General features: G+C 44.8%; 2 protein-coding genes across 4 annotated transcripts; both read left to right on the top strand.

The window, feature by feature from the left end:
- The first annotated feature begins 9,988 nt into the window (after window positions 1–9,988).
- On the top strand, window positions 9,989–18,258 carry MAGED2 (MAGE family member D2). 3 transcript variants are annotated; one of them, XM_082864608.1, is made up of 13 exons: window positions 9,989–10,090; window positions 11,607–11,680; window positions 12,066–12,557; window positions 13,131–13,439; window positions 13,560–13,623; window positions 13,883–13,962; window positions 14,516–14,610; window positions 15,313–15,392; window positions 15,486–15,528; window positions 15,873–15,935; window positions 17,028–17,142; window positions 17,515–17,921; window positions 18,108–18,258. In XM_082864608.1, the coding sequence occupies exons 2-12, from the start codon at window positions 11,636–11,638 to the stop codon at window positions 17,911–17,913; spliced, it is 1,785 nt and encodes a 594-aa protein (XP_082720734.1). In that variant the 5' UTR covers window positions 9,989–10,090; window positions 11,607–11,635; the 3' UTR covers window positions 17,914–17,921; window positions 18,108–18,258. The 3 variants fall into 3 exon arrangements, with proteins under 3 accessions (XP_082720734.1, XP_082720735.1, XP_082720736.1); XM_082864609.1 differs by lacking the exon at window positions 9,989–10,090 and adding an exon at window positions 10,673–10,732; XM_082864610.1 differs by lacking the exon at window positions 9,989–10,090 and adding an exon at window positions 11,367–11,421.
- Window positions 18,259–24,856: 6,598 nt separating this feature from the next.
- Window positions 24,857–58,554, top strand: ITIH6 (inter-alpha-trypsin inhibitor heavy chain family member 6; the record flags this gene model as incomplete). Its single annotated transcript, XM_082865097.1, is given in 16 exon segments — window positions 24,857–25,027; window positions 26,658–26,828; window positions 31,557–31,673; window positions 37,386–37,557; window positions 38,286–38,479; window positions 38,481–39,005; window positions 39,009–39,232; window positions 39,234–39,280; window positions 39,283–39,345; window positions 39,348–40,334; window positions 42,565–42,657; window positions 43,985–44,020; window positions 55,602–55,715; window positions 56,697–56,748; window positions 56,750–57,068; window positions 58,345–58,554. Coding segments are annotated over 16 exon segments (3,495 nt in total).
- Between the last annotated feature and the right edge of the window lie 13,535 nt (window positions 58,555–72,089).

The raw sequence follows: 72,089 nt of genomic DNA, 5'->3' as shown, positions 1-72,089 counted from the left end.
CAGACTTACATGGTGAAATTGGAGATAAAGGTGAGGCGAGGCAGATCCAGGTCAAAGATGACTTCATGAGCCTTGGCATGCGGACTGAACAAGACAGAGGTGACCAAGGTGTGGGTGTAGCGGGAAACCACAGTAGAATGCGTTGAATAGATTTTCATCAACAGCTGAGGGAAGACAGGGAGGTGGGTTAGGTAGACTCTATCCTTGGCCTACATGTACTAGTACCCAGGACTCCTGGACAGGCCTCAAGGTACAAGTGGAGAAACTGAGGCCCAGAGAGGGAAAACAGCCTCTGTCATTCATTTTGTGGATCTGCCTAATATTTCAGTGAGCTTTACCAAGTCTCAGACCCAAAGGCTCACAGAGGATCACAAATCAAGGGACCTCTGGACAAGTGCTTCTCCAACTTTAATGTGCACATGAATTTCCTGGACATCTTGTTAAAATGCAGATTCTGATTTAACAAGTCAGGGGTGGGGACTGAGATTCTGACTTTGTAACAAACTCCCAGGTGATGTTGATGCTGCTGGTCTATGAATTTTACTTTGGGTAGCAAGGCTTTAGAATATAACAGAGTGGCTGTCATTCATTGAGCTCTACTCTGTGCAAGACACTGTGATATATGTGTCTATAACTATATCTATATCTATTCCCTTTTTAGGAACTCAAGTGTAAAGGATTGCACCTGGGGACTTCCCTGGATGTCCAGTGGTTAAGACTCTGCACTTCCACTGCACAGGGCACAGGTTTGATCTGGTTGGGGAACTAAGATCTCCCATGTTGCAAGGCGGGGCCAAAAGAGGGGAAAAAAAAAAAGAATTGCACCTGATAAGTACAATCAGACACTGAAAGCATGATAAGCATTTGGCATCCATGATCTTATTTAATCCTCACATCGGCTCTATGGGCTACATAATATTATTGTTCATATTTTACAGATGTGTTAACTGGGCCCAGAGCCTGAGGCCGCACAGTAAGTAACATATCGATCTTCTTCCTGACCTTTCCTGAAGCCATGATCCCTTCATCTACCCACACGTCTAGCTCATTCTCAGTGTGGGGCAGAGGGAAATGAAGGCATTTGGGATCAGCTGGACCTAGAATCAAATTCTGGTTCTGCCACCTCTTAACTGTGTCAATCTCTGAGCCTCAGTTTCCTCTTCTATAACAGTAGATAGCTTAGCTATCTACTTAGCTATAATAGTAGAGCTTAGGTTACAGGGATGCTGTAAGGACTAAATGAAATAATAACTCTAAAATCCCTGGTGGAGCACCTGACATATGCTCAGAAAATAGTAACTCTTTCCTCTGGCCCTAGTTTCCTAGGACTGAGAAAGCAGACCAAATAACCTTCCACTGTTGCCCCCAAGGAGCTAATTTCCTTGCAAATCCTGGGGCTCTGTTCCCTCATCCCAGATCTAACCTTTGTGTTTGATGAGGAGGTCCCAGAAGGTCCCTGGCATGTCAGTTCCAGGAGAATGGTCAGCAAAAAGCTGATACAGATGAGGCATCTCCACTTAGACAAGATGCCACCTCTGGCCCGGGGCTGTTGTTCACATCCAGAAGGTCTGAGCCCAATCTCCAAACTCGTGCTCTTTTAAGCCTTCAGGTATCCCTTCTCTTGGGAGGGAGGGACTATCCTGAAGGGTGGGGAAGACTCTGAATGTGGCATTGAATCCACACAAGCCAGGATTGTCCAAGAGCTGGGGTTGGCATCTTGCCTGGAGAGGGGCCAGTTCCATGCCTCCCTTTTTCCCATCATCCAGCTGTAAGATGAATGGAAACTAAACATACTAGAGTTCTGGGTCTGTCTGTTTGCTGTGTTGGCCCAGGGTGGGGTTTTTCTTTCCTATAAACATCCACAGGAGCACAGTAACTGAGGCCAGAGAAAGGTCACTTAGCACTGATCATCTTAAAAAGGTAGCTGATATGAGAGAGGGGTTGGTGGAGCAAGGCCCCAATCCTGGTCCTTTCTGGCATGGATTTTAGCCTTGAGACAGGAAGGATTTACTTAGGGTCCCATAAAAATTGACTCTTACAGATATGAGTCTTACAATCTGCAGAATATTCAGAGGCCAAGATAGGCTAGGGTAGGACTGAGAAAATAAGATAGTGGTTCAAAGTAGAACTACTGGACTCAGACCATCTGGGTTTGTCTCAGTTCTGCCACTTACTGAGTGTAATATTGTGAAATTTAATTAATTGCTCTGCAGCCTCAGTTTCCTTACCTATAAAAAGAGAGTAATAATAGTACCTATTTCATAAAGTTGTTATGAAGATTAAAAAAGCTTGTACTTTCAGAATGCTTGGCACATGGTAAGCATTCAGTAAACATTAGCTGCTAGGACTAGAGCTGGATGAGGCCTGATTGATCTCGAAAGTATGGGAAGCTCCCTGTCCCTCTGGAGACCTAGGTGGGGGAGGGGTGGGGAGATGCTCAGTTGATGGGCGTCAGTCTGCCTGTGGGAACCCAGAGATGCTCTGGACTGTGTCTACAGGAACTGTGGAGGGCAGGAGTGAGAACTGGATCTGAGAAAGAAAATTACTTGAAGGTGTGCACACGGGACATCAGCATCAGTCAGAACCCCTATCCCTCTGCCCTTTCCATCCACATAGAGCACATGCAGCCCCAGCACTTACCTTCAGGCAAAATCTCTAACGACATTTTACAAACTGCGTAGGGAACATTCAGACTTGTCCTATGGCATTTGGTACCGCATAACAAAGCCTCCTCATTCTTGTATTTGGTGACCCATGGCCTGTCAGTTGCAACCTCCCCCAAGTCCACACGAGGTTTCCTGTCAGAATTTCCTCATGGGAGAGAGCCCTAGCTAGAAAAAAACAGCTCTGCTTATACAACAACAGAGAAACCCACATCAGCTACCAGTCCTTTTCCCTTACCTGGGATGGATAACCAAGGGTCTTCAGGCAAATTAAGGGAACCTGCAGCATGAAAGCAAAAGACTAAAATAAGAAAATAGAACAACTGACCCCAGAGAAATTGGGGAATTTTGGAAAGGAAAGAGAATTTCAGAAAAGAAATGATAATATCCTCAGCAAATTTCAAGAAGGTAAAACATGAAAAAAAACAAGACGTAAATGCCACAGAACAGGAACAATCAGAGAAAAGAAAGACTCCTTAGGGATGGAAAATAAGTTGCTGAAATTAAAAGAAAATCAACAGAAGGACTGGGAAATAAAATTGAGGAAATTTCCCAGTATGCAGGGCCAAAAAACAAAGAAACACAAAGTAGGAGAGAAAATTTAAGAGATGAAGATTAATCCAGCAGGTTCAACATCTGAATAACAGGAGTCCTAGCCAGAGAGAACAGAAAAAATAAAGGACAATTTGTCAAAAACTTATTAGAAGTTAATTTTCCAAAGCTGAAGAAGGATTTCCAGAACAGGTGCCCAGAAGAGTGAACCCAGGTAATAGTGGATCCAACCCAAGCAATTACTACAACAGCCTCCTCACTGGTCTTCAGCTTCCTAATTTGTCATCCCTGCCCCCTTCACCAGTATATTTTCACAACAGCCAGAGGGATCCTTTTAAAACCCAAGTCAGATACTCTCCCACCTCTGCTAAAAACCCTCCTGTGGATTCCACTGTGGCTTGGCTTACAGGGCCCTATAAGATCAGGCCCCCATTACCTATCTGACTTCATTTTCTATTACTTCCCTCCTTGCCTTCCTCCACTAGTCTAGCAACACTGACTTTTATGTTCTTCAAAAATGGCAGGCACGAGACAAACAATGCCAGGCACAGTCCTGCTCTAGGGCCTTTGCACTGACTGTTCTTTCTATTTGGAATGTTCTTTCCCCAGGTATCCACTTGGCTAGCTCTCTCACTTCATGCAAGTCTTTGTTCACATGCTACCTTTTCAGTGAGTCTTTCTCTGACCAACCTATTTAAAACTTCAATAACCTCCCACTCTCACTGGCATTCCCTATCCTTTTTACCCTGATTTATTTTTCTCTATAGCACTGATAACACTTAAACTTGTTATATATTTTACTTATTTATCTGATCATTTTCTCTTTTTTCCTCACTAGAATATCACCTCCATGGGGACAAGGATCTGTTTCACTGCTGTATCCTCAGCTTCTAGAACAGTGCCTGGCACATTGTAGACAATAAATGTTTGTTGAAAGAATGAATACAATAAAGGCAAATAATTCAAGGAATAAAGAAAGGCTATTAGAGAATCCGTGTGTGTGTGTGTGTGTGTGTGTGTGTGTGTGTGTGTACCTGTTCGAAAAAATCATGGTCTAACTACAAAGCAAAATAAAACATAACATGATTATAAGAAGCTGATGGAATATAAGAGGGACTCCCTTTGAGCTTGATAGTAGAAACATTCTCTTTGGAGAGGCCGAAAGATTGTGACATAGGACTTGTAGAGAAGGAACTGTATTCCTGGCTCACTATTTGGCTGGGTTTTGAAAAATATTTACATAGTCATGATAATGTAAATCATGACTGGTTTTCAGGTTTTACAGTCAACATGAAGACAAAGCAGGGAAGAGCTGGTTGTGGCTGCAGGACAGAATGTAAATGTTAATAACCTAGACAATGTGAAGGAAAGATCAAACTGACAATGTGGGTCGTTCAGTGGGCAGAGGGAGGGTGGTGGCTCTAATACCCTTGTCCTAAAAAGTGGGTAGTCAAAATTACCTGTCAAAAATGGATGGAATAAGGAATAGAGGTTTGAGTATATGTATTTTTTCAAGTTACAAAGTTAACTAGGAACAACAAAGGAATATCAGCGTTAAACATTGCAGGGGAGTGGAGGGAAAGTGAGGCAGTGTACAGAAACAAAGCCCTCATTGTCATACTTGAGAGTCAACAGGATATTGTCTAAATTTTATAAACCAAGAGACAAAGTATATACATGTTATCTAGAGTTGTAAAGGGAGCCACCAGCAGAACTAAGTGCAAGAACTGGGTTTTTTTTGTTTGTTTTTTAGAAATTTATTTATTTTATTTTTGGCTGCGTTGGGTCTTCGTTGCTGTGCACGGGCCTTCTCCAGTTGCGGAGAGCAGGGGCTACTCTTCTTTGCAGTGTGTGGGCTTCTCATTGTGGTGGCTTCTCTCATAGTGGAGCACGGGCTCTAGGCGCACGGGCTTCAGTAGTTGCGGCACGTGGGCTCAGTAGTTGTGGTGCATGGGCCTAGCCACTCCGCAGCATGTGGGATCCTCCCGGACCAGGGCTCGAACCTGCGTCCCCTGCACTGGCAGGCAGATTCCCAGCCACTGCGCCACCAGGGAAGCCCAAGAACTGTTAAAAGGTTGCTTTGAAGGGGTGGGATGGAGATGGGGAGAGTCAAGGCAGGGGACCATTGGTTTTTATCATGTGCTCCTTCTGTACTGTTTGATTTGTTGCCATGTATGTGCATTACTTTAATAAAAATAAGATCTTAAAAACTTCATGTTGATCTTACAACAAAATAGTTATATATCCTATGACACTTTATGACAATATCAGAATGGGTATGTGGATATCCAATTAGACTTGCCTCCACGGAGGAAAATCACACTGTAATGTGCCTTGCATATGTTTATGAAGAGGGTTGGAAAGGATATTATGGGACTTAAAACATTGGCAGTACTTGAGCATAGTAGTGGAGGCTCTGGTATTCGGCATCGTACTGGCCTGGGTTCAAGTCCTCTCTCTGCCATTCATTAGTTGCTCTGTCATGGGCAAGTTACCTCCCTCACCCCCAGTTTGTCCGCCATAAAAGGAGGCTAATGCTCAAACAGTAGAAATGTAAGCCCCTCAAGAGAAAGAGCCACCTCTGTAGAGGTGCATAATATATAGTTGATGCTCAATGTCTGCATGTGAGGCCCGAACCTGCCTCACAGGTATGTGTTGATGAAGGACTCAATGTGCAAAGAGCAGGGGAGAAGGAGTGTTAGTTCAAAATTGGGTAGCCGGTTTCCTCGTCTATGGGAAATTTGCCTTTGGTTTAATAAAATGTAGTCATTTTGGCTGTGGAAAGAATAGCTCTCAGGGCTTAGAGTGATACAAAATGAATTAAATTGCCCTGTACATAAAAGGAAGAAAACAATAAGAATTCACCAGCAGCTCAAGGGAGAGGGCACATGAGCCTGGAAATGGAAAGGAGGGGAGCTGCTTTCTCTGAGTATTGGGAACAGAAAGAACCCAACAGCGATAGGGAGTGGGGTCCAGGAGAAGGGTTGGTTAGGAAGCTTTTCCAGTGATGGGAAAGGCTTAGGAAACGTGAAGAACAGGAAAGTCTGATGTCCAATATTAAGTTGGTTGCTAGGCTGTGCTGTACAACTTAGATGACTAAAGAAGTGATAGGTAGCCTTGGAAGGAAATCTTTGCCACTTACTCCCAGCCTTCAGAATTTTCCAACATTCAGAGGTACTGATTTTTATATAGTTTGGGGGAAGGGAAATGTGTTAGGAGAGGACTGGTGGTGAGGATATTCTGGGCTTCTCATGTAAGCTTTAGGTGTCTGAAATCTTGGATGTCCCGGTACTAGGCAGTTTCATCCCCTGACATTCTGCAGTAAGCAGTCTTTAGCCTGCCTTTCCTTATCACCTGAACAGAGCTGCTTGGTGATAACTCAGCTTTTCATCTTTGTTCCTAGTTAATATGTAGAATCTATATGATTTCAGGTATTTTCCTGCTGATTTATGAATGCTGGAAACCGGTCTGGGACACAGTGACCTAGGTTCATCAGAGTTTATGGGCAGATGCTGAAGTTCAAAAGATTCCAAGAGTTTACAAAGAGAGAAGGTGGGAGGAAATCTCTCTAGTCAAACGATGAAGACTGTAAGTGAATTTATTTTTTTCTCTCCTGTTAAGGTTTCATCCTGTCCTCTGATCCCCAGATCATAAGATGAATGATTATGGTATTATGCTATGAAGGTGTTTGGCATTGAGAGGCACTGGGGAAGTTTGGCTTTGAAAGTCTCTGGGAATGTCTCTCTGATGGACATGGACTGAGATTTTGCCTGAGTCCCTTGAGTCCAATATCTCCTAAGGATCTGACTCTATATTCTTTTAAAGTTATCCCAGGATCCCAAAGGCCACAACCAGGACTTAAAATGTTGTGGAATTTAAAATGATGGAGGTTGTAACAGAGGGTAGATATAACAGAGGGCATTCCATAGGGAAGAAATCGTATGAGCAATGGCTCCTAAGAGAAGGCAGGGCACATCTGGTAATAGTGAAGTGTTTGTTTGGAATATACACAGTACTCAGAAAAATAGCAAGAAAAAGCCTGGAAAACTAGTCAGGGCTAGATTTTGGGAGAGTCTCAAAATCAGAGTCAGACATTTCTTGAAAGAGTAGTTTATGCTCATTGTCAGGAATACCTCACCTGCAATTCACATCTCAACTCACTGCAGTCATAAAACTTCTGCATGGCATAGACTCCCAAACAGTGGCTTCAATCAGACATACATGTATTTATCTCACCTAAAAGAAATCCAGAGTTAGGCAGTCCAAAGTTTGTATGGTGGTCCTATGAAATTGTTAGAGATCCCGATTCTTCTCAGTTTACTGCTCCACTATCCTTAGGGTGTGACCCTTGTCCTCATGGCCTTTATTCCAGGAGGCTATGTGTCCAGGTAAAAATCAGATTTTCTATTAATAGGGAAGGAGAGGAGAATGTATACTGGAGTAAACAGTTATCGACCTATGCCACAAGTGTGAAACTATCCCCTCCGTGGTCACCAGAGACCAGACCACTACCTGACTGCTACAATCCCTAGACATTTTTCAGGACTTTTCTTGACCTCTGGGTAGTATTCAACACTATTGACTCCTCCCACCTTTTGAAATATTCTCTTCCTTTGGTTTTGTGGCATTACTTTCTCCTGCTTTTCGCTCTGTCTCCTTGGTCATTACTTATCTGTCTCTCTCCTGGGTTCCTTTTCCTTCACCTATGCTGAGGTTGCTGTTGGCCTCCAGGGCTCTTCCCTGGGCCCCGTCTCTTCTAAGGTTTTTATTCTTCCCAGGCCCAGGGAAGAGCCGTTAGTATTCCATATGTTAGTGAAAGGGGTTACCATCTACACATTTGACCTCTCAAATTAGATTCCCAAAAGTTGCCTTTGACACTTCCCTCCTCCTCACCCCTTTCCCTACATCCAATTATTCATAAAGCCTTGCTTTTTATTTCTTTAATATCTTCTGAATTCAATCACTTCTCATGACCTCCACTGCTACCACTCTAGGCCTAACCACAATCATTGTTTACCTGGATGACTACTCTCCCTTTTTCCAGGAAGACATCTAATTCATACTCCTAATGGGTTAGGCAGCTAGAGTGGTGTTCTTTCTAGAACACAAATCTATGTTGCATCCAAGCCTAGAACCCTTCAATAATCTCTCAGTGTTATCAGGATCAAGACCAAAGTCTTTATCTTGGCATTCAAGGCTTGCCATGATTTGAAAGGGATGGGAATTTGGGGTACTAGAACTGGAAGAAAAGAAGGGCTGTGTCTAGTGTGAAATAAAGCCCTGTAGATGGGGGGAGAGAACCTAGGAGGTAAGAAAGTGGTGAGCTGATGTCACAAACTTGGAGGGAGCAACAATTTAGAGAAAAAGTCAGGCGAACAGAAGCCCACCATGAATATCTGTGAAGTATGTGTGTATGTGTGCATGTGTATGTTGAATTGTCCATAGAACATAGGGATTCATATTTTATTTGCTTAATAGAGGAAAAGGTGACTTCATAAAGCAGAAGACATAACCATTTGAATTACTTTTGATATAGGAAACATATTGAATATTAATTCTATAACTGACCACTGTGTTGACTTTTATTATGGTTTCTAACAACATTAATTGATGCTCTCAGGTTGTCCAGGTCTGCATTCATATACTCTGTAATTAATGATAATGTTGTTTACTTTCAATTTTTTATACATCTTATTTTGTTCTCTTGAATAGACCCAATTATTGATACTTATGTGAATTTATTACGTGGTAAAGGTGCCATTTCAAATCAGTGGGGGAAAAGATGGATTAATTTGCACATGGTGTAGGGATGAGGCTATATTTTTGGAAAATAATTAATCTTTATACAAAATAAATGTTGGAGTGATCAAACATTTAAATGTAAATAATAAAACCATAAAACTGCTTGGAATAAAAGCAGTGATTATTATAACAGGAGTGTGGAAAGCATCTCTAAGCATGAAGCAGAATCTAGTCATGGTAAAGGAAAACCTGATACATTTCACTACATAATAATTAATCCTTTTTGTATAGCAAATATTATCCTAAATAACATGAAAAATATTTGTAGTATATGCAACACATAAACATGCAAGAGACATTGCTGGTGGAAATGTTATTCTGTGTATCTTTTTAAAGTTGACAAGTTTTGTATCAAAATGGAGTCAGCACTGCTTGTAATAGTAAATAAAAAATGAAAACAATCTAAATGTCTATGTATCCTGGACTGGTTAAATACATTATGGGACATTTACAGAGAAAAGATTATGCAGCAGTTAAGAAAAATGTGCACTATGGAAAGCTGTTTAGAATATATAACTGGGAAAAAATAAAACAAACCCTGGTCACAGAACAGTAGGTATAGTGTACCATTTGTGGGGAGAAAACCCAAATAATTAGTATATAAATAGAAACAAATCTGGAAGAATGTATATCAGAACGTTAGTACTGGTTATTTCTGGGGCATGAGATAAGGGTGGCCTTTCATTGGTATGTTACATATTTCTGCATAATTTGAAATTTCACAACTACAACATGTTACTTTTGCAATAAGCAATATATATATATATATATATATATATATATATATATATAAACATATTCAATGAATGAATCGCTTTGAGGCGGTAGTTTTGGTTTGGAATGGCTTCAGACCAAGCCTGGTACAGTGGCATAAACACGGGCTTCGGCGTCAGACAGCCCTGAGCGGGGCCCCATTGCCCCACCCCCGAGGAAGGAGAAGGGGGGTGGCAGGGGGCTGCGGAAAGGGGCTGGGCTGGGCTGGGCTGGGCTGGCTGCAGCTCTAGTCCAGAAGGCTGAGACTTCGAGAGGGACTGAGAGAGGGCAGACGAATTCCGGACTCGCTAGAGGACAAGGTGAGGGACGTTGAGATTGGGGTTTCCAGACAGTGGTTCCAGTCCCCTCGAACCTAGAGCCAGGCAGGTGGTCAATTTTTACTGCACCACTGCAGCTAGGGGAGAGGTTACTCGGAGTGGGATGTAGGCAACGAAGACGACCGAGAGAGTAGTAGGCTGTATGGACTGGAGAGCAGAGGCTAGTTGAGGAAGAGGGGGAGAAAAACTGGGAACCGGGCGTGTTGAGTGGTGGATGGAGAATATGAGGGGGAAGGGGAATACTGAGAGGAAGTGGAAATTAAGAGAAGAAAACAGGGGATGTAGAGAAGGGTTAAGGAATACTGGGGGAGGGGGTGCAATGGTAGCATGAAGGAGGATGTAAGGAATGGGAATCCGGAATTCTGTGGGATAAATAGGAACGGCGATGGAGAAATAGGGAGCAGGGAACAAGGCAGAGGGAATACGGAGTGGTACGGAGTGGGGGATAAGGAATGAGGAGCGGGCGGGGGGGGGGGGGGGGGGAAGGGCAGACTGGCTGGGACGGAGGCCCCCTAGGGAGGCGGAAAGGGGCGGGACCACTTCCGGCCTGGAGGGGGGAGGGCAGTCTGAGTTTATGAGGGGCTCAGAGGGAGTGGACGCACTCAGGAGTAGTAGAAGGACGAGGTGAGCAGGGGGGCCCAGCTCTGGATCCGAGCCCGGGAGGGGTCGGCCCCACCCTCTGGGATCTGGAGAAATCCTGCTCTAAGGACCGGATCATACCGGATCCATCCGGCCGGGAAGGGAGGGGACAGGACCCTGTTTGGCTGGGCCCAAGATGGAATCACTAGCTCAATACTGATTTGAGGAGGGGGGTGTATTAGGGAAGGGGTGGAACCAAGATGCGCTTGGCCCCTGTTTGGAGGGGGGCGTATTATGAAAAAGGGCGGGACCGGACGGTGCAGTGGACTTGGGCTGGATGTCAGCAGGGGAGGGGCCTGGACCCCCAGACGCTGCGACAATTTGAGAGAGAGGCTTGTTGGGGAGGGGGCGGGACCGAATGGTACTACGAACTTGGAGAGGGGCGTGTTAGAAAAAGGTACTGGACTGAGCCTCTATTTACGCATGCGCACTATGGATCTCTGGAAAGGGGCGTGTAGTGAAAGGCCAGCTTGGAGACAAGCCAGCTGCCAAATGCGCATGTGCACGGTGGACATCAAAGAAAGCTTCTGCTGGGAAAGCGGGCGGGGCTGAGATGGGCCCTGCAACGGATGCGCATGCGCACTGTCGACTTGCGGCTGGGGGGGTGTGCACTGGGAAAAGGGGCGGGGTCCTCAGGGCTGCCGCGCTGGCACATCTTCCTGGAGTAGGGGAGGGTACGGCTGCAGAGAATTGAGATCTAGGCGCTCTGGATTACTGAATTTGAGAACGGGGGCCTTGGGGGGGTGGGGAGAGGGTTTGGGATTGGGACCCTAGGGAAGGTGGGTATCAGCCTCCAGGCCGAGCGGGAGAGAGGACGTTAAGTGAGCTTGCCTCTTAACCCAGGCCTTCTCTCCTTCAGGCTCAGCTCTTGCCAGGCCAACTTGAGACATGTCTGACACAAGCGAGAGTGGTACGGGTCCAACCCACTTCCAGGTAAGCCCTTCTTCTGCCCTCTCCCTAGCTGCATTTGCTCTCCAGCCCCTGTTGCTGCCCCAAATCTCTTGGCACCTCCCCTCCCATCCCAGCCCTTCTCCATCTACCTACCTGCTTCGTTGCCGCCTCCCTCCCCCAAGTAGAGGGAGGGAGGAGGGAAGGAAGGAGGGAGGAAGGAAGGAGGGAGGAAGGAAGGCGGGAGGGAGGGTAGGCCCGCCCCTCTTCTGCTCAGAGGAAAGGGAGGCCTTGTTGGGCTGATGTGGTCAGAGCACACTGCAAGTAGGGGTTAGTGTAGGTCAGAGAAGTGAGGCCCTGGAAGTTTGGGGCCATTTGCCTAGTTGGGGGTGGGGAGAAGGTCTGTGAGCTTCCCTGCTTCCTCTTGCAGGCTGAAGCTTCAGAAGAGGACCGTGGCTTGAAGATGCAGACCCTATTGACAGTGACCCAGAACTTGGAGGTCTCAGAGGCACCGAAGGCCTCAAAGGCACCAGAGGTCTCAAAGGCCATGAAGGTCTCAAATGCTGCAGGAGTTTCAAAGACCACAGAGGTCTCAAAGGCCACAGAGGCTCAGGAGGTATCTGCCACTCAGGCCTCAGCTACCACTAAGCTGACTGATACCCAGGTTCTGGCAGCTGAAACGAAGAATCCAGCAGCTGACACCAAGATGCAGAATACTGACCCTCAGGCTGTGACAATGCCTGCTACTGAGACCAAAAAAGTCAGCTGTGGGGCTGATACGAAGGTCAATACAAAGACCCTGGAGACTGAGGCTGCTGCCTCTCAGGCTCTGGCAGATGAACCTGAGCCTGAGGGTGCAGCTGCACAGGCTCAGGAGAATCAGGATACTCGGCCCAAGGTCAAGGCCAAGAAAGCCCGAAAGGTAAGACCCTTGCCTTTCTGTTTCTCTCAGTTGGTTCATGGTTCTATAAACCTTTAGAAAGTTCCCTCAGCTCATCAAGGCTGTGGCGGGACACTAAGAGAAATGTGATATAATTCCTGTTTTCAGAAAGCTCACAGACTGGTGGGCACATGAGACAGGAATACGAACAGCTGCAATCTGAATGAAATGCAGTTTATATTTACATAGTAGCTATCATATGTCAGGCCTTGAGCTAGGCACATTCACACAGGTTATCTCATTAAATCCTGAAAGTAATCTAGTTTTGTAGAGAAGGAAGCTGAGTCCCAGAGAGGTGGAGTGACATGTCCAGGATGGTATAAGCAGAGCCAGTGGTGCACACAGGAGGAGGAGAAGCCTCAGGCCCCATCCTTGTGTTGCTCCTGGCCTGGTGGGAAGATGAAACTCCTGCTTGGAAAACAGTGAAAGACAAATCCAAGACTCAGGCAGTTACTACAAGAGTGGGATTAGAGGGGACTTCAGAAAGAGAGAAGATGAGGAAAAAGGACCATCTGCATCATCTGGCAATGTTGTGCTTGCTCTCCATTGATGCAGGTGAAGCATCTGAATGGGGAAGAGGATGGCAGCAGTGATCAGAGTCAGGCTTCTGGAACCACGGGCGGCCGAAGGATCTCAAAGGCCCTAATGGCCTCAATGGCCCGCAGGGCTTCAAGGGGCCCCATAGCCTTTTGGGCCCGCAGGGCATCAAGGACTCGGTTGGCTGCTTGGGCCCGGAGAGCTTTGCTTTCTCTGAGGTCACCTAAGGCCCGTAGGGGGAAGGCTCGCCGCAGAGCTGCCAAGCTCCAGTCATCCCAAGAGCCTGAAACACCACCACCTCGGGATGTAGCCCTTTTGCAAGGGAGGGTAAGAAACCTGTCCTCTCCACTCAGCGTTATTCACTGCTTTGCCTGCCCTCTTCTCTGCCATCCTCTCAAGTCTTCTGCAAGCATGTTTTGATCATTCCATCTTTTCCTCCTCTCCCAGGCCAATGATTTGGTGAAGTACCTGTTGGTTAAAGACCAGACGAAGATTCCCATCAAACGCTCAGGTAGAGTTCTACTAACCCTCCCTTCCCCCAGCTCTGTTCTCCATTGCCCTCTCCCCCATGTGCTGAGGGCATTTCTTGCTCTCCTGCTCCCACTTATGTCCTCCTAAAGTTCTAATTTAGCAGTAGTAGTATCTCTGTTCATTAGCTTAGAACGTGTTTATGCCACCCCCAGCAGGGTTGGTGAAGGGTCTTTAGTTTGGGTATGGGGGCCACCCGGCCTCACTTCTGCCCAGGTGCTCGCAACACTCTCCCCTTGCAGACATGCTGAAGGACATCATCAAAGAATACACTGATGTGTACCCTGAAATCATTGAACGAGCAGGCTATTCCTTGGAGAAGGTGAAGGGGCAGACCTGGGGGATGGGTGCAATGGGGTAGCCTTGAATCAAACAAAGGTGTACATGTCTTTACTGGGGGGTACCACAGAGACTAATCCAGCCCCATCACTGTGCAGATGGGCAGACAGTGGCCTAGCAAGGGGCATAGACTAGCTTGAGGTCACACAGTAAGTCAGTGGTAAAATCACAGCTAGGACCCAAGCCACCCAGCTTAGTCCTGACTTCTGTCCACTGCTGGACATGTCCTGTAATGTATTTTAGATGTTCTTTCTCCCTTTCATTCCCCACTCTCTGGCTGCCTAGATTCCCACTAATCACAAAGATGATGTTGATTAAAAATAATGCATTTGTTGCCTGTTTGCCGTGTGCTGGCCACTCAGCTAAGTGATTTAAGGGCATTATCTCACTGATGTTTCTCTCTCTCTCACACACACACACACACACACACACACACACACACACACACACACACACACACCTAGTCACAGGGGGAGCTGTGGGATGCCCAGAAAGCTGAATTCTGTGATCTCACAAGCTGTTTTCCACATCTGCAGGTATTTGGGATCCAGTTAAAGGAAATTGATAAGAATGACCACTTGTACATTCTTCTCAGCACCTTAGAGCCCACTGATGCAGGCATACTGGGAACGTAAGCTGGGAAAGGGCTGGGGTGGGAGGGAGGCTTCTGCTTTTGCCCATGGTACTACTCCATCCCTGTCCTCTCCCCACATCCCCTTAGGAAGTCAGGAAAGACAGAGCCTAAAAACCCCTATTCCAGCTCCTGCACGTAGTTGGAGCCCTGCACACAATAGTGATACCTGATTATGATTTACTGTAGGGTGTAGAAGCCTGGGGCAGGGCACTCCTACTGTCAGGCTTTTTGTTTCTCCCGAAGCTTCCCAGGAAAGCAGACCTGTCATTGCTTATCTCTTCCTGTTGGCCTTGGTAGAATGGTTCTCACAGGAGGGCTTCCTGGTATGAGTGGCTCATGATGTTTGAAGGCCAGGAGCATCAGTGGGGCTGTGCGTAGAATTCTCTTGGAGCTGAGGGGTCTGGGAGAGCAAGAAAGGACTCACATTGGCTGGGTGTCCGGGTTGTACTGGGTTGACAAGTACAAGTACAATTCTATCCTCTCAGCAACCTGGGGAGAGGAGAATGTGATTTTCCCATTTTATGAATAGGAGAGTCTAAGTGCCTTGCCCAGGGTCACATAGAGCTTGAAGCATAGACTGGGCAGAATTCTCTCATATGTGAAGAATCTGGGAGAAGCTAGCCTAGTGAGCTGGCTGGTGTGTTTTTTTGCAGATAGCTCCTGGATGTAAACCTTCTCTCTGTCCCATTATTCCCCTAGGACCAAGGACTCACCAAAGCTGGGTCTCCTCATGGTGCTTCTTAGCATCATCTTCATGAACGGAAATAGGTCCAGCGAGGGTGAGTGGCTGGGCTGGCAGCTGAATGGGGGGTCATGGTCGGAATTCCACATGTTCATTTTCTATCCCTGTTTCCTTTTGCCTCCCCTTGCAGCTGTCATCTGGGAGGTGCTGCGCAAGTTGGGGCTGCGCCCTGGGTATGATTGGGCTCTGTCAGTGCTTGCTGTCTGTGTTGTCCTTTGGCAAGAGAAGATGGTCCCAGGATTGCATCAGCCTGGTGATCTGGTGGAGTGGGCAGGGTTGCTGGACTGGGTAGAGGGTCCAGGGTTCTGACCTGGGTGGATGGGGAAATGGTCCTGAACTCTGCTGTCTGTCTCACTGACTCTTGGGCTTCTGTGGTGCTTCCATCTTAGGTTGGAAGCCTCTTTTCCATGTTGGAAATGTCTCTGCCCACATCTGGGAAGTGCAACAGCCCCAATTATATTTATCTATGTATGTAATTATGTATGTATGTATGTATTTTATCATTTTCTGCTGTCAGGATACATCATTCGCTTTTTGGGGATGTGAAGAAGCTCATTACTGATGAGTTTGTGAAGCAGAAGTAAGTGTCTAGTGTTCCTGTGTTCCATGCATTTTGCCTGTCTTAGAACTGAGTAATAAAGCTGTGGTGCACGTGCATGTGCATATGTGTGCGTATGCAGGTAGTAGTTTATTCCTGAGGTAGTGGCAGAGAACAGAAGCACACATTTCCTGACCTACTTGTACTCTCACATATGCCTTTGGAACAATTCTTCAAGGGAGGGATTGTCATCACCAGTATTGTACGCATGAGGAAACTGAAGCTCAGAGAGGTGAAGTAATTTGCTCAGGGTTATTATACAGGTAGCAAACGGAAGAGTTGTATTTAGATCCTGGCCCCAATACCTTGGTTCTTTTTTACTATGCTAGCTAGGGCTTCATAGAAATTAATCTCCATAAAGAAATGCCATAGAATGGTAGCTTTAAGCAGCCACATACTGTGCTGGGGTCTTGACTAGTACATCTCATTTCATTTTCATAACTACCCTGCAGAATAGCTGCTGTCATCTCATCCCCTGTATCAGTTGAGGAGCCTAGGGCTCGGAGAGTGGAAGCCTGAGCATGGCTCCGGCTGGTAAAGGATTCATTTGGACTTGAAGCCCAGACCTCCTGACTTTTCTGGCCAGGGCCCACCCTATTCTTGGTCCTTGGAGAACATGTGTGCACTCATACAAGTGTACCAGCACACACCTGTGGGCTCACATACAGATGGTCGAGAGTATGCATGGAGTCCACTGCTCTTGGTTGACTGTTTCTTCCTGTACAGTCATTTTCTAGGGTGGACTGTCCCAGGGTTCAGCCAGGCCATGGACGAGCCCCATGGTGAGGTGTGCTCAGAGCAGGGGGCCTGAAGAAATGGCTCCTCTGTTTACAACACACCCAACAGGAACCTGGGTTATTGTGACAAGGGGCACAAAACTCGTGGCCTTCCTATGAACAAATGCCCTACACGTGCCCCCTGCACCTCCACGTGGCTGCTGGGCAGGACCAGTGGGATAGGGCTGAATATAGGAAGAAAAGCTGCAGTATTTAGTGGGGGAGTTTTCCACCTAAATGCATGAGTGGGCCACGAGTGGTCTTACAGACATAAAGGCTTTGAACCTCTCTTTTCAAGGTACCTGGACTATGCCAGAGTCCCTAATAGCAATCCGCCTGAGTATGAGTTCTTCTGGGGCCTGCGCTCTTACTATGAGACCAGCAAGATGAAAGTCCTCAAGTTTGCCTGCAAGGTAATTGGAGAGCTGTCCAAGCCTGGCACATCAAGAGCATGGGGTGCCACTGTTTAGGGTAGGCTGTGTGCAGAGCAGCCTGCAGCTCATGCATGAACATTCTGAAGCCTGTATTAATGTGCAAACACTCTATCTGAATAGTTTAATCCTTACAACTAACATGTCATTGCCTTACTGCAGATGAGAAAACTCAGGCTCAGAGAGGTTGTCAGGTGTTATGTCCAAGGTCGCAGAGATAGTAAGTGTCAGAGCAGGGATGGAATATTAGGTGTATAATTACTAGTAGTATTTATTGTATTACTATAATTTGCATCCTGTAGGCGCTCAGTGTTCAGATTATGATCCTTCAGATGGTTGTTATTCCTGTTTCAGGTACAAAAGAAGGATCCCAAGGAATGGGCAGCTCAGTACCGAGAGGCAGTGGAAGCAGATATGAAGGCTGCGGCTGAGGCTGCAGCTGAAGCCAAGGCAAGGGCTGAGATTAGAGCTCGGATGGGCATTGGGCTCGGCTCTGAGAATGCTGCTGGGCCCTGCAACTGGGACGAAGCTGATATTGGACCCTGGGCCAAAGCCCGGATCCAGACGGGAGCTGAAGCTAAAGCCAAAGCCCAGGAGAGTGGTGGTGCCAGCGCTGGTGCCAGTGCCAGTGGCAGCTTTGGTGCTAGCACCAGCCTGACAGCCACTCTCACGTTTGGGCTCTTCGTGGGCCTTGGTGGAGCTGGTGCCAGCACCAGTGGCAGCTCTGGTGCCTGTGGTTTCTCCTACAAGTGAGATTTCAGGTATCTATTTAGACTTGGGGGAAGCCGGGCCTCGGGGGAATGGGATGAGGAGCTGGGTGGTTATAGGAAGGCCAAGGTTGGAGGACCACATGGAGAGTGTGAGAAAACACTACTTTTGGCATTTTATTCCTTCTTTTTTGGTGGATATCAATTGACTTTTTGATTTTCTTTTACTTGTGTTTTCAGATATTCCTAATCCCAGCAGTCTTTCTCTTCGAGCCAGGGTGCATCCTCAGAAACCTACTCAACACAGCACTCTAGGCAGCCACTATCAATCAATTGAAATTGACACTCTACATTAAATCTATTTGCCATTTCTGAGTTTATTGCTTTTTTTGGTGGGCTGTCACATTTTGGTATCACATTTTAAAATGAATTGGGAAAGTTTCCACCTCAATCTGTGCTTAGCTTTAGGTGACACTGTCAAATAGAGTAAAATTAGAGCAAAATTAGCATGTTTCTCTAGGATAGGTTGGGCCCCATATCTAGCCTATAGAGCAGGCAGGATTGCAGTGGTGTGAAGAGTCATGGGGATTATAGGCATAGAGGACACACTTTGAAGAAGAGCCCTGAGGTGGGCAAGTCTGGAGAAGAAAAATAGAGATTGAACATCAAGTATAGACTCTCCTTTTGAGAAATTTGGGTGAGACAAGAAGGAGGGAGAGGGAGGTAGCTAAAGGGAGATACGGGAACAAGTAGGGATTTTCTTGGGAAAAGAGAGAGAGACTTGAGCAGGCAGGAGCCAAAAGACAGGGAGATGTTGAAGGCTGACTCGTGCAGCCCAGTCCCTGAGGAGGTGGGTGGGGAGGACCTGTGGGAAGGGACTGTACAGAACGGACTTGGAGAGGGGACTGTGGAAGGATGTTAGGCAGTGGAGAGGCCCCAGTAGAGCATGGAGCCCATGGTTTTTAGGAGACCCCTTCCCCGTGGCAAGGTGCTCAGTAATCTTGTAGGAATCAAGATGAGTGTTAGTTTATTCCAAGATTTTCATTCTGTTGTTTGGTTGTGGAATAAGGACAAGACCAAGGGCAGTGAGTGTGTGAGTCTGAATCTTCGTTACTGTATCCACAGTGTCTGACATATAGTAGGTTCACAGAATGGTGGAAGAGATGGACCGTGGGACCCAGGCAGGCTTGGTGAGGAAGATGAGGAGATTGTGTGACAGACTGGGAGACAGTGCAGGGGTTTGTGGACAGGAGTCTCTGAAGTCTATGAATAAGGCAGAACATTAAGTGAATATACTAAGTGCCTGCTACGTGCCATGTTCTAGGTGTCTGGGAAGGAATGTTGAGAGAACTGGAAGGATAAACTGGGGCACTAGTCAGATGGTCAGACAATGGGATGATTATATTTAAGAAGAGAGCAGAGATAACTCTGGATGATGAGAAGGTCCAAGGAGTAGGTGGTTAAACGGGAGAGAAGGTGATGGTTCCTATACATGAGGGATCAATGGCCTGGGAAGATGGGGTATTGGTTGGGTTATCCATTTGGACAGTGAAATCACCAAGGATGGAGGCAAGTGCCAAAGTCCCTTCGTGTAGTCCTCCCAGCTCTAGTGCCCACTAAGGCATGCGGCCTGCAGGCAATCAGAGATCCACCTTTGCCCTGTTTTGGGGAGTATTTCCCTGGACCTTTCTTTCCAGGAAGCTCTCATCATCTAATTGCCACATTACCAGATTCCTTATCTGGGACAGAGTCTTGCAAACAATGAGGCTCTAGTAACAGCTGCCTTTCCCCTCCTGTAGACTCTGTAAGCAGTAAAGGAACAAGGTTTGCTGCTTAGGGAACAGGATCTAAAAAAGAAAAAGCTGCACCTGGAGCAAGGTAGTTCCTTGCCTGTGGTCATGAATTGAGACCTGCTTTTGCTGCCGAGGTTGTTCTTCACTGGAAACAAAGATTCTTCCATTAATTCCATAGGCCATGGTCCCTTCTGGGTGGATAGTACCTGGGAGAGGTAGACAAGGCCAGAGGCAGCTTAGACCTAGGAAGGACTCTCTAGTGGGTGGGTACCACGTCCAGGGCCCTCTCAGACTTCCAGGTGATGTCCATCTGAAAATGGAATGGGTGGAGGGGGGGTGATGGTGAGGGGTGGCAAGGAACTTGGGGACTATGATTCTAATAAAAATTGAGTTCAAAGTGCTTGATAGAGATAAGGGTGAATCATAGTCATGAAGAACTCTGACCTTCCCACTTACCTTCCCTCTGCAGACCACTAGGTTTGCAGGGCTCCCTACCTCTTCTCCTTTCCTACAAGGCTTAGACTTTGACAGGGCAAGTGATGGACTTTTTCTCACTACCCAAGTGTAAGGACTGAAGGCATGTGAGGCAGGGAGGAAGAGATCAAGTCCAGTTCCAGGCAACTGGGGAGTGGCCAGAGCTAGGAAGAGGGAGTGCCAGGGGAAATGGGGATAGACCCTGGTTCATGTTTTTTGTCAGCTTGGAGGCCACTACTACAATGGAAGAACTCCCACAGTATATTATTAATTCCAAATAATTCTAGAATGTATCATATATCCTCCATTTGGCTAGGAGTGGGAAAAGCTCCTAGAGCAGTTTATCTATTTTTTATTATCACCCCCAAGAAGCCTATTTAGACATTTTTGTCCTAATTGCTACCCCCCATGAAATTTGAATATCACAGATATACTGTATATCTATTTAAAAATTATGTACATTTGCACTTTATACATAAGAAGATATTTTATTCAATATAGGGTTTATAGTGACTAAATAAAATGTTTAAAAGTTTAACAATTTGTAAAAGCTATGAACATTTAACTATTTGCTGAGCAACTTTAAATGTAACCTATTTACACTGTAAGTATCAGAGTACATATGTAAATTAGCAATTTATGTAACTGATGATATTAGCAGTGTAATCAAAATTTTAAAATACTATTCAAAACATTTTTTCAGCAGAAGTAAAACAAATGAAGTTTTAAATTAATTTCTTAAAAATTATTTTTAGTGAAATTAACTTTTAAGTGTTGCTTGATATGAGAAAACTTTTAACTAGCTCTTGGATATTCATTCAGGTATCATCAACATTTTTCTTTTCAGTACTTGACATAATTAATGATAGATTGAATAACTTTTGTAGAATTAAATAAAAGCCATTTTTCTTTAATTCTCAAAGCCCAAACAACACACAGAGCCACTGAGGATCAAACATAAAGGCAGTCAATGGCAGCCAAAAGGCACAAGCTGGTCACTTCTGCAAGAATGAGCAATAGATTGAAAGTCTTCCAGTCATAGCCATCTATTTGCCATGGTTTTGTAGTGTTGATCTTGCATACATTTTGTGTATTTTCCTCATTGTTGCTCATGTGAAACCCAAGAAAACCCAGTAACAGAAATTAAATATTAAAGAGTAAGATTCCTCAGGTAGGGCTGAGCTTTAGAGGGCCACAAACTATTGTAATTTTTGTGAAACTTTTTTGTGATTTTTGTCCCCCACAAGGACCAATTTTCACTCCCTTGTGGGGTGATTACCCACCATCCTATCTTCCCTTTACCCCTGCATTGAGAATAGAAACTCTACAGCAACATTTCACCTGGACTGAATAAAACAAGGTAGAATGAATGCTGAGTGGGGTGTGGGGAAGAAGAGAGAGAGAGAGGGAGGGAGAATGAGAGGAAGACAAGAAAGGAAGGGAGGGAGGGAGGAAAAGAAAACAAGAAATATCTACTAGAGACCAACCATTTGTGAAAACAAAATGGATAACAATATTTTTCTCCAAACTTACACTTTCAAAAATGCTTTGGTCCAACATAATACTATTAATCCATGTACAATTGCCATTCATCCCTTCAAAAGGAGATCACCCCAAATCTTATTACCTACTATCTCCAGCCTCCAGTCTAGGAATTTTTGGGTGATGTCCTTTTCTTTTCTACCTACCTTGCAACCCATTCTAGATATGCTACAAGCTATGAACTAGATTGTACATTGAACCACCATGACCTGTGAGTGTATGGGTATTGTATCATTTGGATAATCTTTGGATCATCACTGTGTATGATGTGGATGAAGGTACTAAGGGGATTTCCTGGGACTCATATACTCATATATAGAAGGTAGATTAAGCCCTGCTCCAATGGGTCCAGCAATCCTGAACTGCAAGTTGTGCATTATGCTCCTGAGACCTTAGAGGTTGCCTCCACAATGACTGTGTGGAATCTGAGCTCTTGGAGGTCCTACCTGTATTGGCTGGCTGTAATACACGTTGACCTTTTGCCACCAGACATAGGAGTGCTAGGGTCATGCAATGAATCTCCTGAGTTCCAGACATGCTCTTCCTTACCCCATTGTGTAGCAGAGAGAGTCCCTATTTCCCCTTGATAGTTGGGACCACTCATCCCAGCCACATAGTAAACACCCTTTTTTTGCCTGTTGGTTCAATGTCATGAGGAACTCCAAATGGCCAGGTGGAAGTCTCAACTTCCTGTGAATCAAAGTTTTGCAATTGTTTCACTAAGTAAAGTGATGAGAGGTGCCATTCCCATTTCCACCCTTTGGTTTCTAGACCTGTGTATTCTGTTTATGGGAGAAAGATCATCATATATTGGTCGTTGATTCACAGAATACACTGAATTCTGCAGGATGGCCCCCCGAGCTCACAAAGTGTTGTTTCCTAACTGTCACCAGAACTAAATCTTCCATAGGCCATCCCACCCTTCTGCAAAGGCGGTTGCTTATGGGTGATTGCCCATCGTCGTTAGACCATTTGTCTTACCTCTTTCACTGTGAAATGTGTTCCTTGACCAGAAAAAAAATATTGTATGGGATATCTCAATGATGTACAAAGTGTATAAAGTAATTAGAAAATCCAAGGATGGTGGTACTGGTAAAAGCACCAGGGAAGGCAAATCCATTCCAGAATATTTGATTATTTCCATAAGGATAAATTGATGCCCACTCCCTGATGGAAGAGGTCCAATGTAATCCCTCTGTCATCCAAGGATTTGTTGGTCTCCCCAGGAAATGGTGACATATTGGGGTTTCTGCTGTTGAGAAATTGGGCACTCAACAGTGTTGGTAGCCAAGTCAACCCATGTGATGGTAAATCCATGTCAAATCTCTGCATAACATCCATCCCTTTTACAATGGCAGTTTTGTTCACTGGCTCATCTAACAAGCACTGGAATGTCTAGAGAAAGAGGTTGACAGATTTCCACAGGCTGGGTCATCATGCTCCCATTTGTAAGCATTCACATGAGACACAAATATTCTCACACTCAGCCCATTCTGAGAGATCTGTTCACTTACTCCTCATATATACGTAGGCAAAGCAATTAGACTGTGCCTTACATGTAATAAGCGCTCTCTAAGTATTTTGCTGCCTTGTTGTTATGGCTCAGTTCTCCAATCTTGTTCCTTCCCAGTGTCTGACTATCTGACAAGACTGTTAATTGGCATTTATCAGTGCCCTGGCCAGGTCACTTTCTGAATTAAGAGATCAACCAGATGCACAGCTCCGAGTTTTGCCTCCTAGGAGAATTTCCCTTCCTTAATTCCCATCAGGGTCACATCTAAGTGGGGCTGTTAACTTCCAGTTAGTTCCTACTTATCATACAGCATCATCTGCAAACCATGCTCCTGGGTTTTTTCTTCTTCAGTGAGCTGGTTATTGGAAACTCACCACAAGGGCCTAGAAGTGAGCTGAGGGAGAGCAAGCAGTGTGGCATGAGTAGGGACTATGGGAGTTTGTGCCTCCTATAACTCGCTTTTGCTTTCAGGACCTGCTCCAGACTGACTTTGTTTATACCGCTGCTCTTTGGTGATGGAGTGTTGTTATTGCCTGTCCAAATTTATGGCTTGGCGGATCAGATGGCACCAAGCCTAGGATGGGCAGCTCAGTTTAAATGGTCACTTGGGGTCCCATGGTTAGGTGTTCAAACTCTACCAGGGCCAGTGATTTAACTTTGTTAACTCAATCATCAGGTGCCAGGAGCTGTTTCTCAAAAGGAGGGTAATTATTTGACAAAGAGCATGGCTTATGCTCCAAAACTCTAGAGACTTGTGCTTAGATTCTCTGCTTAGGGCTTGTCACAGGCCCCACACAGCATCCCAATCTGTCACAGACGCTCACTCAACTCATTCAAACATTTACTTGCTCATTCCACAAACCTCTGCTAGTGACTACAGTGTTCATGGCCCGTGCTGGGTACTGGGGTGGCCTGTTCTCAAGAACAGTGAGGGAAACAGTGACAGCACCAAAAGGAACCACTTGGGTTTGTGGGAGCCCAGATGAGCAAGTGATTCACCCTTCTTCTGCATATAGGCATGTTATTAATCACAGATGTTGTGTGAGGAACATCTGCACAAATGTACAGTTACAGGCACACATTTTCATGTACAAATATAGGCATTGTGTACACGCATTCTAATTACGGAATATGAGTCAGCAGTCAGTGTGTTCTGGTGGAAGGAGTCCTGACTGAGAGACAGGCGAAGAGGGTTAAACTGCCCCAGCTCCCTCACAGGGTCCCCGTGTGGCCTGGGGCATGTCTCTGGCCCTCTCTGGCTTCATGTCTGCTGCCTGTAACATGCGAACAGCATTAGCTCACCCAGCCTGGTCTTCATGAGCGTCACATTAGATAGTAGATGGGGAGCACCCAGAGTACTTTGTGCCCCAGGAGACTTATATCTTCTCTAATTTATCTTCAGTTTACCGATTCAGCGAGCCATCTGCTTTTTGATGGCATTCTGACTGATGAAGAGAGTAAATGGGAAAGAAAAGGGGAATGAGTGAATGTGTGAGTAAGGAAAGAGTGGGTGAATGTAATGTGAGCAAATGCATGAATGAATCAGTAAATATGAATGAGTGAATGACTGAATGAGTTGATCAGTAACCTTCTCCTATTTATTCTACTAAGGGATTCAGAGCCCACACTTGCTTTCCTCTGGAATCACCACTGAGAATGGAAGGGCAATGGGAGGACAGTGTGAAGTGCAGGCTGCCCCAGAGGACATCATCTCAGGCCCTGTATGCCAGAGAGATGTCCTGGCTGCCAGGCTTGCTTCAAACTTCATCTCAAGGTGTTTGTTTTTCCATCTCAAGGTGTTTGAAGGCCACACTGGCTACGGCCAGCAGAATCGCTATGTGAGCTGTCAGAATACAGATTCCTGGACCCCACCCTCCTGGAGTCTGCTTCAGTAGGTTGGGGAGGGGCCCAGGAACCTATCTTTTTAACCCATTTGCAAGTGAACTTGATGTCCAGTCAGATTGGAGAACCACTGGTCCGGCCTAGACGCCTCCGCTGAGGGACAAGTGGACAGGCACAGAGAAATCACCCATGTCATGTGGCCACTCTCGCTAAACTGTTTAGCTTCGGATGTCCTACCTACTTGGATCCTGCTGACCCAGAGAGACAGTATGGAATACAGACAAGAGAGAGACAGACACAGACCTGGGTTCAAATCCCAGCTTTGACCTTCTCCAAAGGTGGGGCAGCAGGCAAATCACTCACTGGCTCTGCTTCACTTTTCCTGTCTGTACGATGGGGACGTGCAATCGATGGCCCAGGACCACTGTGAGAATTTGAGAAAATTCCTCTCTGCAAATCACTGGTACAGAGTAATGAAGACCTGATGATAATTGTAATCATTAGCATTATCGAGCACTTACTAAGATCCAAGTACGGTTCCAAATGCTTTACATAAATGATCTCACTGAATTCGCACAAACACTGTCTATGAAAGAGGAGCTATTATCCTTCCCGTGCTACAGATGAGGAGCCTGAGGCTTAGAGAGTGTGAATAACTTGTCCAGGGGCCCACAGGCAGCATCTGAGTCCTTGGAGCTTGCACGCTTAAACCCTAAGCTATAAATGGCAGCTCCCTCCCCCCTTCTCCTTAAAGGTTAAAACGGAGGGGAGAGCCAATCCTGTGGGGATAAAACAGAACAAAGACCTCTGAAAGGAAGGAAGCCAAGGGAATGTATGTAAGCAGACGCCTCAGAGAGTATGGGGGCTCAGTTTGCCCCTAAGCTTCCTGACAGCTGTAGCAGGAAAGGGGGGTGGGGAGCAGAATTCCCTAGTTTCCATTTTCTGGAAAAAAGGAGGCACAGAGGCATGTCTAAATGGACATTTGTCTTGGGCTGAAATTCCAGAGGAGTTGATCTTGTGGCCAGCTCAGCAAACATCCGGGACCAGAAGTTCATCTGTGATTTCATGAGGCGCTAAAAGTCTTATTCACACACGTGATTCTGAGAGTCAAGAAGCCAGAGGGGGAAGAAAACACATGAAATTCTATCTAGAAGAGAACGTTGCTGGGCTGCAGTTTCCCACAGCAGTAAGGGGCATGGGAGGAGACCGAGGCCCTGGCTGTGTATCTGTCTCTCTCCACAACACACACGACACGGTCTCTCCGGGAGGAGATCCAGGCTCCTGGGGACATGACACTCCTCCAGAGACTGGGCTCCCTGGATGGATGGCAAATGAGCCAGGATGAAGTTGTGAGTGAGGGCCAGGCTGCCAGAGCCTGGGAGCTGAGTGGGGGCTGGGTCTGTCAGGCTGGGCCCGTGGAAGAGGCAGAGTAGGGGGAGCTGGTTGTAGGATTGGGAGAGGAATGTAGCATTTGGGCAGGTGGAGGGGCGTTGCAGGCAAAAGGAACAGCAGGTGGTGCAGGGCTTACTTCTCACCCTCCCCAGATATTGCCTCTTTTGATGTCCCTTTACCTGACTTTCTGCCTGGTGAGCTCTCCATCCCACCTAACCCCTCCCCACCCATGCAGGTGAGGCTGACTCGCCCCCATCCACCAGGATTGAGAGGGGAGAGACCAGTGTCCGAATTACCTTCTGCGCGACACTGCAAGACCAGTCTGCCTTCTCCAGTTCAGGCATCAGGGCCGACTTCGTGGTCCAGTATGATGTAGTCATGGAGGACATCGTTGGAGACGTGCAGGTGAGAGGGCCAGGAGAATGGAAAGAGCGTGGGCTCTGGAGTCAGACAGACCTGGGAAACAAGGCGCTGGCCTCCACAAGGTGCACGTTTGTTTCTCCCTAGGGATCAGTGAGGACTAGTGAACACGGATAGGACGGTGTGTAGCGACACATGACTTCACACCTGGTGAGGCACATGTGTCCCCCAAAGGGTTGGACACCCGGAACTGTATAAACTGAATCAAGATCCAGGTGAATACATTCCTAACTGAAGCAAGTCATAGCCCACTCTTAACCAGACCTTTCGGAAAGGCAACCATTGGCCAGCGATTAGTCTCTCACACTTTCTGCAGCTCTGATACTCTCATGTTCTCTTGGGCTTTCTGGATGTCTCTAAGTTTTAAAAATTCTTTTTGCCTCACTTGAGCCATTTGCCTAAACAGGGAGCCCTTAAATTCTGAGCTCACACACTCACGAAGAATGTGCAGAGGTCCCACGCTCTACCAGAGGGGTAGAGGCTGATCCGGGACCCTTGGCTTCACAACAACAATTGCATGGCAGCCTGAGAGGTCTGGTCCCAGCCTGCTTCTCCCACCACACCTCTCACTGCCTCCAGCACACAAACCATCCTCCAGCTGCCCCACACCATGCCACACCACACACCAATGTCCCAAAGCACCTGAACCTGCCAGTCATCTGTGCCTGAGTATGTGCTCATACTGTCTGCCGCCCTGGGAATGTCTTCTCCCTCCTTTTTCCACTGGTGAGTGTCCTCCTCATCCCTGAAAACCTTGCTTCAGTGCCACCTCCATGATGACCCCACCCCACTTACAATTCCTCTCTCTGCTCTGGGCTAGTATAGTGCTTTGGTTACACCTCTCCTCATGCACTTACTTATTCATTCACTCATTCATATGTGGACTCACCTCCATCAAGCTGGAAACATCTCTAGCCCAGTCCTGCCCTCAGTGACTCTGGGAAGTCAGGAATGAGTTGGACACAGTCCCTAATCCCCCTTTGGAAATGTCCCATCCTGAGGTAACTCGATACATAGAGCCAGAGCAGTCATAAAAGGTTCTAAGGGCTGTGTATAAATATGTAATGGGTTACGTATGGATACCACTGAGGAGGGTTTCACGAGAGCCTTCCTGAACGAGTTGGCCTTTAAGTTAGCATAGGAAAACTGAATAGACTTTACCTCCACCTGGGCCGATAGGATGAAGGGGAGGGCATGCAGAGAGAGGGGAATCGCATATGCAGAGGCACAGAGGTATAACAGAGGCCTGTTGTGTAAGGGGAATAGAAGCAATTCACCCTCTCAGAATAGGAGCTGAGGGTATCATGCCAGTAGGTGGCAGCAGGGCCTTAACCTGGTGTTCTGGTGTGTGTGTGTGTGTGTGTGTGTGTGTGTGCGCGCGCACACGCGTGCGTGCACGTGTGAACTGAGACATTTGTCTGCTTGTTCATTCTTTACCTCTCCCATCATTGCCTGGAGTAAAGATACAGATAGAACAGACGGAACTAGGCATTAAATAGTACGACTGATACTCCCATCCACTGTGTGCTATGATTCCTGCATCCCCCAACCAAGAACCCCTCAATTCACCTCCCATTTTACTTGAGTATGCCCGCCTTTCAAAGCCCAACACATTTACTCCATGGGCACCTAATCCGTTATGCCCACTGCTGGCTGATGTCAGGAACCCTGAAGTGAATCACACACAGATCTTATTCACTGTCTCCAGGTGAAACAGAGAGACACGAGAATGACACAAGATGAGAAGTGCTTTATCAATGACAACACAAGTATGATGGAAGCCATCATGAGGGGTGAGGAGGTCAGGGAGCCTGACCTGGGTCTTAAAGAATTCAAAGAAGTGTGCCAAGTTGGGAAGGGGGGCTCTCAGAAGGCAAAGGCAGTCTAGTAAACTGAGGGCTGCATGATACAAAGAATAGAGGCTGGAAATATCCAGGGGTGTGTAGGGAACTACAAGTGGATTGGAGTTCCTGGAGTTTTGATTTGAGGCCCAAGAAATGCTAAGAGGTGAGACTGAAGGCCATGAGTGCTGCAGGGGCTTGATAAGGAACATAAAATTTATGTTGAACATGCCCAGGGAGCCCTGAGAGGGAATGACGCTATGAGGTTTGTGTTTAGAAAGACCAGGCCTTGCAGCTGCTGCAACGATGCATGGATGGGAGGGGCCCCAGGAGAAGCAGGGAAACCAGAGGGAAAGGAGCCCTAAATTTGGACTTCATTAGTTTGGGATGGCGAGGCGGGTTGGGCCTGAGACATATCCAGCAGATCAAACCAGCATGAATTTGTGGCTGGTTGGATGTGAGGAGTGAGGGACACAGGAGGATTCAGGGGTGACACTCAGGTTTGTATCTGGAGTGACCATGTGGATGATGGTGCCTCTAAATGACAAAGACACGCAAGGCTGAGATGGGAGGAAGGTAATGAATTTGTTGTTTGGGCAGCATACATTGGAGGCTTCAGCCATCCAAGGGAACAGGTCCAATGGTGAGTGTGTATGAAGCTGTGGAGGGGGAAGAGTGAAGAGCATTGGACTGGGGAAAGAGTTGTGGGGTCAGCAGTGGAGATTCAGGGGTTGAATCCAAGAGAGCTAGGGAGGTGACCCAGGCCAAATGTATAGAGCCAGAAGAGCAGACCCAGGATGGCAGTTGCTAAGGTAGAGCTTCCCAGTCTAGGAGCTATTGATCTCCACAGCCCTTGGGGTATCTGGCCCCACGGAGCTGCCATCAGCCTATTCAGGGCTGTAAATCCCCACCACTTCCCTCCATTGTGCTACACAAACGTAATCATTCTCTTTGCACGCCATGACAGACAAATATTAGGCAACACTGTTTAAGGGACAGTGGGGAAATGGAGCTGAAGAAAGAGACTGAATCCGATGGACCTGAGAGCTGGTAGGAGAATAAGGAGTGTTCATCCTCTCTGGATCCCAGGGGAAAAGATTCTTCTGAGGAGCAGAAGTGATTGTCAATTGTGAAATATATCAGGGAGGTGCAGTCTGGTGAGAACTGAAATACACCCACTGAGTTTTCCAACCAACTGGTCGTTGCTACCTTTGGTGAGAGATGGATCAGCGGTGGGGGTGGGAGCCAGGCTGCAGTGGGCAGAGGAGTAAACCGGAGGTGAGAAGACCATTGCAGCTGCCGAGTTCATTACCTTGGCATGCTACCGGGAAGAAAGGAGCTGATTTGAAGTTTGGGTGGGATTGGGATGAACGGAGGTTGTCTTAGTGGATGGAAAAGACACCAACATTTTTAAACTCTAAAGAAGACCCAGTCGGGTGCATGGGCTGGGTTGGAGAGTAGGAGTCTGGCTGGTGGAGGAGGTACTGGAGGCTGGGCATGCATGGGGTCAGGGAAGGATTGTTTTGTCTTTCAGTAGAGGGAGGAGGCATATAGGTGTGTGGACCCTGCGCAAGGGTGGGGTGGGCAGTCCAAGGGACATGGCCTGGTGCCCTTAATTTTTTCATGAAGAGGGAGGGGAGGCATTTCCTGAGAATGGGGTGGCATGACAGTTGAAGGGAGTGTGAGAGGTTGGTGACCTGGGTCATGCCTCTGGTTTACATAATAGGATGTGAGGTGTGGGGTCACTGGTGAGCCTGGGACCATGGAGAGGTAGGAATGTGATTTTCCCAGAAGCTCTCACCTACCCAGGTATGGGAAGAACACAGAAGGGCAGCTGGACTCTGCCTGTGGCTTGGGCAGTTGCAGGATGGTTGACCCAGGGCTTGGGGAACTGCTGTAGAGTGCCAGGAAAAAGTGCAGACAAAGCCTACGCTTGTGCTTGTGAATTAATTCAAAGGCTGGGGTGGAGGGGAAGAGCAAGATGTCCTCCCATCTCCTTCCTGCTCTCCACCACCCCCCTCCCGCCCTCCAAGATGGGAGGAGATAGTGTGTCCAGCTTTGTGACCGGAGAATGCCTGAAGGGCTGAGAGGAGAATAAGCTGGTTATCCCAGGACAGAGCTTGCTTCAGGCTCCTGGGCAGCTCAGACCCTCAGCAAGCCTATACTTCCTTAGGCTGAGCTGCCACTGGTCCTGGGGGCCCTTCCAGCTTCCCCCTCCCCTTCCCTCAACTGTCCCAGGCCCCAGGCTCTGCAGAAGGAGAGATGGAGTGGGGGAAGGGGGTCAGCAGCCAATCATATCCCCGATAGCCCAAGGCATCTGCACCTGGTCTAACCAATCCCCTCTGAACAAATAGCTCACTCAGCCTCTGCTCCCTCCTCCCCTCCCTGCTCTGCCCAGCAACAGCAGAAAGGAGGTTTAAGGAGGAGAGGGAGGCCCTGCAAACTCCCAGCCCCTGGCAGCAATGGAGCCGGGCCCCAGGCTCACTCTATAGAGGGAGGTTAAAACAACACTCTCAGTTCCTGGAGCCCAGGCAAAACGTCCCCAGGGGCCCTCAAGACTATGCAAGCCCAGCTCTCACAGACAGGAACTCACATATTACAGAGATCCTGATCCCTGGAGCCTTGGGCCACAAGCCAGTCTCATTTTCTCCACAGCTCAGGGGCAGGCCCTGGGCTGGCAGCCTGACCAGCAGAGATACACTTCTGGTGGAGGAGATGGACATTGAGCAAACAATCCCACAAATGCCTATTTAATAGCAACAGTGACAAGACCTAGGAAGGAAAAGAGCAGGGTTTTATGCAGCAAAATAAGAGGGGACTTGATTTAGACTGGCTTTCACAGTTTTTGTTGATTCCACTTCTTTTTCTCCAGATTTGCGATGGCTATTTTGTTCATTACTTTGCACCCAGAAGCCTTCCACCTGTTAAGAAAAACGTGGTGTTTGTTATTGACGCGAGCGGCTCCATGTTTGGTACCAAAATGAAGCAGGTAACAAGGACCCTGGGGATCGTTCATTGCTCTTGATTTAGAAAGCTCAGAAAGCAGAGAGTGCTGGTACAGTGGTTCCCTGAGACAAGACACCCTGCCATCCCATCACCTTTGGACCTTATAGGCCTAGGCCTACCTTAGAGTCTTGGTACCTTACATATCAGGAGCCACGTAGACATGGAGCCACAGAATCATAGGAACACTGAAACATAGGACTGTGGGGCCTGAATCCATCAAGAGCCTCAACCACAAACCTCCAGATCTCATAAAGGCCCAGAGTCATAGAGACTTTGGGCTAGAGTACTCTGGCATCATAAAGCATGAGTCAAAACATTAAAACTGTAGTCATTTTAGATTCAGAACTGTCAAGGGGCCACAGCTTTGTTTTGTTTTGTTTTGTTTGACTATATAGCCAGGAGAATACAGTGCACTGGCCTTATAGGGCTTAGAGGCCATAGAGCCCTGGGTCCATCTAGGCTTCAGTCTTGTACCTCACCTACCATAGCACCCTTGAAACAGAATCCTGGAGCCATAGGCCAAAGAGATTTTGACTTTAGAGCCTGAATCCATGAAGTTCTGGAAGCAGCGTTTCAAACCATTGTACTCTAGGGTTCTAGAAATATACAGTTCTAGTGTCTTGGGACAGTGTAACCTTTTTACCTTGACATTTTGAACCACAGAGCCCATCCGACCTAAGGCTAACTGACTTGTGTTTTATGAGAATATAACCAAACTGGGAGAAGGGAAGTATTGAAAACTGTCTCCTCTAGCCTTTAATGTATGGGAAGGGATATACCCAACTCCAAACCTTTTTAGTCTTCCCATTTCATCTAAGGCAGGATAAAAGCTGAAAGAACTTGTGATGAGCATATTCCAGGGGCTAGGTGCCCTAAAAGACTGAGACCTAATCCTAGAACTATAGAATGTTTCTCCTCCCCCCATGCATGACCACCATATCAGCTGGGTTCCTGTGTAAAAGCAGGAGGTTACAGTTGAAAGAACTGGAAGCCTGTACTCTATTTATGAAAGAGTCTCTAGGGAAATCCAAGACAACATAGGAAACAAAAACAAGGACTCTAGAAACAATTTTAGCCTCTGACACCCACAACTGCAGCAACCAACAAACACAACCTAACTCCTAACAAGATAAACATAAAACCTCACACTAAAGGTCTATTTACTTCATTTCCTTTTACCTCATACCTCATGTCTGGCTTTCAACAAAATATACAAAGAGTGCTAAAAGGAAAAACACAATCTGAAGAAATGAATCAAGCATCAGAACCAAACTGATATGGCAGAGCTTAGAAATTATCAGACCAGGAATTTAAAATAAGTATGACTAATATGCTAATGGTTCTAATGGGAAGAGTGGGCAACATACAAGAACAGATGGCAAATTTAAGCAGAGATGGATATCCTAAGAAAATTAAAAAGAATACTAGAAATATAAAACACTGTAACAGGAATGAAAAATGCCTTTGGTGGGCTCATTAGGAAACTGAACATGGCCAAAGAAAGAATCAATGAACTTGAAGATATGACAATAGAAACTTCCCAAACTGAAAAGCAAAGAGAAAAAAGAATGAAAAATATATATATATGGAATCTAAAAAAAAAAAATGGTTCTGAAGAACCTAGGGGCAGGACAGGAATAAAGACACAGATGTAGAAAATAGACTTGAGGACACGGGGAGGGGGAAGGGTAAGCTGGAATGAAGTGAGAGAGTGGCATGGACTTATATATACTACCAAATGTAAAATATATAGCTAGTGGGAAGCAGCCGCATAGCACAGGGAGATCAGCTCAGTGCTTTGTGACCACCTAGAGGAGTGGGATAGGGAGGGTGGAAGGGAGACGCAAGAGGGAGGAGATATGGGGATATATGTATAGCTGATTCACTTTGTTGTAGAGCAGAAACTAACACATCATTGTAAAACAATTATACTCCAATGAAGATGTTAAAAAAAAGACAAAATATCCAAGAACTGTGTACATGTACAAAAGTGTAACATGTGTAATGGGAATACCATAAGGAAAAGAAAGAAAGTAACAGAAGAAATATTTGGAGGAATAACAGATACAAATTTTCCAAAATAAATTACATCCATCAAACCACAGGTCCAGGAAGCTCAGAGAACACTAAGCAGGATAAATACCAAGAAATGTGCATGTACGCATATCCTATTCGACCTGCAGAAAATTAAAGACAAAGAGAAAATCCTGTAAAAGCCCACAGAAAATAATATCTTACTTATAGAGGAACAAGAATAAGAATTACATTGAATTTCTCTTGAGAAACTATGCAAGGAAAAGGAGAGTGTAGTGAAACATTCAAAGTGTTGAAGGAAAAAACCACTCACTTTGAATTCTGTATGCAGCAAAATTGTCCTTCCAAAGTGAAAAATAAAGACTTTATCAGCCAAACAAATATTGAGAGAATTGTCACCAATAGACCTGTCTTGCACAGCTAAATGTTAAAAGAAGTTCTCCATAGAGAATGAAAACGGGATAGCTCAGATACTTGGATCTACATAAAGAAAGGAAGATTGTTAGAGAAGGAATAAATAAAAGTAAAATAATATATTTTATTTTTTAACTAATTGATCTAACAGATAACGATTTGTTCAAAATAATAATAGCAACAATGTATTCAGTGAATATAGTTTACTGATAAGTGAAATTAATGACAGCAATGTTATAAAGGACAAGATAGAGGAATTGGACTACTCTGTCACCAGGTATTTGAACTATTCATGAAGCTGTATAGTGTTATTTGAATGTGGACTGTAATTAGTTGTAAAGGCATGTTGCAAACTCCAGGGCAACCACTAAGAAATTTTCTTAACATAATGGATATGCTAAGAGACGAGAGACAATGGGGTCATATAAAACACTCGACTGAAACCAGAGAAGGCAGGAAAAGAGTAGGAGACAAAGAAAAAAAAGGGAAACAAAGAGAAAACAGTTTAAAATATAGCAAATATTAATCTGCTTATATCAGTAATCACCTTAATGATGACTTGTCTAAATACACCAATTAAAAGACAGAAGCTTCCATATAATGTTTATGTATAGCTGGTTCACTTTGTTATAGAGCAGAAACTGACACACCATTGTAAAGCAATTATACTCCAATAAAGATGTTAAAAAAAAAAAACAGTACGGCCGACTTAAAAATTGCTTCAAAATTTAAAAGACTAGATCTCATGTTAAGTGTTCTTACCATAACAAAATTTTAAAAATTAAAAAAAAAAAAGACGGAAGCTGTCAGTGTCAAAACAAAACAAAAACAAAAACCAACTATGTTTTCTACAAGAAGCCCATTTTAAATATAAAGACACAGATAGATGAAAGTAATGGGATGCAAAGAACATATACCATGCTAACACTAATCAAAAGAAAGCTGGAACGGCTATATTAATTTCAGACAAAGTACACTTCAGAGCAAGTAAATTGTCAGGGATTAAAAGGTGCATTATATTATGGTAAAAGGGTCGATTCTCCAAGAAGACATAATAATCCTTAATGTGTATGCACCTAACATTAGAGTGTCAAAATACATGAGGCAAAAGTTGATAGAACTGCAAGGATAAATGGACAAATCCACTATTATAGTTGGAGACTTCAACTTCCCTATATCAGAAATGGACATATCCAGCAGGCAGAAAATCCAGAAGGACATTGTTGAACTGAACAACACCATCATTTAATTGAATCTAACTGACATCTACACAACGCTTCATCCAACAACAGCACAATACACATTTGCCCCAAGCTCATGTGGAACATTTGCCAAGACAGACTACATTGTGGGCCATAAAACACACCTTAACAAATTTAAAATAATATAAATCATACAAAGTATGTTCTCAGACTAAATGGAATAAAACTAGAAATCAGCAACAGAAAGATAGCTGGAAAATCTCAAAGTAATAGGAGATTAAACAACATACTTTTAAAAACGTAATCTGTCCCTGGATAACAGGAGATTCTCAGGGAAGCCATCCTTTATGTGTCAGCCCTCTCAATGGAAGCAGGAATATGGTGCTCAGCTCCTTTTTTCTTTTTAAATATTTATTTATTTATTTGGCTGCTCCAGGTCTTAGTTGCAGCTTGTGGAATCTTCTTTGTGGCATGTGGGATCTTTTCATTTGCAGCATGTGGGATCTTTTTTTCTTTCTTTCTTTTTTTAGTTGCAGCATGCAGGATCTTCGTTGCCACATGAGAACTCTTAGTTGTGGCATGTGGGATCTAGTTCCCTGACCAGGGATTGAACCAGGGCCCCCTACATTGGGAGTGTGGAGTCTTAGCCACTGGACCACCAGGGAAGTCCCCGGTGCTCAGCTCCTGATCCCAGAATGTGTGACTTATCCCCTGAGTTCATCTTATGGCAGGAAATATTCTGATTCCCTTAAAAGCATTCAAGGCATCTTCTATCAGTTTAAGATGTAAAGAAAGGCAAGCCACAAATGTCCTTCCTGTGGTTTCTAGAATCCACACCTCTATAAAAGGTTGAAGGTGTATATTATGCTTAAAATCACTGGATTTACCACCTCCAAAATACAGATTTGAGTCCCTGGTCTATCAATGACTAGCTGTGTGACCTTGAGCTAGCCACTCCACTCTCTGAGCCTTAATGTCATCTCTTGTAAAATGAGGATAATATTAGTACCTTCTTCATTGTGTTGCTGTGAAGATGAAATGAGCTGATGCATCTAAAGTTGCACTGCCAGGAGCATAGCAATTATCCTATAAATGGTACCCTAATACTGGAACCTACATATTGTATTCCCTGAGCGTAGCCCTATACTAAATATTGTCATGGAGAAGGGAGCCAAGAGGAAGTAGCAATCTAAGCCCTTTTCTCAGAGGACTCAAGATCTGTATGGAGAATGAAAATATTCCACGTAAGATAGTCAGCAAATAGTGTGGGACAGGGAATATCTGGGTGTGAAGGGCATGGATCAGACTAGGCAATCAAGGAAGGGCTGCCCAGAGAAAGAGCAACTGAAGGAACTATGAAGGTATGAATAAGTAAAGGACAAAGTTGTGGAGACGAAATAGAATCTAGGTTATCTGGAGGCTGGTGAGAAGACCAGCCTGGAAGAAACAGAAATTGAGGTAGAAGAACAGATTAGAGAGAACAGAGAACCAAAGCATGCAAAGTCATTGAAAGGTAGCTATAAATACCTGGAGTCGTAAAGCTCTTAAACTTTAGGGCCCTCGAATCATTGAATCCTTGATCATGGGCTCAGAAACCATAGAACTCATGAATCCTAGCTCTCTGAAAGCATAGAACTTGAACCTTCTCGACCACCACTGTCCAGTAGAACTTTTTTGATGATAGAAATGTTCTAAACAGTGTCCAGTACAGTAGCTGCTGGCAACATGAGGTTATTGAACCCTTGAAATGTGGCTACTGCAAATGAAGAAACAGAATTTTAACTTTTTCTTTAATTGTAACTAACTTACATTTACATTTAAATAACTACATGTGGCTAGCAGTTACCATTGGACAGTACAGTTCTAGGCTTTGATCCATTAGAGCCTATAGAGCATTTTGGCCTAAGAATCCTAGACTTAAAGTGCTGGAGTCAGAGAACATTAAAACCATACAACACTTAGTACCTTGTATAGAAAGAGCCTTTCAGTCTTGAGCAAGACCTCAAGTCTTGGTCCATCTCCTTCACATCATCTATATCCCACAGACTAAAAAGGCCATGAGTGTGATCCTTGGTAACCTGCCGGTCAGCGACTACTTCAACATCATCTCCTTTTCTGACACAGTTAGTGTCTGGAAAGCCAGAGGCTCCATCCAGGCCACCATCCAGAATGTCCCCAGTGCCAAGGACTACCTGGGGCACGTGGAAGCTGCTGGCTGTGTTAGACCTACCCACCCAAATTGGCAGGCTGTGGTTACATGGGAAATTCTTGAAACCCTCCCTTCATGCACCCATCCACTTCACCTCTCATAATGTCTGAAATATCACTGTTACATTTTACACAAATATGTCCCTTTGTCCTTCTGTGTTTCTTTGCCTAGTGGAAAGAGCATAGCTAAATCTCCATGTATTTTAGGACACATTCCTCTTTGGGGCTGAATTTCCTCCTCTTTAAAGCACATACTCAAAAGAATTTGCTGAAACTTTTGTTTTATTTTTTATCAATAATCTAGATATTTATTTCTAAGTATTTGAGCAAGCTGCTGCCCTGATTTTGGCTTCTGATCAATCCTCTCTCGGACGATTACTGAAGTCTCCCCCACCCACCACCTCCTGACAACTCAGCCCTTTTTCCCCTGTAGCATGGAGGTGGAGATGCTATCCTTGGGGATCTGCCAATCTGACTAGAGAATGAGACATCCCCCCAGGAAACAGTCAGAGCAGTCTGAGACAGGGAGTGATAAAAACCAAGGACATGTGGGCCCCACTGTCAGATCTCAGGGAGCCTGTGTGGGGGTGGGGATTTGGGAAGGATGAGCAGCGGAAACAGTGTGAGCAAAGATAAGGAGATATGACTCTGCCTGGGAGGTTGGTGAGGTACCCAGTGTGTCCAATGCGGGTAGAAGTTACTAGAAAAAATGGTCTCACAGTCTGCTCTCCAATTAGGGACTGACATCAATGCAGCTCTGCTGGCAGCTACTTTAGTGCTGAACCATAGAAACCAGGAGCCTGGGAGGGGCCACAGTGTGGGGAGGATCCCTCTCATTATCTTCCTGACAGATGGGGAGCCCATGGCTGGAGTGACAACTCCCAGTGTGATCCTCTCCAACATCCGTCAGGCACTGGACAACAGAGTGTCCCAAGGTCAGCTTGGCCTTTGGGGATGATGCTGACTTCCCACTGCTGCGTCGCTTGTCCCTGGAGAACCAAGGAGCAGCCTGGCCCATATGTGAGGACACCAACACAGCCCTACAGCTGGAGGGCCTCTGTGAAGAGATCTCCATACCTCTGCTGGTAGATGTGCATCTGGACTACCTAGGTGGCTTGATTGGGGCCTCACCTTGGGCCTTTTTCCCCAACTACTTTGGTGGTTCGGAGCTGGTGGTGGCAGGCCAAGTGCAACCAGGAGAGCAGGAACTAGACATCTACCTGGCAACCCGTGGCCCCAGGGGTCGGCTTCTCGGGGCCTGCCACAGTGAGGTGGCCACCAACAGCAGCCAGAATGTCTTTGGTTGCCCAGGGGAGCCAGCCCCCAATGTAGCCCACTTCATACACTGCCTCTGGGCCAACATCACCTCTGGAGAACTGCTGGAGGCACACTTCCAAGCTCACGATGCCAGCACTCACCACCTGCTGGCTTCCAAAGTCCTCAACCTGTCCTTTGAATAAGATTTTGTCACACCTCTGACATCACTGGTCATGGTGCAGCCCAAAGAAGCCACTGAAGTCAGGAAACAGACTTTCACCGCAGATGGACTAGGCACCATCATGCCCTCATCCACCAGCAGTCATGGCCTAAGGGCAGGCACAGCCCAGCCAGCCTTGGTTCCCAAGGTTTCTCCCAAATCAAGGCTTGTGAAACCAAAGTTCTACTTATCCTCAACTACTCCTGCCCAGTTCCAAGGAGTTGGAGCCACTGGGTCAGAGCCCTAGTACCCCATCCACCCTCGCACACCAAAACCCCAAATTCCAGCACAACAGGATTCTGGCAACTTGGCTCAGCCAACTTTAGGATACCACCTGCTGCCTTTGTGCCCTCAAATTCTGGTGGCCTATTGCTTCTGAAGCCCAACACGCCATTACATCAGAATTCTGGTACCCTATTACCCATGAATTCCAAGACACAGGTCCCACCTCTGAATCCTAGCACCCCAGCCCAGCCCAAAGGTGGCTCTATGAAACATGTTACTCTGCTGCATTCCAAACCTGGTTCTCCATCACAACCTAAATTAGATGCCCCATCACACCCCCAACCTGGGGTACTTACATCACAGTCACCCAAAAGTCTGTCACAGCCCAGGGCTGGAGTCTCCACACATCAGTTTTTCAAATACCCATCACACACCAGAGCAAGTGTTCCTGCTCCTAAGACCCCAAACAACCTGCCGTACCCTAGACCTGGGATCCTCTTACCCAAGACCCCTAAAATCCCATTACCTCTTAAACCTAGTGCCCCACCTCATCAAACTCCCCTAAGCTTATCACTTTCCAAACCTAAGACAACAATCCCCAATAAACCCAAAATCTCATTACCCTCCAGACCTGACAAACTCAGGTCCCCATCTCCTCAGAGCCTTAGCATACTTCTAAGCACTATCTCAAGTCCTACAAGTCACAGCAGTTCCATGACAATTTCTGTCCTTGGAGAGCCCCTCCCTACTCTCTTTCACCCCACCCTGCCCTCTCTGCTGCCCCCTGGAAGGCTATGGCATCAGCATGACCTGTTGCCAGAGCCCCAGTGCACCAGGAAAATTCTGGGACCATCTGTGTCAGGAGTCCCAACAATGGGCCTACCCAACAGCTCCAGGCCTATGCCAGAAGGCAACCCCGCAAACCTGCCAGTCTTGCTGCCTTCTAGCATCCTCCCTGAGGCGGTCATCCTGCTCCTTATCCCTGAGGAGCTACAGCTGCTGTCTGAGTCAATGGAGGAGTCCAAATTTGTGGAGTCCTTGAACCCACCGGCTTTCTATACCTTCCTCACTCCTGACAAAGATGGTGAGTGCCATAGGCAAGAGGTCAAGCCACAAGGGGGGGGAGCAGTATGAATAGAGGGAACCAGGAGCTAGAAGTATACAAAGCTTGTGCAAATTCTTGTGATTCAAACTGCTTGCTTGCTTACTTTGAGACGTTGAACCAACTACTTAACTTCTCTGGGCCTCAGCACATAGGCACATAATTAGAGGCCCTGGGAGAGAAGGGATGTTAAGACTGGGGAATGCACAGAAATGAACTGGCCAAGCTATGGCTTTGACATTTGCTTTGTTGGACAAGAGAATTGCTCATGCTTCCCAAGCAGAGAAGGGATGTGGGGTTATAAATTAGAGCATCACTAGGCCAGTCAGCTCTGATTGGTTCTTTTGTGCTCTATGAACAGCCCTGCTTAATGAAAGGGATATAAAAATTGGGGAAGATGATGACAGTTGTCTTTAAATTTCCCAAAGACTGTGAAATAATAACAGTTTACATTTTTTAGCTCTTCCTATGTGCAGGTACTGCTCTACATATTGTACTTGTAGTCCTCATTTAATCCTCACCAAAAAACTCTTAATATCTGCATTTTACTCATGGGGAAACTGAAGCACAGAGAAGTGAAATAACTTGTTCCACATCACATAGCTAGTAAGAGATTTGAACCTACATAATCTGGTCCCATGCTGAATGTGATTCACCACTTCACTATTCGCCTTCCTGAGAGGAGTGACATTTCCTGGGGTGACCTTGTAGGACAGGATTAGAACCAGGTGTTGGTGGCAATAAGTCATAGAGATAGAAATTTGGGCATGACATCCTTGACATACCCCTATCCTTCACCACCCTCCCTCCCAATATCCCATCCATCTTCAATTCCTGACACTGTTATCTTTAATATGTTTGTCAAATGCACCCACTTCTCACTACCACAACTCTCACTATCCTAGGGCAGACTACCATTGTGCCTCACCAACAAAACTGTTCCAGCCTCCTCACTGGTTTTCTTGCTTCCTCTCTTGAGATATTCTCTTGGCCATTCTCCCACAGCAGCCAAAGGGATCATTTATTTTTATATAAATTTATTTTATTTTATTTTATTTTTGGCTGTGTTGGGTCTTCGTTGCTGCACGTGGGCTCTCCCAAGCTGCAGCGAGCGGGGGCCACTCCTCGTTGTGGTGCATGGGCTTCTCATTGTGGTGGCCTCTCTTGTTGCGGAGCACGGGTTCTAGGTGTATGGGCTTCAATAGTTGTGGCACGCAGGCTCAGTAGTTGTGGCTTGCAGGCTCTAGAGCACAGGCTCAGTAGTTGTGGCACACAGGCTTAGCTGCTCTGTGGCATGTGGGATCCTCCCGGACCAGGGCTCGAACCCATGACCCCTGCATTGGCAGGCGGATTTCTAACCACTGCGCCACCAGGGAAGCCCAAAACGATCGTTTCAAAACATAGATCACTTCATGTTCCTTCCCTACTTAACTCCTCTCAAGAGTTTCCTATCATACCTAGAATAAAGTCCAAAGTCCTCTTTATGAGCTTCAAGGCCCTGCATGATCTGCCCTCTATCCCATACCTCTCTGACCTCACCTTCTCCCACTCACCCTCTGAACTCAAGCCCCAGTGGCCTCCTGTTCCTCCAATGGGCCTTACCCCCATCCCTGCCTCCACTCAGAGACCTCTTCCAAGCTGTTCCCCCTGCTTGAAAATTGCTCTGACCTGCCTTGCCCTGCTCCCTACCTACCACTCTCATCTCTTCCATTGCCACTCAAACTCCAGCTCATGCCTTAAATCTCAGGTCAAATGTCCTTCTCACCCCTTCCTACTGCCCCAGACTATGTCAAGGATCTGCAACTCCCTCCGTCAATCTGTTCTTTTTTCTTATAGCATTTGTCATCATTGGTAATTATAATTTCATTCATGCCTGCCTTCCCAACCAAAATATGAGCTTCACCAGGTCAGAAATCATGACTGACTTTTTCACCACCATATCCCTGATGCTTGAACAGTGCCTGAATGAATAAATAAATGATCACATGAATGCATGCATAAATGCTATAAGAAAGAATTTTGAACATAACTGAGCTTGAAAGACTAAGGTACTATGGAGAACATAAGGTCTCAGTCTTGGCAATGTGCAGGTCAAATTGGGAAGCCAGTGAAGACTCTCCTGGTCAGAAGGAGAGTCTCCCCTTTGGTGGGCCGAGGACATCTTTGCCCTCAGAGTGTGAAGGATTTCTCTTATTTCTTTTACACTTGGCAGAAAATCCACATTGGGACAGCAATTCTGAGGAGATTCTGGGAGGAGCTGGAGACAGCATGGAATCTCAGGGAAGTTCTGCAGGGCTAGCAAAAATTGAACAAAGAGCTCCCCTGACAAAGATCCCTGAGCTTTCATTTCCATTCAGTTAGAATTTTCACAGGCATTGTGTGATCCCAGAGGAGGGGCAATGTATTAATTTTCCATTGCTGCATAATAAATTACCACAAACTTAGTAGCTTAAAACACTCCCATTAATTATCTCACAGTTCTATGGGCCAGAAGTCTAGGCAAGAGTTAGTTAGGTTCTCTGCTCAGGATTTCATAAGACTAAAATCAGGGTGTCTATCAGACTGAGTTCTCATTGTCTTCCACGTTCGTTCAGGTTGTTGGCAGAATTCAGTTCTTTGTATTAAGACTGAGATCGCTGTGGGATTTTTTGGGGGTTTTTTGTTTTCTTTGGGTTTTTTGTTTTTTTCTGATTGTTGGCTAGCAGTCACTCTCAGCTTCTAGAGGCCCCTGGGGCCACTTTCAGGTCCTAGAGGCTTCCTGCATTCCTTGCCACGTGGCCCCGTCCATCTTCCAAAGACAGCCATGGAGAATCTCCCTCCTGTTAAATCCTTCTCATACTTCAAATCCCTCTGACATCTCTGCCTCTGATCTCCAGACCCAGATTTAAAGGGCTCGTGTGATTAGGTCATGCCCACTTGGATAATCTCCTTATTTCATCAACTGCACCACATACCATGACCTATTTATGGGAGTGATAACTCACCATATCACACCCTGAGGATTTTACAGGGTGTGTATACTGGGGAATCTTGGGGGGCATCTTAGAATTCTACCTACCACAGACAGAGAGCAAGAGAAAATAACATTTGAGTTGGCCTGGAAGAATAACTAGAAATTGATCCTTAGTAGCTAAAGGAAGGAGAACATTCCAGGTGACAGGAAAAAACAGAAGCAAAGGGTCACTAGCAAGATAAGGCAGGGCACTCATAAGAATAGTCAGTTCAGTTGGGCTGGAGCATGCAGAGGAGCCTGGAGAGCTAGGCAGGGACTAGATATCAGAAAAGACTTAAATGCTGAGCTCAGGATTTTGGGGTTTATTTTGAAGGAGGTGACTGAGAGGCCAGGGGGCCCCAGAGTACCTAGGAATGTAATGGATCAGTCTCTTACCAACACAGTCCCCCTCTTTTTTTTTTTTTTTTTGGCGGTACGTGGGCCTCTCACTGTTGTGGCCTCTCCCATTGCCGAGCACAGGCTCCGGACGCGCAGGCTCAGAGGCCATGGTTCACAGGCCTAGCCGCTCCGCGGCATGTGGGATCTTCCTGGACCGGGGCACGAACCCGTGTCCCCTGCATCGGCAGGGGGACTCTCAACCACTGCGCCACCAGGGAATCCCTCCCCCTCTCTTTTGTAGGCACGTTGCCAACCATCTTCACCTTCTCATCCTCGGGTAAGCCAGCCACCCTCGCTGTCCTGTTTGAGTACAGAACAGCTTGTGCACTAGGACTGGGTCTGGGCTGTCTCTCTGGGGAAATAGACATGGCCTCCTACCTTCTCCTCACTCCTTCCCTCCCCTCCTCTCCCATTCCTTTTGATCTCAAGTGACCTCAGCATGCAGTGACTTGAAGCAGGGTTTTGGTTCCCAGTCAGAGATTGAGGTCAGGTCGTGGCAGTGACAGCACCAAATCCTAGCCACTAGACCAGTGGCCCTGGCCTTTCAGCTTTGCAGAAAAGAATTCCCACAAAGATGGAAAGTAGTGAAACAAGTAAAGTATTTATTAGAAGGAAAAAGAGACAGTACATGTGGATAGACACAGGCGGACTCAGAAAGAGAATAAAGCCCTCATGGTAGTTTAAATCACTTATATGGGGCATTTCTTCTGGGTTTCCTTTGGCCAATCATTTTGATTTGCCTGGTTCAGAGTCCGTATTTGGTATACCTCAGGATCCTCCCAATGTGTGCACCAAGATGGATTCCACCCAAGAGGGCTATGGGTAGTTGGGTGTCACTCCCCTTTTGACTTCCAAGGACTTTTCTAGTTGGGAAGATCTCCTTGACTTTGAGAATGAGAACTATGTGGTCTCTTATCTTCTATCTGGGCAGGGCCCAGCCTCCTTTCTCAATTGTCCTACTATTCTCATCTTAGAGTATCGGTCCACCGGTACTGAATCTCCAATAGCTTAGCCCTAGGGAGGGCATCTACCTCCTGCCTCAAATACCCCGTGAGAGAAGTAGCCCCCAAGAAATATTTATGGGGAAGATGAAGGACAAAGGTCTATCTTCCATAGCTTCCTCAGGCTGGCAAGGGTCTTGTAGACCCTACCTAACTGGGGTCACAGAACTCTTGCCCTGTCTCATTAAGGGGCCCCAGGGTGATTTCTGTTATTTCAGCAGGATTGGCTGTGGGGAGTGGTTGGAGTCCCTGCACCACCATTGTCCTGTGATGCCCTAGAGAAAACAAACTAAATAATTAGATTAGAGAAGCAGGGGCTAAAGACTAGCAAAAGACTACTATAATCAGAGACTCAAGCAAGGGTAGGAAGTTGGTTATACAAGGTCAGCATATCTTTGTTAATCTCAGGCTTAAATTTTTAGTATATTTCTCTATTTCTAAAATGGAAGTTCTGAACCTGTTGGTTCCAGGTCTCCTTCTTGGACTGAAAGGTCTTGGTTGCAAATTTGCAACAGTATGGAAGACAACAGAGCACTAGGCAAAATATAACATAAATCAGTATGGCTGAAACAAGGAAGGTTATAAGAAAATGGAAACCTCCCATCAGAGAGGTTCTTTTTCTTTGGTTCATGATTTTATTTTTACACAACATTGTAAAGCAACCATACTCCAATAAAAATTAATTTAAAAAAAGAATGCTGGTATAGGAAGGCATGACAGTTCACAATTGCTTAATTCTTAGATATCACTAGAAATTAAAGTTTTTAAGATTAAAGAACTCTAATAAATACATGTAATTATAATTACTAGAACCAATAAAGGAAACAACTGTGTATACCAAAAAATTAATTAATTAAATTTAATTTATCTTTTGAGTGAACTTAATTAGAATCTAATATTAATTCTATTTTTAATTTCTTTTTAAGAATATTATTATACTTTTACTTTTTTTTTTTTTTAACATCTTTATTGGAGTATAATTGCTTTACAATGGTATGTTAGTTTCAGCTTCACAACAAAATGAATCAGTTATATATATACATATATTCCCATATCTCTTCCCGCTTGCGTCTCCCTCCCTCCCACCCTCCCTATCCCACCCCTCCAGGCGGTCACAAAGCACCGAGCTGATCTCCCTGTGCTATGCGGCTGCTTCCCACTAGCTATCTACCTTACGTTTGGTAGTGTATATATGTCCATGTCTCTTTATCGCTTTGTCACCGTTTACCCTTCCCCCTCCCCATAGCCTCAAGTCCATTCTCTAGTAAGTCTGTGTCTTTATTCCTGTTTCACCCCTAGGTTTTTCATGACATTTTTTTTTAAATTCCATATATATGTGTTAGCATACGGTATTTGTCTCTCTCTTTCTGACTTACTTCACTCTGTATGACAGACTCTAGGTCTATCCACCTCATTACAAATAGCTCAATTTCGTCTCTTTTTATGGCTGAGTAATATTCCATTGTATATATGTGCCACATCTTCTTTATCCATTCATCCGATGATGGACACTTAGGTTGTTTCCATCTCTGGGCTATTGTAAATAGAGCTGCAATGAACATTTTGGTACATGACTCTTTTTGAATTATGGTTTTCTCAGGGTATATGCCCAGTAGTGGAATTGCTGGGTCATATGGTAGTTCTATTTGTAGCTTTTTAAGGAACCTCCATACTGTTCTCCACAGTGGCTGTATCAATTTACATTCCCACCAACAGTGTAAGAGGGTTCCCTTTTCTCCACACCCTCTCCAGCATTTATTGTTTCTAGATTTTTTGATGATGGCCATTCTGACTGGTGTGAGATGATATCTCATTGTAGTTTTGATTTGCATTTCTCTCATGATTAGTGATGTTGAGCATTCTTTCATGTGTTTGTTGGCACTCTGTATATCTTCTTTGGAGAAATGTCTATTTTATACTTTTACTTTTAAAGCCACTTCCTGTTACATTTTTTAAATCCCTTTCTTTTTTTATTAATTTTTATTGGAGTATGGTTGCTTTACAATGTTGTGTTAGCCTTCACTACACAACAAAATGAATCAGCCATACGCATACAGATATCCCCTCCCGTTTTGGACTTCCCTCCCACTTAGATTATCATAGTGCATTAGAAAGGTTTTAATATCTTGTGGGATCCAGGAAAACAAGCTGGAGAACCAGTTTTCAATTTTCCCACCCATAATACCGAGGATTGGTGGTTAATTGTCTGCTGAAGCCAGGTGGCTTGTTGTCGAATTTTCTCAATGTTGGCCTCTACCTGGGAAGAGGTGTTAAGGTATGTGCAACAAGAAGTGTTGGCAACTGCACGTACCCCTCCTTGTTCTGCCAACAGATAATCCAGGGCCAGTCAGTTGTCAAGTACCACTTTGGCCAGCGAATCTAGAGACTTCTGTAAATTAGTGAGAGAGTTAGCAGTACTGTTACCTATGGTAGTAAGAGTATAAGACAAGTTTCGAAGGACATGTTGGTGGGCGGCTACTCCCCACCATGGTAACAATGTATACCCAAAGAAATAGGCGTCTGCATCCGGGATGCCACCAGGTAAATCTCGAGTTAATTGTGTGAACAGTTTTAATGAAGTGGCCCAGTGCTTGGATTCGTTTAAGGAGTGGATTAAGAAAGGGGTAATCAAGGTTCCCAGCATACACTGTGTGGGCATGGAGTTATTTTGTAGGCAATTAGTGGTGCATGGTTTTTTATCTACCTGGCATATGAAAATGTATCCTGGCAGGGCACGGTAGACTAACTCACCCAAAGTTTTAAAACCTAGCCATCTGGTGGGGGAAGGGTAAACTGGGACGAAGTGAGAGTAGCATTGACATATATAAACTACCAAATGTAAAATAGGTAGCTAGTGGGAAGCAGCTGCACAGCACAGGGAGATCAGCTCGGTGCTTTGTGACCACCTAGAGGGTTGGGATAGGGAGGGTGGGAGGGAGGCTCAAGAGGGAGGGGATATGGGGATATATGTGTACATATAGCTGATTCACTTTGTTATACAGCAGAAATTAACACAAAATTGTAAAGCAATTATACTCCAATAAAGATGTTTTTTTTTAAAAAAAAAAAGACCTAGCCATCCAATTCTATTGTTACGGAAAATTTCTGCAGCTACAAAACCAACCCGTTCCATCCACATCCGTCCTACTATCTGCTTCTCCTGTGTGGATCGTTCTTCCTTTGGGTAGCGAGTTAGAGTTTGAGCACAAATAAGTAACTGGAATTCTGGCTTGGGGGGGCATTATAAAATGCTGGGGTGCTTTAATGCCAGTTCTTTGTCCTCCCAGTTTGACTTCATATTCTCCTTCTGTTACTAAGGGGAGGGTTAGGCAAGAGACATTAGAATTTTCTTCAGTAGGAAAATGAACAATTCTGACTCCGTACATTACCGTTCTGAGCCTTGGGTCTCTGGTAGAAGACCATTTTCCATCAGGAACTTGGCTATAATTCCTTACAAGATGGACAAGAGGGTTGCTCTGGTCCACAATGGACTTAGCTCAGGGTAAACAAATCCAGCATTCCGTCAATAGAGTGGAGGAAGCAAGAGTTTGTGCAATGAGAACCAGAGCTGCTGTCCATCCTGTGGATAAGGGAAATAGGCATAGAAAAGCTAAGGCTTCATAGTAGCACCAGTCAGAGTCATATTTAAATCACCTAGCATGGGCAGAGAAGTTTAGTAAATTCCAAAAGCAAAGGTGAGAGCAAAGAAGACAATAGTTATCTAAATCTACCAGAGCCTATCAATTATTCTGTAAGTGTACTGGAAGGCAAGAAGGAAGATAGTGGCTATGGGTACTTAGCCTAGGGTCTAAGAAGTCTTTTTGTCCTTTTCAAATAAAAGCTTCAGGTCTTGGAGAGGTTCATTCATCCACCTGGAATTTTCAGGCTTTTCTGGGTCCTCCGGATCCTGTGGAGACTCAGAGGAAGGGGTGGATTCACAGGAATGGCTGGAATGTAGGTCTTCAGGTTCTTGTAACATATCAGTGGAAACAGGTTTAATTCTGGACAGATGAACCCAGCTGGTGACCCCCTGGAGTTTAACTGCTATAGGAGTGCTCAGCAGGACTTGGTAAGGACCCCTCCATTTTGTGAGTAGCTGATGACCAGGGAACTCATTTTTCCAGGTCTTTAAAAGTTCCCAATCTCCAGGTTTTACAACAGAGTGACTGGGACTGTCATCTGGAGAGGGCTGTACTCTGTTGCCAGGCTCTTGTATATCCTCTGCACCGGGCCTAGGTTTATAATGTATTTAAGATGAACCTGGGTTTCTGGGTCAGTTAGCATGTCCAGAGTAAGGAATGTCCTTCTGTATGTCATTTCAAAAGGGCTTAACTTAGTGATTGTTTTAGGGGCTGCTCTGACCCTTAAGAGGGCTATTGGCAGCATGCAATACCACGACTCTGACCTTTCCTGATGGAGTTTGTCCAAGGTTTTCTTTAGAGTATGATTAGCCTGTTCCAGTTTTCCTGAAGACTGTGGTCTCCACGATGAACGGAGGTTGTATTTAATCCCTAAAGCCTGAAAAAGCTGTTGAGTGATCTTTACTACAAACAAAGGTCCATTGTCACTCTGAAGGTGACGGGGCAACCTGAATCTAGGAATACTTTCCTTTAGGAGAGCCTTAGCCACTTCAGTTGCCTTCTCTGTTCTAGTAGGGAAGGCCTCTATCCATCCAGTAAAAGTATCTATAAAGACTAGTAAGTATTTGAAACCCTGGAAAGAGAGCATCTGAGTGAAATCTATTTGCCAGTCCTCTCCTGGGTAAGTCCTACATCGCTGGACTGGGTTAACAAGAGGGGGAGGCTTGAAGTTGCCTCCTGGATTATGGGTGGCACAAAGGGCACATGCTCAAGTAACTCTTTTAATTGTCTCTGGGAGCCTTTTCCCTGTAAAAAGACGGAAAACAATTATAAACATTGCATCTCTCCCCAGATGGAAAGAATCTTGTAGCCCTATAATAATTTTCCATTGGTCAGAGAGAGGTATGAGCAATTTCTGATCTATGTGCCACGAGCCATCCATTCCCTTAGTTCCTCCTCTGTCTCATGTCCAGTTCTCTTTGGAAGTTGAGTACCTGGGTATAACGTTAGAAGGGGTAAGAGATGGGATTAATGCCATTTCAGTTATGGGCATCAAGACTGCTTTCTTTGTTTCCCGATCTGCCCTGTTGTTTCCTTGGGAAATTTGAGAAGTTCCCTTTTGGTGCCCGTGGCAGTGAATGACTGCTATCTGTTTTGGTTTTTGAACCACTTCTATGAGATGTAAAATCTCAGCCCTATATTTTATAGGGAAATTTCTTGCATTTAGGAGTCCTCTCTCTTTGCAGATAGCTGTGTGGTCATGTAAAACAAGGAAGGCATATTTTGAGTCAGTGTATATATTTACAATCTTTCCTTCCCCTAGGATTAAGGCTTGGGTTAGAGCTATCAGTTCAGCCTTTAGGTGGCAAAGGTTTTGCTTCTGACACTATGCATGCTCACAACAGCATACCCTGCCCTCCTAACTCCATGTTTAATGAAACTACTGCCATCAGTAAACCATTCTTCCTCAGGGTTTTCTGTGGCCTGGTCTGTTAGGTCAGACCTATAGGCATAGACCCAGTCAAGGGTTTTGAGGCAAGAATGTGTTAGCTCTGGGCTTTCGGCGAATATTAGTGTAGTGGCGTTAAAAGTGTGGCAAGTTTTGAGGGTTAGCTCTGGGGAGTCAAGGAGCAAAGGCTGGTACTTAATAAGACGGCCTCCAGTTAGCCAATTGTGACCTTTTGTATCTAGAATCCCTTGCACTTGATGAGGGGTCTGGACTTCCAGTGGCTGTCCAAAGGTGAGCTTGTTGGCTTCTTCCACTAATAAAGCAGTGGCAGCTACTGCCCGGAAGCAGCCAGGCCAACCTCGGGCCATGGAGTCTAGTTGCTTGGAAAAGTAGCCTATGGGCTGAGGAACTTCCCCTAGATTCTGTATAAGGACACCAAAAGCTGTCCCCTGCTTTTCAGCCACATACAAGATGAATGGCTTTTCAAATTGGGGAGACCCAGAGCAGGGGCTCTGGTGAGGACCTGCTTGATATCATTAAAAAGCCTTTTCTTATTCCCCGTTCCAAAGTAATAGTTCTGTATCTGGGCCTTTAGTGTCTTCATATAGGGGCTTAGCCATTAGCCTGAATCCTGGAATCCAAATTCTACAAAATCCTGTCATGCCCAAAAAGGTACAGAGATGTTTCTTTGTCTTTGGTGTGCTTAGGCCTAATATAGCTTGTTTTCTATCTGGAGATAACTGTCTACTTCCAGGGTTTATAATATATCCCAGATATTTAACTTGTTGTTTTGAGATTTGTGCCTTTATCTGAGAGACTCTGTAACCCCAGGCCCCAAGGATATTAAGCACTTCAATGGTATTTTGATCTGAGGCCTCCATGGAGGGACTACATATTAATATATCGTCTACATACTGTATAATAGCCCCTTCTTTCATGTGTATTTCCCTTAGTTCCTTTCCTAGGGCTTGGGTGAAAAAGTGTGGACTGTCCCAAAACCCCTGAGGCAATGCTGTCCAGGTATATTGTTGCATTTGGCCTGAGCCGGGGTTAGTCCACGAGAAGGCAAATAGATATTGTGATGAGGGATGAACTGGGATGCAAAAAAAAGGCATCCTTGAGGTCAAGTACAATAAACCATTTAGTGTCCTCAGGGATTTGGGCTAATATGTTATAAAGATTGGCCATGAGGGGATGTATAGGGACCACTGCATCGTTTACTGCTCTAAGGTCTTGTACCATCCTACATTCCCCATTTGGCTTAACAACTAGCCTAATAGGAGTATTGCACGGAGACTGGCAGGGCACCAAGAGGCCATGCGTTAAGAATTTATCTACAAGGGGTTGTAAACTCTTCTTCACTTCCAACTTTATAGGGTATTGTCTCTTGTTAGGGTAGGCAGCTTCTGGTCTATGACTAATTCTTACAGTTGGGCATTTATGGCCCTTCCAGGGATTCCTTTTTCCCATACTGAAGTGTCCACTGCTTGTAGAATATGGCTGGGAATAGGACCTTGCTCTTCCAGTTGGTCTGTCTTAGTCAGAGTCAAGATAAGGGGCTGCTCGGGGCCTCCTAAATCGAGTATGGCCCTGAGGGAGCTCAGAAGGTCTCTCCTCAGTAATGGAGTGGGACACTCAGGTACAACTAAAAAGGCATGCGAAATCAACCACTGCTCAAATTGGCAAGTGAGAGGCCCAGTAAAGCAATGGGTGCTAAGCTTTTCATCAACACCAGTCACAGTACAGCTTTTGGAGGAAAGAGGTCTAGAGTGAAAAATTAAGACAGAGTGAGTGGCTCCCATATCAATTAAAAAATCAATCTTCTTACCTGCCACGTCAAGGACTACCCAGGGCTCCTCGATGGAGATAAGACATCTCATTGGGGGGAGCCACCAGAATCCCCAGCCCACCTCAGTTGTCGAGTATGGCCATCTTGGGAGCGGGAGCCCCCCTTCTTCTTTGGGACTGAGGGCAGTCCCTTTTCCAATGACCTATTTGTTTGCAGGTTGGGCATGGCCTGGGGGGCTCTTTCTGGCAATCTTGGGCCCAGTGGCCAGTTGACTTACATTTGTAGCATTCCCCCTTGTTGGTCTTACCTCCAGATGGAGAGTTGGACTTTCTTGGCCCCCTTGGGTTGTCCGGAGGTTGCAAGGCATGGCTGACAGCAACACCTATCAGTTTTGCATGAGCCCTGGCCTGTCTTTTCTCATGATGGGTTCTCTCTTCCTTCTCAGCTTGGTCTCAATTATTAAATACCCCAAATGCCACATCTAGTAGTTGGGGCATGGGTGTTTGTAGGGCTAATTGTAATCTTTGGAGTTTCCATTTAATATCAGGGGTGGACTGACTAATAAAATGTTGTGTTGTCCCAGCAGGGGCTGACTTTCAGAAGTGGAGGGATCTATGTTGGTATACTTCTTAAAAGTCTCCACAAGCTGCCTATGAAAGAGGGTTGGATTTTCTTCTTCTTCTTGGGTCACTCCTTTAACCTTTTCATAGTTAACTGACTTTTTGATAGTTAACTATCAAAAAGTTAACTTTTAACCTTTTCATAGTTAACTGACTTTTTGATACACTTTCTCATCCCTTCTAATACACATTGGAGCATAGGCTTCCTGGCTTCTGTTCCTGCCTGCAAATTATAATTGCAAGGGCGTTCCTGATTTGGGACTGCATCTCCACCCATAGCATAATGTTCGGGTTGGTGTCTGGCAAGCTGGTTGGCATGTCCCTGGGCTGCTGTCCAGATTCTCTGTTTTTCCTCAGGAGTACAGCAAATAGATAGAATTACTTGGACATCCTTCCAAGTTAAGTCATGAAACCGTTCAACAAACTTACTAGGGTCTTCAGAAAATTGGCCCTGTTTCTGTTTGCATTGGGCTAAGTCAGTTAAAGAGAAGGGCACATGTACTCTGATTGTCCCTTCTCCATTTGCTACTTCCCTAAGAGGGCATAGTTTCCCTGATCCTGGGTGATAGGAAGCTCCACTGCAAGTTACCCAAGAAGGACTAGCCTCTCTTGGGGTAATGGAGGGTCTGGTGGGACATAAGGAGGTGCAGTTTGGGGTCAGTCAGAGGGAGCAAGAGAAGTAGGTGGCTCCGGAGAAGTAGGGATACTGTCAGGAGGAGGAGCTAGGTTTGCCCCTGAGAGATGGGAGAGCTTAGAAGGGGGATCATCTAACATGTCAGGAGAGTTTTCTGGTTCCCCAGGTTTTGAATTATAAGAGGTGGGATTTTGGTAAAGGACCATGAAAGCCTGAATATAGGGAACCTCAGTCCACTTTCCCACCCTGCAGCAATAAAGATCCAATTGCAGAATGGTATTGTAATTTAAAGACCCATTTTCAGGCCATTTTTCTCCATTCCCTAACTTATACAAAGGCCAGGCACTGTTACAGTAGAACTTAAGTTTTTCCTTTCTTAGCCCTTCTATTTAAAAAAAATTTCCAATTCTTAAGGATACACTCCAGAGGTGTCTCTTCTTGCTTGGAGGGGGATCCTCCTATGTTGAGTAACTTGCAAGCAAGAACAAGAGAGAGCTTCTAGAATGGAATCTGGCATGCTGGAAACATTTATCAGGAGGCTTTAACCTGAAGGGGTTCAGGGCATAGCCCAAATTCACTTCAAACCTGATGAGGTTTCAAGTGTCCTCTACTCTCCCATCGATTTCTGACCAGATGTCTCTGGTCTTCCATGGTAACTTGTGCAAGCCTTCTCCCCCAACATGGCCAGGGGAGGACCTTTGAACCAGTGCAGACCAGTTGCCAGGACTTTCCTTAGGAGGGATCCCTTGTCTATAGAGCTTATGTCCTGTGATAAGTCTTCCTATGCTGGGGTGTATTCCTCGTGACTGAGCATCTACAAAGTTTATAATTCAGGCTTCTGGGTAGCGGCCAGCCAGACAGGCTGTCCATAGCAGTGTGTAGGCTGCCAAGACCTGGAGTGAAGGGGGTCCCATAGATGCAAAGAGGAACCCTTGGAGAAATTGGAGTTGGGCGCTATGGAAGATGCCACAGGGTTCAAGGTTCCAGGGCCGGGAGGTGGAGAAATTCTCATAGTAAATTTCTGGGCGTTGAGTGAGGTAAGAGACTAGACAGCAAAAGAACCCAAAATCCTTTGCCCTGTCTGGCAGCTAAGATAGAACTGGGAAGGGTCTGACAATTTTGTCTCACACAGGCAGCACTGGGTTTGTCAGTGGCGGGGATGCAGTTTAGGAATGATGTCCAGGAAATCCTTCCCTAAAAGGGCACAGAGATACGAAGTGAGAAAGAGACCTTGTTGTGCAAGTAATGAGAGAGAGAGAGCAAGAGAGAGAAAAAGACACCCCTTGGGTTCCTTCTCAGTTGGAGGAGAATCACGTTTCCACCATGTCCCAAAGGATAGCATCAGCTGTCACCCAAGTGTTATTTGAATCTGTACAGCCTGGGGAATCTGCCTGCCACCCTCAATGTTGTTGGGGTAGCCACAACGCTGTGAGCAGACAGAGGTTATGCCCTGCAGGTCTTGAAAAGAAAGTGAAGTGGAGAGTGAGAAAGAAAATAAGAGCAAAAGTCAGGGACCTCAAGCCGCAGCTGGGTGAAACCCACTGTTTACCTTGAATGCCTGAATTCCCAGGTGTCGGAACCAAATATGATTTCAGGTGCCTCAGCCTGCAGCGGTTTGAAGCAGGGTTTCTGTTCCTGGCCAGAGATTGAGGTCAGGTCGTGGTGGTAAGAGCAGCAAATCCTAGCCACTAGACCAGTGGTCAGTGACAAGGCTCTGGCCCTTCAGCTTTGCAGAAAAGAATTCCCACAAAGATGGAAAGTAGTGAAACAAGTAAAGTATTTATTAGGAGGAAAAAGAGTACAGTACGCGTGTATAGACACAGGGATTGACTCAAAAAGAGAGTCACGCCCTCGTGGTAGTTTAAATCACTTATATGGGGCATTTCCTCAAGGTTTCCTTTAGCCAATCATTTTGATTTGCCTGGTTCAGAGTCCGTATTTGGTATATCTCAGGATCCTCCCAATGTGTGCGCCAAGATGAATGCCACCCAAGAGGCCTATGGGTAGTTGAAATCACTTACTATGGGGTGGCGCCCCCTCCCTTTTTGACCTCCAAGGAGCCTTTCTAGTTGGGAAGGTCTCCTTGACTTTGAGAATGAGAAATATATGGTCTCTTATCTTCTATCTGAGCAGGGCCCAGCCTCCTCTCTCAATTGTCCTGCTATGCTCATCTTGGAGTTTCTGTCCTTAGGGAACGAATCTCCAATTGCCTACCCTGGGGCACCCATTTACCTCCTGCCTCACTTCTAGACCATAACTTCAGAGTTGTGCCTCCTGCCTTGCAGTGGATGGGGACACCCACTTTGTGATCCACAGCCCATGCTCAAAAGAGAGGATCCGCTTCACACTAGATGGGTGCCCAGGGGACCTACTACAGCTCATAGATGACCCAAAGGCAGGTGATAGCCCCAAAGACTCTACCTCATATAACTCCACAGCCAGATATACACATGTCAACACCCCCAGACATTTGTGGGTTAATACAAACACATATCAGTGCACCGCACTAACACACAAGGACATACCCAGACACATGGAAACACACACAAATATACTCTAACACCAAGACACTCACAGAGACACATACACACACACTAGGGAATACAGTAAACTCACAAAAATACACATCTAGGCACATATATTTTGACACTTTCCACACCTACACATAGTAACATACAAATAAGCATCCAGATACACAGAGATGAACAACACATGCCCAGATCTACACAATGACACATATATCAACACACTCAGACACACACACATGCGCTGGTAACCTCACTCATCCCAATACACAAGAATTCAACACACATAGGTACACATACTCTGCTACTCTAGACATATAAAACATACCAAAGCACATAAATACCATGACACACAGCCAGATGCATGCACAGTGACACCCCCAGTTATACAATATGTACCAACACACAGCCAGACACACACAACATAAACTATTCACCAAGACTTATAACACCAACATATCCAGAGACACATATACACATACAACCAAAAAAAATACACGCTCTACCATAACACCTTCCCCAAATACGCAGATGCACTGATATGTCCAGAGATACTCATATGAACAGAACTAAACACACACATTTACACACTCAGAGGCAAGCACATACATGCAAATAGCCCCACTGGGGTAAGCATGCACACATATACATACATGCTCATACACTGCACAGGAAGGAGCAGATAGATGGGCTGTGGTAGAAGCACTTTCCTCAGGAGCTAGCTTTCTAACCACAGATCTGCACCACTTCATCTGAACTTCAGGCCCTGAGACTTCACCCCTCCTGTGCTGTGGGTGACTATGTGAATGACCATGTGAAAGCCTGTGCTCCCAGCAAGCATTCTTCTCCCTCCAGGGCTGCATGTACGTGGACAGCTGCTTGGGACACCATCAAGGCCAGGGCACAAGTACCTACTTCCAGACCATCACAGTTACTAAAGACAAATCCCAGGCCTACACTATCACCATCACCCGCAGTTCCATATCCATGCAAGGTGAGGGTACCTTGCTTCTGTCCTGGGATCAGTCAGCCCTACTGAAGAGGTCCCAGCTGGAGCTCCATGCGGCTGCTACAGCCCACCTCATCCTCTGCCTTGGGCCCCACCTTGAATTCCTAGTCCTCCAGCACCGCTACCAGAATGCCAGCACCCTGCAACTACCCCACCTGGGGCTCTATGTGATCAGTGGCTCAGGTCTCAGCCCCTTGGCTCGTGGCCTGCTGGAAAAGTGTTACTGAGGCTGATAGTGGTCAGAGGGCACCAGTCCCAAGAAAGACTCTGCCAGGGTGAGAGGCCAATGAGCCCACAGCACCTTGACCCTCAAACCACAAAGAGGAATCAGAGCCAAGCTGGGCCCTTGGAGAGCTCCTGGTCTAGGAATAAGACAGACCCAGGACTTCCCTGGGGGCACAGTGGTTAGGAATCAGCCTGCCAATGCAGGAGACATGGGTTCGAGCCCTGGTCTGGGAAGATCGCACATGCCACAGAGCAACTAAGCCCGTGTGCCACAACTATGGAGCCTTTGCTCTAGAGCCTGTGAGCCACAACTACTGAGCCCATGTGCCACAACTACTGAAGCCCGTGCGCCTAGAGCCCATGCTGCACAGCAAAGAGAAGCCACCACAATGAGAAGCCCATGCACCACAATGAAGAGTTGCCCCCGCTTGCCACAACTAGAGAAAGCCCACACACAGCAACGAAGACCCTATGCAGCAATATATATATATATATATATATATATATATATATATATATATATATAAGACAGACCCAGGCAAGGATAGTGATCCCAGGGAGTTATCAGTGCTAGACAGAAAGCAGTCCAGGGAGCTGGAGGAACCCAGGGTGAGGCATCTTGCCCAGCTCTGGAGTTCAAGAAAGATCTCCTATAGTAGACAGACCCACACTGAGTCTGTAAAGCTGAGCAAACATGTAGAGGAAAAGAATGGAGATTGGAGGAGATGAAGCTGGAGTGATCAGACAAGAATGCCAGCATGAGGAATTTGGCTTTTTCCTGAAGGCAATGGGAGTCATGAAAAGGCATAAGCAGGTGAAAGATACAGTCAGATCTGAGTATTACAAAGATCCCTCTGGGGGCTACTGTAAAGGGAGATTGCAGGAAACCAGACTGTAGGTCAGGAGACACTAGCAGAACCTGAGGCAGAGGCACACACCAAAGAGTTTGGGCAGTGATGGTGGGTTGGACAGATATTTTTACTTCCTCTGAACTTCCTCACTTCTCCAATCTGCCTTGTCATCTCCTTCAAGCCGGACTGAACCCCTCTGCTGCCATCTCATCCACCTTGGCTCTCTACTTTCATACTACTGCCCCATCTGGCTCCTCCACGTTTCACACAATGCTCAGCCTCTTCCTTCCTCCAGGCCTTTGCTGCCCTTCCTCCCTCCCACTTTTCCTTCTAGGTTTCCTGCTTTAGGATCCTCTCAGAGCTGTCAGTAGGACTGAGACTACTGCCTTAACTGGTGTTGCATCTCTCTCCCTCAGGACATTTCCAGCATGCAGACATCCAACTGGTGGCAGGGCCTATGGCGCCAAGCTTGAGGAGGCACCAGGACCCAGATGTGCTTGTGATCCTAGGCAAGAGGCTGCTGAAGGACTCACCAAGGCTGCCACCCCACTGGGCTTCCTGCTGGCTGGTGAAGCACTCTCATGTACAGCAGCTGCTGGGCCACCCCTACATTGCCTATGTCCTGTGATGGCCCCTGAACCCCAGAACAGGAGACCTGAGTTTTGGAGACCCAGAGGCCAGGGCATAGGGTGAGCCAGGAACAAAGCTCCGAGGACGTGAAAACACACAGGGACATGCACACTAACACATGCACTAAGTGACACACATACCAGAACACACACACAAAGACATGCAGATCTATGGACCTAGAGGCTTAGGGACTTCTACCTCCTCACAGTCCTTACTGTCTCCAGTCTCTACTCTTTTCAATCCATACTCCACAGCAGCCTTAGAAGTGACTTCCTTAAAACAAAAAACTGAAGCACCAGTCCTGCTCATGACCTCTGGCTCTGATGACATATTTAAAGTTCTTACAGTTCCCCTAGCAAACAATGCTCTCTCCCACCAATGGGCCTTTGCGTGTGCTTTTCCTTCTATGTGGGACTCCCTTCCTTGGCTTCATGCAGGTAAATTTTACATATTCTTCAAGTCTTGGTTGTCACTTCCTCTAGGAGGCCTTCCCTGACCCCTCCCATAGATTGAGTGTGGTCCCCTCCTGTTACCGTAGCCCACCCCCACATTCCATTCAAGCTCACCTATCATACTATGTAGTAATCATCTATTTACTTGTCTGGATCCCTTACTTAGACTGTGAGCTCTTTGAGGGCAAGGACCTTTTCTGAATCATCTATGTATCCCTAGGGCCTAGCACATAGTAGGTGCTTAGTAAATATTTGCTGAATGAATGAACCAAAAAGGATCCCATGACACAGCAGTAGACACACACATATAATACTCACAACCAAAGGCACAGAATCACACACAGAAAGACAGCAACAAGGACACAGACATGGATGGGTAAATAGAGATAGAGACATGTGGAAACACAAGGATCTCAAAATAAAGAGAATAGACATAAGAGCATGTAGACATACAAAGAGGGGGGCAGGAAGCCAGAGTGACAGTATCAGGGACATAAACCCAGAGAAACAGATGCCCACTTGCTGGGCTTCTGTATCCCCATTTTGAGGTGCTGTCCCTGTCACAAACAAAGAGGCAGGGAGACAAAAATGAGGTCACCCAGGGACAGGCACACAATGACTAATGTGAAGACACTGAGACATAACAGCATACAAGTGAAAAGATAAAGATTCACAGAGATCCAGACACAGGAGCAGAGGAGTCAAGACACACAGGACACAGAAGTAACCAGGGGGACTTTGGTCAAAACCACAGTCCAAGATATCAAGGACAGAGAGGTAGAAACACATAGACATGATGACATGCAGACATGGGTTGGGGGATGAGAAGAGAACACAAAGATACAAAACCAGAGACCTATAAGGACATAGAAATAGAGATGTTACACAGATCCAGACTTGGTGACAAAGACCCAAGGACACACGCACATGCAGAAACACACTAAGAGTGAGACAGGAGCATAGACTTATATATTTAGAGATCCAGCGACAAAGACATGGGGATGCAGACACCTCAACAGTGACAAACACCACCAAAGAGATAAGTTTCAGACCAGGTAACAGAGATATAAGGACAGACAAAATAGAGGCCCAGGAATAATGGGGACATTGTGACACAATGACAGGGACATAGGAATTCAGAGACAGAAATCTTAGAACAAGTAGACATGGGGATGTGAACTCACAAATACAATCGTATGAATACAGGCTAGACATAGGGACAAAAACACAGGCACACTTCTGGAAGGATCAAGATAGGAATAAAGAAACCTAGACACAGAGAAACAGATACACAGAACATAAGCAAATGGGCAAAGACACAGAATCAAGATACACCTGGGTTATCCAGAAATAAAGACACACAAAAAGGCAATCAAGGCCACAGATGAATGGATGGGGACAGTGAATCAGACCCAAGGACACATAAATAGTGGGTCAAAAATAAAAAGACATGGATCCAGACACCAGACACAAACAGAGACAGGGACACAGACGTGGTGAGTCAGATCAAAAGCATACCAAGGACAGAGCAAGACGAAAAGAGGAACAGATACAGAGAGACACCCTGACAAACAGACCCATAGAAACAAGAACACAGTCATGGGAATCTAGAGAAAAAGATCAATGGACTAAGAAAGAGAGGCACTGAGGCACAGAGCAACTTAAGACACAGCAACATCAAGAAAATAATACAGAAACATTGGCAAAAGCTGGTGAAAATAAATGGAGGAGTAGGATAAATACAAAATCACAGACATGGAGAGCCAAGCCCCAGAGATGTATAGACTCAGAGACTCACCAAACAAGGGCACATAGAAGGAGTCATGTGCAGATTCATTAATATAGACACTAGAACACAGAGGCTCAGAGAGAGACACCCAGACAGGAATATAGAGACTCCAGGACACACTTACACTGGATCACAAAAGTTCAGGGATATGCAAAACTTGGGGATGCACAAAGATAGGAACACACAGATACTGGAACACAGAGGCTCATGGGTGCCCTGACATGGAGATGAACAGACACTAGATCCTAGATCACATGCAAAGACTCAGGAACATGCAGACTCAAGGATGAACAATGACTCGAGGACACAATAAAGACTTAGAAAAGTGAAAAGATTCAGGAACATGTAAAGACTCAGGAACACAAAAAGGGATACACAAACAGGGACACATAAAACCTGGGACACACACACACACTGGGACACAAGGAAACTGGGGTATAGAGACTGAAGCACACAAAAACTGAAACTCAGAGACACACAGGAGCATGCTGAGACTGGAACACACGGACAATAGAATATAGATATTGAGGCACACAGACATAAGGACATATAAAAACATTGAGACATACAGACACTTTACCTCACAAACAGTGGAACAAGCAAACACTGGAATATACATACACTGAGGCACACTGACATTGGAACACACAGGAACTGGGACACATCCTGGGACATACAGTTATTGAGGCACATAGAGACACAGAACCACCATAGAACCACCACAGAACTGGATCAAACAGATGTTGTGACACATAAACACTGGGCTACAGGTACTGAAGTACACAAAAACACTGAAACTAAGAGACATATGCAACATGGAAACAGTCACTGGGGTATACAAACCATGGGACATATAAAAATTGAGGAACACAGATACCAGAACACTCACAGACATCAAGACACACAGACACTAGAACATACAGTTGTTAGGACATAAACAGATATTGGGACACCCAAGCATTAGAGTACAGAGAGGCTGTGATCTACAGATACTGGGAGTTATATATACACTGTGACACACAGTCATTTTGACACACAGACTGTTGCATAGTCAGTAGACTGAAACAGGGACTTATAGACATTGAGGTACATAGACACTGGGATACATAAACATTGAGACACACAGATACTTGGGTGTACAGACACTGGGACACAGCCCCTGAGACACATAGACACTTGGATGTACAGTCACTAGGATGTACAGTCACTAGGATGTACAGTCACTAGGGCACCTAGGCACTGGGAAACAAGGTACACAGACACTGAGACAAACAACCACTGGGACTTACAGACCCTGAGACACACAAACACTGACACATAGAGATGTTGTGGTACACACTGGAACATACAAACATTGGGGTCCTCAGAAACTAGGACATACAGACACCAGAAAACATACAGATACTGGCATATACAGTAGCAAACACTTAAACCTACAGATTCAAGGACACGCAAACACTAGGACATACAGACAGTGTGATATAGTCCCTAAGGCACACAAACACTGAAACTCAGACAGAATACGACATGCTGACATAGGGACACAGTCACTGAAACATGTAGACCCTGAGATATGCAGACTCAAACACACAGAAACTGGGGTAGACACTAAGGCACACAAAACACTGAAATACATAGACACACTGCAACATGCTTACTCTGGAACACACAGTCACTTTGGAACACACAAACACTGGGACATACAGACATTGACAGACAATAGAACATATAGTCCATTGGGACTTGAATAGACACTAGGACACATAGACACTGAAACTTACAGACATGGGGATACACTGACACTGGGACGTACAGACACTCTTTCCACAGATATTAAAACACACAGACACTAGTATGAAAACACTAGGGCACACAGACTGGGATAGAAACTGAGGCACACAGAAACACTGAAACTGAGCTATAAAACCAACATGCTGACACTATGACACACAGACACTGGGGGCACATGGACACTAATGCACTTATTTACAGAGATAGAGAAATTGGTATACATAGACATTGTGGTACATAGACAGAGACACATAGAACTTGAGACACATAGAAACTTTGATATACAGTGACATGGGGATATATATTCATTGAGACACTCAGACACTGGGAATGTAGATACTGGTACATAGTCACTAGGATACTCAGACTCTGGGATATACAGGCACTGGAACACATAGATATTGGTGCACACACACAAGGTACACAGACATTGGGACACACCAACACTGGGGCATTCACAGATTCTATGAAGCACAGACACCAGGAAACACAAGCATTGGGATACACAAACACTGAGGCATACAGATATGGGAACACACAGAAAGTAAGGCTCATAAACACTGGGATATACTGCCATCAGGAAATATACAACATTGGAACATACAGTAAATAGGATGCATAGACACTGGAAAGCAGGAGTTAGTACATACTGACAATAAGAACCACTGACTGGGACACAGAAACACAGGCACACTTGGTCAATGGGACACACAAAGACATTGTAACACAGAGACCCTGGGACACAGACACTGGGACCCAGAGACTAGGACAAACAGTCATTGGAACATACCTGGACCCTGCAACTCACAGACCCTAGGAAACACAGACATTGAGATACACAGCCACTGGGACATATTGAAACTGGAAACACAAAGGTTCTGAGATATACACAGATGCTAAGATAACATCACTGTTCAATATAGTCATTGGGACATATACAGACACTGGGGCACAGAGACACTGGCATTTACACATAAGGGTAAATACCAACAACGGGGACACGGTGCTGGGATATTCAAACACTGACCCCAAGACGCATAGACACTTGGGCATAGAGAAAAGCTATGACACACAGTCATTAGGACATACAAACACTGGAACACAGAGACACCAGGGCATAAAGACATTAGGACACACAGAAACGAAAACATTTGGACACAATGTCGCTGGGATATACACAAACACTGTGACACTCAAAGTTTGAGACACAAAGACACTGGGATACACAAACAGTGGGAGACATAGGAATGGGACACAAAGGATCTGAAGGTGTTCTTGATGCCGGGCCTTGTAGGACTTTTACCATTGCTTTACCATTGACAAAGAGGAGAAAAGGAGAGACTAGGAGAGGGAGTGGTCTCATACTGAGCCTTGTGACAGGGGTAAGCATGAGAGTGATCTAGTGAGGAGAGTGGATGGCAGGGTAAAACGAGTGAAGTGGAAAGAGGGAGTGTGGATGAGAAATGTGAGTTTTCTTCCAGGGCCAGTAGAACCAGTGCAGCTTGGGGCAAGGGATGGTGTTTGAAGCCAGACTTGAGGAGCTTGGTCTGATAGGATGGGAGGAGAGGAGAGGGGAGAAGAGAATGCCTTTCTGAGGTGTTAGTGGGTGGGAATGCACAAACACAAAACTCTATCCTTGGTGCACATTCACACTCCTTTTTCTTAATTGAATATTTTAATATTTCATTAAAAATATTATATTAGTTTCAGATGTACAACATAGTGATTCAATATTTTTATAGATTATACTCCATTAAAAGTTATTACAAAATAATGGTTATAATTCCTTGTTCTGTACAATATACCTTGTTGCTTATCTATTTTAAACATGGTAGTTTGTATCTCTTAATCCCATACCCCTAATTTGTCCCTCCCCAATTCCCTCTCCACACTGGTAACCACTAGTTTGTTTTCTATATCTATGAGTCTGTTTCTGTTTCACTATATACATTCATTTGTATTATTTTTTACATTCCACATATAAGTGATATCATATAGTATTTGTCATTCTCTGCCAGAGTTATTTCACTTAGCCTAATATTCTCTAGGTCCATCCATCCACAATATTGCAAATGACAGAATTACATTCTTTTTTATGGCTGAGTTATGTATATGTGTATGTATATATATATGCGCATATATATATATATATATATATATATCTTCTTTATCCATTCATCTGTTGATGGACACTTAGGTTGCTTCCATATTTTGGCAATTATAAAATATGCTGTTATGAACATCGGGTACATGTATCTTTTGAATTAATATTTTTGTTTTTTCTAGATATATACCCAGGAGTGGAATTGTTGGATCATATGGTAGTCCTATTGTTAGTTTTTTGAGGAACCTCCATACTGTCTTCCAAAGTGGCTGCACCAATTTATATTCCCACCAACAGTGTACAAGCGTTCCCTTTTCTCTACATCCTTGCCAACATTTGTTATTTGTTGACTTTTTGAAGATAGTCATTCTGACAGATGTGAGGTGATATCTTGTTGTTGTTTTGATTTGCATTTCTCTAATAATTAGTGATATCGAGCATCTTTTTATGTGCCTATTGGCCATGCATATGTCTTCTTTGGAAAAATGTCTATTCAGGTCTTCTGCCCAGTTTTTAATTGGGTTGTTTGAGTTTTTGATGTTGAGTTGTATGAGCTGTTTATATATTTTGGATATTAACCCCTTATTGGTCATATCATTTGCAAATATTTTCTCCCATTCAGTAGGTTGTCTTTTCATTTCATCAATGGGTTCCTTTGTTGTGCAAAAGCTTTTAAGTTTAATTAGGTCTTATTTCTTTAGTTTTTTTAAATTTCATTTGCTGTAGGAGACAGATCCAAAAAAATATAGTTACAATTTATGTCAAAGGGTGTTCTGCCTATATTTTCTTCTAAGAGTTTTATGGTTTCAGGTCTTATGTTTAGGTATTTAATCCATTTTGAGTTTATTTTTCATATATGGTGGATAAAATATTCTAATCTCATTCTTTTACATGTAGCTGTCCAGTTTTCCCAGTACTACTTATTGAACAGACTGTCTTTTCTCTGTTATATATCTTTTCTCCTCCTTTGTTGTATATTAATGGGCCATAAGTGTGTGGGTTTATTTCTACACTCTCTGTTCTGTTCCACTGACCTATGTGTCTGTACCATGTTGTTTTGACTACTGCAGCTTTGTGGTATAGTATGAAGTCAGGGAGTGTGATACCTCTAGCTTTGTTCTTTTTCCTCAGGGTTGCTTTGGCAATTCTGGGTCTTTCATGGTTCCATATAAATTTTAGGATTATTCGGCTAAAATCACGGACCCCAGAGATGGGCATGAGACGCTAAGGCTGCTGCTGCCGCCAACAGGAAGTCTGTGTGTGAGCACAGGGTACTATCCACACCTCCCCTCCCGGGGAGCCTGTGCAGCCCACCACTGCCAAGGTCCGGGGATCCAGGGACAACTTCCCAGGGAGAACACACAGTGCGCCTCAGGCTGTCGCAAAGACACGTTGGCCTCTGCCGCCGCAGGCTCGCCCCGCATCCGCAGCCCTACCTGCCCCCGGCCTCAGTGAGCCAGAGCCCCCGAATCTGCTGCTCCTTTAACCCCGTCCTGTCAGAGCAAAGAACAGACGCCCTCCGACAACCTACACGCAGAGGCAGGGCCAAATCAAAATCTGAGTCCCCGGAGCTGTGCAAACAAAGAAGAGAAAGGGAAATCTCTCCCAGCAGCCTCAGGAGCAGCGGATTAAAGCTCCACAATCAATTTGATGTACCCAGCATCTGTGGAATACATGAATAGACAATGAATCATCCCAAATTGAAGAGGTGTACTTTGAGAGCAAGATTTATGATTTTTTCCCATTTTCCTCTTTTTGTGAGTGTGTATGTGTATACTTCTGCATGAGATTTTGTCTGTATAGCTTTGCTTCCACCATTTGTCCTAGGGTTCAATTCATCCATTTTTTTTTCTTTTTAAATAATTTTTTCTTAATAATTATTTTTTATCTTGATAACTTTATTTTATTTTATCTTTATTTTATCTTCTTTCCTCCCTTCCTTCTTCCTTCCATCTACCTTCCTTCCTTATTTTTTCTCTCTTTCTTTCTTTCTTTCTAATTTTTCTCCCTGTTATTCTGAACCGTGTGGATGAAAGGCTCTCAGTGCTGCAGCCAGGAGTCAGTGCTATGCCTCCGAGGTGGGAGAGCCAACTTCAGGACACTGGTCCACAAGAGACTTCCCAGCTCCACATAATATCAAACAGTGAAAATCTCCCAGGGATCTCCATCTCAACACCAGCACCCAGATTCACACAACAACCAGCAAGCTACAGTGCTGGATACTCTATGCCAAACAACTAGCAAGACAGGAACACAACCCCACCCATTAGCAGAGAGGCTGCCTAAAATCATAATAAGTCCACAGGCACTCCAAAACACACCACCAAACGTGGACCTGCCCACCAGAAAGACAGGATCCAGACTCATCCAACAGAATACAGGCACTAGTCCCCTCCACCAGGAAGCCTACACAACCCACCGAACCAAATTTAGCCACTTGGGACAGACACCAAAAACAACAGGAACTACGAACCTGTAGCCTGCAGAAAGGAGACCCCAAACACACTAAGATAAGGAAAATGAGAAGACAGAAAAACACACAGCAGATGAAGGAACAAGATAAAAACCCACCAGACCTAAAAAATGAAGAGGAAATAGGCAGTCTACCTGAAAAAGAATTCAGAATAATGATAGTAAAGATGATCCAAAATCTTGGAAATAGAATGGACAAAATGGAAGAAATATATAACAAAGACCTAGAAGAACTAAAGATGAACAAGCAATGATGAACAACACAATATATGAAATTAAAAATACTCTAGATGGGATCAATAGCAGAATAACTACGGCAGAAGAATGCATAAGTGACCTGGAAGATAAAATAGTGGAAATAACTACTGCAGAGCAGAATGAAGAAAAATGAAAAGAACTGAGGACAGTCTCAGAGACCTCTGGGACATCATTAAATGCACCAACATTAGAATTATAGGGGTTCCAGAAGAAGAAGACAAAAAGAAAGGGACTGAGAAAATATTTGAAGAGATTATAGTTGAAAACTTCCCTAATATGGGAAAGGAAATAGTTAATCAAGTCCAGGAAGCACAGAGAGTCCCATACAGGATAAATCCAAGGAGAAATACGCCAAGACACATATTAATCAAACTGTCAAAAATTAAATACAAAGACAATATATTAAAAGCAGCAAGGGAAAAATAACACAGAAGGGAATCCCCATAAAGTTAACAGCTAATCTTTCAACAGAAACGCTGCAAGCGAGATGGGAGTAGCAGGACATATTTAAAGTGATGAAGGGAAAAACCTGCAACAAAGATTACTCTACCCAGCAAGGATCTCATTCAGATTTCATGGAGAAATTAAAAACTTTACAGACAAGCAAAAGCTGAGAGAGTTCAGCACCACCAAACCAGCTTTACAACAAATGCTAAAGGAACTTCTCTAGGCAAGAAACACAAGAGAAGGAAAAGACCTACAATAACAAACCCAAAACAATTAAGAAAATGGGAATAGGAACATACATATCAATAATTACCTTAAATGTAAATGGATTAAATGCTCCCATCAACAGACACAGACTGGCTGAACGGATACAAAAACAAGACCCATATATATGCTGTCTACAGGAGACCCACTAGAGACCTAGAGAAACATACAGACTGAAAGTGAGGGGATAGAAAAAGATATTCCATGCAAATGGAAACCAAAAGAAAGCTGGAGTAGCAATTCTCATATCACACAAAATAGACTTTAAAATAAAGAGTATTAGAAGCGAAAAAGAAGGACACTACATAATGATCAAGGGATCAATCCAAGAAGAAGATATAACAATTGTAAATATTTATGCACCCAACATAAGAACACCTCAATACATAAGGCAAATACTAACAGCCATAAAAGGGGCAATCGACAGTAACACATTCATAGTAGGGGACTTTAACACCCCTCTTTCCCCGATGGACAGATCATCCAAAATGAAAATAAACAAGGAAACACAAGCTTTGAATGACACGTTAAACAAGATGCACTTAATTTATATTTATAGGACATTCCATCCAAAAACAACAGAATACACATTTTTCTCAAGTGCTCATGGAATATTCTCCAGGATAGATCATATCTTGGGTCACAAATCAAGCCATGGTAAATTTAAGAAAATTGAAATTGTATCAAGTATCTTTTCCAACCACAACGCTATGAGACTACATATCAATTACAGGAAAAGACCTGTAAAAAATACAAACACATGGACGCTAAACAATACACTACTTAATAACGAAGTGATCACTGAAGATATCAAAGAGGAAGTAAAAAAAATACCTAGAAACAAATGACAATTGAGACACGACGACCCAAAACCAATGGGATGCAGCAAAAGTAGTTCTAAGAGGGAAGTTTATAGCAATACAATCCTACCTTAAGAAACAGGAAACATCTCAAATAAACAACCTAAACTTGCACCTAAAGCAAGTAGAAGAAGAAGAACAAAAAACCCCCAATGTTAGCAGAAGGAAAGAAATCATAAAGATCAGATCAGAAATAAATGAAAAAGACATGAGGGGAACAATAACAAAGATCAATAAAACTGAAAGCTGTTTCTTTGAGAAGGTAAACAAAATTGATAAACCATCAGACAGACTCAACAAGAAAAAAAGGGAGAAGACTCAAATCAATAGAATTAGAAATGAAAAAGGAGAAGTAACAACTGAAACTGCAGAAATAAAAAAGATCATGAGAGATTACTACAAGTAACTCTATGCCAATAAAATGGACAACCTGGAAGAAATGGAGAAATTCTTAGAAATGCACAACCTGCCAAGACTGAATCAGGAAGAAATAGAAAATATGAACAGACCAATCACAAGCACTGAAATTGAAACTGTGATTAAAAATCTTCCAGCAAACAAAAGCCCAGGACCAGATGGCTTCACAGGCGAATTCTATCAAACATTTAGAGAAGAGCTAACACCTATCCTTCTCAAACTCTTCCAAAATATAGCATAGGGAGGAACCCGCCCAAACTCATTCTATGAGGCCACCATCACCCTGATACCAAAACCAGACAAGGATGTCACAAAGAAAGAAAACTACAGGCCAATATCACTGATGAACATAGATGCAAAAATCCTCAACAAAATACTAGCAAACAGAATCCAACAGCACATTAAAAGGATCATACACCATGATCAAGTGGGGTTTATTCCAGGAATGCAAGGATTCTTCAATATACACAAATCAATCAACGTGATACCATATTAAAATATTGAAGGAGAAAAACCATATGATCATCTCAATAGATGCAGAGAAAGCTTTTGACAAAATTCAACACCCATTTATGATAAAAACCCTGCAGAAAGTAGGCATAGAGGGAACTTTCCTCAACATAATAAAGGCCATATATGACAAGCCCACAGCAAACATCATCCTCAATGGTGAAAAACTGAAAGCATTTCCACTAAGATCAGGAAAAAGACAAGGTTGCCCACTCTCACCACTCTTATTCAACATAGTTTTGGAAGTTTTAGCCACAGCAATCAGAGAAGAAAAGGAAATAAAAGGAATCCAAATCGGAAAAGAAGAAGTAAAGCTGTCACTGTTTGCAGATGACATGATCCTATACATAGAGAACCCTAAAGATGCTACCAGAAAACTACTAGAACTAATCAATGAATTTGGTAAAGTGGCAGGATACAAAATTAATGCACAGAAATCTCTGGCATTCTTATATACTAATGATGAAAAATCTGAAAGTGAAATCAAGAAAACACTCCCATTTACCATTGCAACAAAAAGAATAAAATATCTAGGAATAAACCTACCTAAGGAGACAAAAGACCTGTATGCAGAAAATTATAAGACACTGATGAAAGAAATTAAAGATGATACAAATAGATGGAGAGATATACCATGTTCTTGGAATGGAAGAATCAACATTGTGAAAATGACTCTACTACCCAAAGCAATCTATAGATTCAATGCAATCCCTATCAAACTACCACTGGCATTTTTCACAGAACTAGAACAAAAAATTTCACAATTTGTATGGAAACACAAAAGACCCCGAATAGTCAAAGCAATCTTGAGAACGAAAGAAGGAACTGGAGGAATCAGGCTCCCAGACTTCAGACTATACTACAAAGCTACAGTTATCAAGACGGTATGGTACTGGCACAAAAACAGAAAGATAGATCAATGGAACAGGATAGAAAGCCCAGAGATAAACCCACGCACATATGGTCACCTTATCTTTGACAAAGGAGGCAGAAATGTACAGCGGAGAAAGGACAGCCTATTCAATAAGTGGTGCTGGGAAAACTGGACAGCTACCTGTAAAAGTATGAAATTAGATCACTCCTTAACACCGTACACAAAAATAAGCTCAAAATGGATTAAAGACCTAAATGTAAGGCCAGAAACTATCAAACTCTTAGAGGAAAACATAGGCAGAACACTCTATGACATAAATCACAGCAAGGTCCTTTTTGACCCACCTCCTAGAGAAATGGAAATAAAAACAAGAGTAAACAAATGGGACCTAATGAAACTTAAAAGCTTTTGCGCAGCAAAGGAAACCATAAAGAAGACCAAAAGACAACCCTCAGAATGGGAGAACATATTTGCAAATGAAGCAACTGACAAAGGATTGATCTCCAAAATTTATAAGCAGCTCATGCAGCTTAATAACAAAAAAACAAACAACCCAATCCAAAAATGGGCAGAAGACCTAAATAGACATTTCTCCAAAGAAGATATACAGAGTGCCAACAAACACATGAAAGAATGCTCAACATCACTAATCATGAGAGAAATGCAAATCAAAACTACAATGAGATATCATCTCACACCAGTCAGAATGGCCATCATCAAAAAATCTAGAAACAATAAATGCTGGAGAGGGTGTGGAGAAAAGGGAACACTCTTGCACTGCTGGTGGGAATGTAAATTGATACAGCCACTGTGGAGAACAGTATGGAGGTTCCTTAAAAAGCTACAAATAGAACTACCATATGACCCAGCAATCCCACTACTGGGCATATACCCTGAGAAAACCATAATTCAAAAAGAGTCATGTACCAAAATGTTCATTGCAGCTCTATTTACAATAGCCCGGAGATGGAAACAACCTAAGTGTCCATCATCGGATGAATGGATAAAGAAGATGTGGCACATATATACAATGGAATATTACTCAGCCATAAAAAGAGACGAAATTGAGCTATTTGTAATGAGGTGGATAGACCTAGAGTCTGTCATACAGAGTGAAGTAAGTCAGAAAGAGAGAGACAAATACCGTATGCTAACACATATATATGGAATTTAAAAAAAAATGTCATGAAAAACCTAGGGGTGAAACAGGAATAAAGACACAAACTTACTAGAGAATGGACTTGAGGCTATGGGGAGGGGGAAGGGTAAACGGTGACAAAGCGATAAAGAGGCAT

The sequence above is a fragment of the Leucopleurus acutus genome (assembly GCF_964270905.1).
Source record: "Leucopleurus acutus genome assembly, chromosome: X".
NCBI lineage: Eukaryota > Metazoa > Chordata > Mammalia > Artiodactyla > Delphinidae > Leucopleurus > Leucopleurus acutus.
The sequence above is the reverse complement of the archived record's forward strand: the minus strand, read 5'-3'. Positions and strand labels throughout refer to the sequence as shown.

Coding starts and splice junctions, on each gene's coding strand:
- MAGED2 (XM_082864608.1), top strand. CDS start 11,636: ATGTCTGACACAAGCGAGAGTGGTACGGGTCCAACCCACTTCCAG. Junction 15,529..15,872: donor AAGTTGGGGCTGCGCCCTGG/GTATGATTGGGC, acceptor TTCTGCTGTCAG/GATACATCATTCGCTTTTTG. Junction 15,936..17,027: donor GATGAGTTTGTGAAGCAGAA/GTAAGTGTCTAG, acceptor TCTCTTTTCAAG/GTACCTGGACTATGCCAGAG.